Source organism: Haliotis rufescens, unplaced genomic scaffold, assembly GCF_023055435.1.
Source record: "Haliotis rufescens isolate VD_foot unplaced genomic scaffold, xgHalRufe1.0.p SCAF_10, whole genome shotgun sequence".
Lineage (NCBI taxonomy): Eukaryota > Metazoa > Mollusca > Gastropoda > Lepetellida > Haliotidae > Haliotis > Haliotis rufescens.
In genome coordinates this window covers 31,783,898-31,855,986 of record NW_025963780.1, presented here as the reverse complement: position 1 = coordinate 31,855,986, position 72,089 = coordinate 31,783,898, and the positions used below count along the sequence as shown (strand labels likewise).

At 41.7% G+C, this 72,089-nt stretch overlaps 3 protein-coding genes across 3 annotated transcripts; all 3 read left to right on the top strand.

The window, feature by feature from the left end:
* The first annotated feature begins 2,611 nt into the window (after positions 1 to 2,611).
* On the top strand, positions 2,612 to 23,184 carry LOC124115899 (prostatic acid phosphatase-like). The gene is made up of 11 exons (XM_046477060.2): positions 2,612 to 2,809; positions 4,469 to 4,564; positions 5,229 to 5,321; positions 5,737 to 5,889; positions 8,151 to 8,240; positions 10,579 to 10,665; positions 15,454 to 15,580; positions 15,856 to 15,941; positions 17,658 to 17,832; positions 19,469 to 19,600; positions 22,445 to 23,184. The coding sequence occupies exons 1-11, from the start codon at positions 2,729 to 2,731 to the stop codon at positions 22,501 to 22,503; spliced, it is 1,179 nt and encodes a 392-aa protein (XP_046333016.2). The 5' UTR covers positions 2,612 to 2,728; the 3' UTR covers positions 22,504 to 23,184.
* Positions 23,185 to 31,352: 8,168 nt separating this feature from the next.
* LOC124115880 (prostatic acid phosphatase-like) lies at positions 31,353 to 54,831 on the top strand. Its single transcript, XM_046477040.2, has 11 exons — positions 31,353 to 31,561; positions 33,093 to 33,188; positions 33,982 to 34,074; positions 34,486 to 34,638; positions 47,188 to 47,277; positions 48,117 to 48,203; positions 49,105 to 49,231; positions 49,533 to 49,618; positions 50,218 to 50,392; positions 50,686 to 50,817; positions 54,397 to 54,831. Exons 1-11 carry the CDS (start codon positions 31,376 to 31,378, stop codon positions 54,453 to 54,455), a joined length of 1,284 nt encoding a protein of 427 aa, XP_046332996.2. The 5' UTR covers positions 31,353 to 31,375; the 3' UTR covers positions 54,456 to 54,831.
* A 3,576-nt stretch (positions 54,832 to 58,407) lies between these two features.
* LOC124115898 (phospholipase B1, membrane-associated-like) lies at positions 58,408 to 71,097 on the top strand. The gene is made up of 13 exons (XM_048391829.1): positions 58,408 to 58,531; positions 59,484 to 59,605; positions 60,180 to 60,249; positions 62,970 to 63,028; positions 63,284 to 63,351; positions 63,939 to 63,985; positions 65,179 to 65,287; positions 66,003 to 66,135; positions 66,793 to 66,947; positions 67,679 to 67,850; positions 68,578 to 68,676; positions 70,396 to 70,461; positions 70,992 to 71,097. The coding sequence occupies exons 1-13, from the start codon at positions 58,483 to 58,485 to the stop codon at positions 71,028 to 71,030; spliced, it is 1,188 nt and encodes a 395-aa protein (XP_048247786.1). The 5' UTR covers positions 58,408 to 58,482; the 3' UTR covers positions 71,031 to 71,097.
* Positions 71,098 to 72,089: the final 992 nt, after the last annotated feature.

The following is a 72,089-nucleotide window of genomic DNA, read 5'->3' as shown; positions in this document are numbered from 1 at the left end:
CTGACAAAACTGGAAATACAATCGAGGCGAACCGGGATTCGAACCCACAATACCAGGTTTCTGTCGTGCCCAAGGGACGCAAAGCTCCACAGCGAAACGCAGCGCCTTAGACGACTGGTCCACCCGTGTCCCCTAACTGCTTTTTACATACAGAGAATGTATAATGAGTCTTATATTAGTGTGACATCTTGAATTTCACAACCATTGACATAATTAAGAAAGGGGTTTTTTTTTAAATGGAGTCGAAATTGAGATAATGGTACCAACACATATGACTAAATAATCAAATATAATCACAAATTTCCCATATATAAATACAGAGGTTATATTCACTAGTGGACAGCCTCCGGGGTCTTGTGGTAGAGCGTCCGCCCGGAGAGCGGAAGGTCCGGGGTTCAATCCCCAGCCGCGTCATACCAAAAGACGTTAAAAGATGGTACTTGTTGTTACCCTGTCTGGCGCTCGGCATTAAGGGGCTAAAACAAGGACTGGTCTGCTTGGAGTCAGTATACTGTGTCTGAGTGGGGTATTCATGTTAAACTGCGGCATGGTATCTCAGTGTGCTAGCACTATAAATCGGCATCAGTCCAGACTAGTACAAGCACCCACACAAACACACACACGTACATGCACGTCGCTATATAAGTGCAATAATCTTGGACGCGACGTTAAACCCCATTTCACCTCACCTATATTCACTACGGTGTACAGTGACATATATTTCGTGTGCTCGAATTCCTGATTTTGATCCTTGGTATGTCCGCGCCATGTCCGCTCGTTGGTTTCACGAGAGGGGTAAGACCGGCGTCACTTCAGGATCTCCTCCCACACGCATCGCAAACAGCGCCATATAGCAGAAACACTGTTCAAAGCGGCATAAAACACGATTCACTCAATCCATTTTACTGCCCCCGACAATAGGAACATTTCTTATGCTCTCTACATCCGAGACCGCCTCCGTGGTCCAGTGGATAGAGCCCCTCTCCGGAAGTGGAGGGGTCGGCGGTTTGTCTCCCTCGTAAAGGGGCGGTCGGGTAGCCTAGTGGTTAAGGCGTTCGATCGTCACGCCGAAGACCCGGGTTCGATTCCCGACATGGGTACAATGTGTGAAGCCCATTTCTGGTGTCCCTCGCCGTGATATTGCTGGAATATTGGTAAAAGCGGCGTTAAACCATATTCACTCACTCACTCCCTCCCTCGTAAAATACACATGTGCAGTCGACACATTAATTACAGGCCACCCCGAGTTACCTCCCTTTAAACAGCTGACGTGTCTTCATTGAGATCTATAAACATGCCTGGGCAAAGCGAACAATTCGATAAGTTTAGGAATGCGGGGTATAAGTTTGTCACTCCGTTTCTTCATAGGTCTCCGCAAATCATCCGAGGTTTAAGTACTGTGTGTACTTAGGAATTGGTAACTTATATCATTTGTGATATTCGCCGCTCATTCGCAGAAATATTAAAGATGAAGCGCTAAATACTCACGCACACGAACACCAACACACACTAACATAATCACTAACTCAGTAACACACCGCACAATTACCTAAACACACACACACACACTCACACACTCACACTCACTCACTCAAACACACACACACACACACACACACACACACACACACACACACACACACACACACACACACACTCACACACACACACTCACTCACTCACTCACTCAGCTGAACAGTGGCGACCTATGCCAATCCGGGTTCGATTCCCATATTTATCCCTACCCGACCCCTGGTGTGTCCGCACCTCGCCCCTGCGAGCTGACTTCACAGAAGCAATCCACGCCCACAACTTGCGTCACAATAATCTGCCGAGCTTTCCTACATCTCAAAAAGTGTTCAAACCCATCACTCATCCTCTTGTACAAGGGGCGGTCGGGTAGCCTAGTGGTTAAAGCGTTCGCTCGTCACGCCGAAGACCCAGGTTCGATTCCTGACATAGGTACAATGTGTGAAGCCCATTTCTGGTGTCCCCCGCCGTGATATTGCTGGAATATTGCTAAAAGCGGCGTAAAACCATACTCACTCACTCACTTCTCTTGTACAAAGGACTATTGAGTAATAAAACAGGTAAGAAAAAGAACTATAGTGTCGCGATCTCACACTCACACTTGTTGACTTTGCAATACGTCACTGCCACAGGTTAATTTCCATATCACGTGACCGGACGTTTTTTTCTTGTTTGTAAACAAACGCGCTTATTCTAAAATCAGAACAGACTGGTCTAATGCAAGCCTTCCAGTGTGCTTTACATATTGTTTTGCATTAATATATATAAATATGCTACTTCAACTCCGACAGTGAGGTGCATGACAATATATCTAATCTATACATCAAAGCTACCGTATCGTTAACTCTCAGTTGGGCTTCGATGACAGCACGTGGAGCCGGACAACCAATGTAAACATAGGATAACAACGCAAAAGGAAATAGCTTGTCACGTTTTAGGATATTTTCCCAATGTAACTTAACCATTCTATGACATATATTATCAAAATGTTTAGACTCGTCAAAAATGAAACAGATGAAAAACATAAGCACTATCTTGAATGGAGTGTGAAGATTTCACGAATCGTCACGTGTCGCTGGCCTGTGGAAGAGGTATCGGCTGGCCGCATGGAACTCTGGGTAGGAGCGTGCCGCGATCGCTGTCTCCTTTCCGTCACGGAAATAACCGAGGACAGTGCGAGCTAACACATCGTGTCATCATGGCGCAACGCTGCTTACTTCTGTGCATTCTCATTAACGCTATCTCAGCCTCTGACGGAACCTTAAGATACGTACAAGTGGTGAGTGACAATTTAACATTACATAAATACCTTTTAGCCACATGCAAACTATATATTAATATCCCTCTTGAATTAAATTAAAAAAATAAATGCATTTGTAATTTACAGTTTTTCATCTTTACATTCCTTTTCAATGTGAGTTTTAGTTGAGACACTGGATGTCAAAGTTAAATTCCAATTCAAGTTCTAAATAATCTGTCTATCCTAACAGGGACGGGGTCGCGATGTGCGGTTTAAGGATGATTTGGTATCCCTGTAAGTCTGGTATGGCTCTGCGTTCACTTGTGGCTAAGTCCTTAAACAGATAAGCGGTCACTGAGCACATTTGCCAGGTCGTTCACATCCAGCGTGATCATACCTTTGAATTTTATCTATAGGGCCCCGTATCAGGTGACACGCTCTGAAACCATGAGTTCTACCTCCTTACACTGGAAAGAACACATGTATGTAACGCTTCAAGAACATTTCCACGTGTTCTGACAATATAACACTTTTAGAACCCTTGTTAGGCGTTCTCGGACGATATTCACTAACATCTCAGATAATTGCTTCTAAATTACTGAATTTGCCCGATGTCTTCAAGGAAACATGCATCGTCTTCCAACGAGTAAGAATTCAAACCAAAGCTACTTCAACTGTTTGATTGGCAATCTAGAAGTTGGTGTGTCAATACGAACGCAATGTCATACAACTGTGTAGATAACAACATCCGGTTTGTTGGATATAGCGACGTTTCGATGTAGATTCCTACTCCATTATCAAGCTGGAGTGACTACAGCTAAGTAATGCGAGGTATAACATGTAATGCATGACAACTGGCACACAGATAATTAGATGAAGCCAGTTCTGCCCAAAGCATGCCACACAAATTAATGTTAATCGGCTGCTTATTACAACGTAAAGTGCGGCCGAAAGAAACTTTACCCTAATTTTAAATCACTCTGGTTTTAAAACCACAAACGATAGATCATGCATGAAGTAAAATTATTGCATGGTGAGGTGAAATTGGGTTTAACGTTTTGAAAAGATCAAAATACCCCCAAAACATTTAAATATGACAGTCATACAGCATCCAATATTGGCATGACAGTTGCCCGAATTGAGGTGGGGTAGCAAAAACAGGCTTTCATCGTAATGGACAGAAGGGCACATGATCAGTTCTTGGTGGTTGGTTGGAGGATGCGGTCGCTGTCGCACACGACGATCCATGACATCCAAGAGGTGTTCTATGGGGTTTGTTTGTTTGTTTGTTTGCTGTTTAACGACGCACTCATAATCGGGTCCGGGCCAGACAATCCAGTGATTGACATCATGAGCATCAGTCTACGCAATTGGGATACGATGACATGCATCAACCGAGTCAGCGAGCCTGACCACCCGATCCCGTTAGTCGCCTCCTAGGACAAGCATAATCGCCTTTTACGGCAAGCATGGGTTGCTGTAAGAGCTACTCTACCCCGGATCTTCACGATTCTCAATAAAGTTTGTTTGTTTGTTTAATGCTGTGCACATACAAGTTGTCTTTAAAAAAATCGGGGATATTGTATTTTGTTTTACTTTAACGGAGCCACTTTAAAATACTTAACCTTTGAAAAGGGCTCCCTCCCTTTCATCGTTCACGATTTTGATTTCACTATGCCCTATCCCTTTATGTTGCAGCTGTTTCGTCATGGAGATCGGGCACCTAAACACACTTATGCTTCTGACCCCCATCAAGAAGACGCGTGGCCCCAGGGATGGGGACAACTCACACAGGTAGGGGAGGGGGAGGGGATGGAGCATGTACTTCAACCAAAGGGGTTCATAGCTGGCCAGTTTAGGCTCGTACGTGGTAAATAATAGGTAAAACCATGATGCACGAAAAAGTTGCCGAGCAAGGAAGCTATACATCCATGTTTGATGGTGGTTAAAAATGAAACAACCAAGAAATGGTAATTAGATGGCGACTTATTTTATACGACTATTGAAGTTGTGTTTTGGGCCTGAAGATTGCAGTGTTTTTGGTGACTGTTTTCTAGTAATGTTTTGATAACTTTTCTTGTTTGTTTGGTTAAATCCAATTTTCAAGTATATGCTTTCTTTTGCCCGGCAGTTAAGAAGAACATCGGAACCTTCCATCAGCTCTTACACTTGATACTATTTTCTTATTATTTGATACTTTAATCAATGATTACCGTCGATCGCCTATTCCAAACTCTGCTTATCCCACAATGGGACTTATCGTTATATTTATTTGCATCACGTATTTCTTTCTGAACATAACTTCTAACAGCTAATTAGAACACTGGTGGCTTATGCAGAAAGGAATTCCAATGTGACGTATTATGTCACGTGTTACGTTAAGTCTGCCAGCCTTTTTATATCGTTCGATGGCTTCCTTTAAGTATTTTTGTGAATTCAAACGCCCTGATTCTCCCAGGAAGGCATGAGACAGGAGTATGAACTCGGCCAGTACTTACGAAAACGCTACGTCGGCAGCGGATATATACACGGGAACTACACAGCAGATGAGGTGAGGTTTGAGCAAGACAAATCAAATGAGTTTTAATGACATCATTTGCTATATTAACTTAAACGCACCATTAAACAATCCTAGTTATAAACGCTTTTAAGAGGTGTTTTAGTGTTTCATATGGTAGTCATTGGCATTTATTTTAGTCTATTTATGTTTCATAATTATCTGTTGTCGGTTTTGATTTATTTAATTGGTGTAGCCTAATGGTTAATGTGTTTGCTCGTCACGCCTAAGGCGCGGGTTCGATTCCCCACATGGGTACATGTGTGACGCCTATTTCCGTCCCCTGTCACGATATTGCTGACATAATGTTAAAAGCGGCGTAAAACCGCATTCACTCACATGCTTCATTTGACTAATCCGTTCTTCATTTTATAATAATAAGCTTTTTTTCTCTTTGTTTTCATGATAGATCCACGTTCTGTCCACTTATCAAGACCGCGCTATAATGAGCGCGAGCTGCATGCTGGCTGGCCTGTTTCCTCCGACAGGATATCAGATTTGGAACCCCGCTATACCGTGGCAACCCATCCCTATTCACACACTGCCCAAAGAAGATGATTTTGTAAGATTGTTTGTATATTTTTGGTTATGTTCATTTTCTTTTAGCCTAGTGGTTAAAGTGTTCGCTCGGCCAGCAGAAGGCCTAAGATCGAGTCCCCACAAGCAGTACAATGTGTGAAGCCCATTTCTGGCGTCCCCCACCGTGATATTGCTGTAATATTGCTAAAAAAAACACACACTCTCTTCTATCCATCACTTCTAACGGTATTGATCGTTGACCGCTGCTCAAACCTGGTTTGCACTGCCTGTTGGACGTAGAAGCCATGGCACTCAGAAACGAAAGAGTGTATTAAATATCGATAACAATATAATATCTTCGGTCCATATTATTTACATTCGGAACTGGTCATTTTAGTTCGGTTTCGAGAGACAGAAATCAGAAAAGCTAGTCAGAATGTCTCGGTTTGCGATGTTCTCGCTGATTGGCTGATTAGAAAGGCATCTGGCACGATCTCATATGGAAGGGTCGCCACATCTTTGGGCACAGAGGTATCGAGACTGAATAAAAGATTTGATTTTAATTAGATTTGAGGATGCCAACCTCAGTGAGCTTAGTCATGATTTTGGCTGAGATTTGAAGAGCTGGAAGAACTACCTCCATGTCCTTCAGTTGGACACAATGACAGCTGTAAGCGACAGATGCGGTAACCTTGGTGCGCACGTGAGACTATACGCTGGTGCGATCAGACCGAACTCCATCCTTATGGACGATAACGCACGACATCATCGTGCCAGGGTCGTTTGTCACTACTCAGAACAGCAGACCACTGTCCGCATGGAGTGGCCAGACCGGTTACCAGACCTCCTCTCTGTCAATCAATCAATCAATCAATCTTTATTCATGGTACTTATGAGGCCAAAGGCCTATAGTACAATGTGTGGGGCGTGTTACAAATTCATACATTTTCTTAGTTTCATGGCATGATAAATGAACATTGATAGATTTCTAATAGTTTCTGTACAATCACAAGTCATTAATTTACAAAATTTGTTACCGTTTGGGTTGCGGTAGAAATAGTTATTTAGATATTTTGCTCTTAAATCTTCATACACTGGACATACACATAAAAAGTGATATTCATCTTCAGTACAATCATTTTACAAATCCTACAAAGTCTGTGTTCTCTTGCAATACCTTCATATCTGCCTGTTTCAATAAATAGATCATGTGAGCCACAACGGAATCGAGAAAGAGCTGTTCTAAACTTATGTAAATTTACACTTAATAGATAAGGTTCTAATATAATAGTAGTCTTAAATGTAGTGTAATAGTTTGCTTTTCTAGAACTAAACAAAGAACAATGCCATTTTTGAATGTACATATCTTTTAAAGTCTGTGTCAAACGGGAGAAGAAATGTTACCGGTTACCAGACCTCCTCTCTGTCCAACACATTTGGAACGAGCTGCAGATCGCCCTCTCACGACGCCCTGTCCTTCCGGCACTCCGGGAACTCCGCAATGCTCTAACTGAAGCGCGGGACAATCCTCCCTCGGCAACCATCCAGATACTTATCGGGAGCATGAGACCACGGTGCTCAGCTGTGATCGCATTCCGTGGATCAAATACATGCAACTGAGAGTTTCAGTTTTGGTCAGATACACTGCTTTTGACGGGCGACAGACTTATGTTCATTGAACAAGTACTGTAAACTACGGTTATAACGAACACGCTTATAACGAACTAACGGATATAACGAACTAACATTTTAGTCCCGACTATATGCTGTATATATGCTTATAACGAATTACGGTTATAACGAACTAAAATTAGTAGTCCCTTTGAGTTCGTTATAACCGTAGTTTACTGTATTGCAATTTTGTATTTGGCTTCTACAACAGATGCACACAATTTGACGTACATTGTATTACCTTTTAAAGTTGTGGATTCTTAGTAGATATATTATATATGGGGCTGGAATCTTTCCGACTGTGTCGAAACACGACACACACATGTTGTGTTACATGGAGGATTGTGTCATTACAAAAAAACATGTCAACGAGAAAATGCCAGCTTGCAGTGTCTCACAGTCCCCCGTTCTGATGTTGCTGTGACTCAATCATCTGACGGTCGCTGTGACCAACAACTCAGTGTAATACAATTACATTTACTATCAGTGCTGTGGTACAGTTCCGCTCGCCAATCTAATACACATCTTAGGGGCAGCATTGTGGTTTATATGTTGTCTTCTGTTCGATTCGCTTTAGCTAGATATAACGACATTTTTACTATCAGTTTTTAAACATAAGTATTCTACCTTCAGTTATTTGAAATGGAATGTCCAACATACGATGCCTTGGTCAATCAACTGCCGAAAACGGATTACGGGAAAAAATTGGAGAAAGAAAACCAGGTATGTTTTTCCATCCTTCCAGTGACGATATTGCATATGTGAGGGGGCACGGGGGGCCCAGTCGTCTAAGGCGCCGCGATTCGCTGTGCAGAGTTGCGTCCCTTCGGCACGCCAGAAACCTATGGTTGTGGGTTCGAATCCCGGTTCGCCCCGATTATGTTTCTAGGTTTGTCAGCACCAATACCCGTGCTAGTGGGTTTCACCGAAGTGGTAAACGTCTTAGACCTGCATCACCTCGGGCTTTCCTCCCACATTAAGCTGACGCGCCGTGATATAACTGGAATACTGTTCAAAACGCCGTTACACCCCACTCACTCGAGCTCACGCATATGTGAATGTGGCATGAGAACTGAGCCAAGCGTTCCATCACCACTGTTGTATACTCCCAAGGGAGCTGATAATGAAATTCAATGCTCACTGGAACATAATACAGTAGCTCTGAGAGCATGCATCAGTGGTCGGATTCGCTGCATTACAATTGTGCATTAAATTAGTAGTAGTAGTAGTAGTAGTAGTAGTAGTAGGAGTAGGAGTAGCAGTAGTAATGAAATAATAATAAAAGTAGTAGTAGTAGTAGTAGTAGGAGTAGCAGTAGTAATGAAATAATAATAAAAGTAGTAGTAGTAGTAGTAGTAGTAGTAGTAGTAGTAGTAGTAGTAGTAGTAGTAGTAAACTGACGACCAAACGAAACTTTGCCACTTAAAAATTGAAATTGCAAAACATTCAAAACACATGTTCAAATTAAATCAATGCCAAACGCATCGTCCAAACGTCTAATGCAGAAAGCGATACACATCCGCGGCACGTGTTTTTTGTGTGTTTTTTTATGTTTTGTTTTGTATTCTGATATTCGTATTCGTGCCATATGGTGGAGGGCTTGTTATGGTTTTGTCAGCAATTTGGGGGCAGGGAGGACAACAATGTTCATCTGAACGGAAATTTGATATCTTTTTCTTCGTCCGATTGTCCTACCATTTCTACACAGCTGCCACGTTGTATCCTGTATCAGCATGACACCGAAAGAGGCGATACATACCCGAAACATCCTTGTAGCCAACAACGTCAACGTGTTGCCGTGTCCTGCACGCTTCCCATACATGTCCCCCTACTGAACATCTCTCGCGACTGACTTCATCTTCAGGCGTCATCTGTGCGCCGGAGAGCGTCTTATAGTAGGGGATGGTCATACACGCTATTAATGTGGTGCTAACCCACCTCATTAAGGGTAATTGTCATGCCAATATCGGGTATTGTATGGCTGTCATTTTAGATGTCGATTTCGTTGGGATTATGATCTTTTCAATATTCTTTACTTCGTGCATTTATTTTTGTGGTTTTCAAACTAGAGTGATTTAATATTATGGTTAAATTTCGTTTGGCCGTCAGTTTAGTAGTAGTAGTAGGAGGAGGAGCAGTGGGAGTAGGAGGAGGAATAGTAGTAGTAGTCGTCGTAGTAACAGTAAGAATTGTAGTAGCGGTAGTAGTAGTAGTAATAGTAGTAACGACAGCAGTAGCAGCAATAGTAGTAGTAGGAGGAGGAGGAATAGTAGTAGTAGTGGTAGTGTTCGTAATAGTAGTAACAGTAAGAATTGTATTCGCGGTAGTATACTAGTAACGGCAGTAGTAGTAGTAGTAGTAGTAGTAGTAGTAGTAACGGCAGTAGTAGTAGTAGTAGTAGTAGTAGTAGTAGTAGTAGTAGGAGGAGGAGGAGGAGTAGGTTGCACAACGATGGCTGCAATAGTGTTATCAAATTTAAAAATGGGTATTAAAGTGGGCACGAGTGCAGACAGCCGTCCCTCAAGTGTGTCCAGATCCGTCGATCCAAATTTACCTGGAATATGATCCTGGTTTGTCAGCACCAAGACGTCCTCGTGGGTTTCACCAAAGTGGTAAGAGTGTAAGACCGCATCCACACATATCCCACATCTAGTGGACACGCCTGATAGGACTGACATACTGCTTCAGCGTTAAACCAGTCTTACTCACGGGGGTACGTGTGGCCCAGTCGTCTAAGGCGCCGCGATTCGCTGTGCAGAGTTGCGTCCCTTCGGCACGCCAGAAACCTATGATTGTGGGTTCAACCCGGTTCGCCCCGATTATGTTTCTAGGTTTGTCAGCACCATACCCATGCTCGTGGGCTTCACCGAAATGGTAAACGTCTGAGACCTGCATCACTTCGGCCTTTTCTCCCACATTAAGCTGACACGCCGTGATATAACTGGAATACTGCTAAAAGCGGCGTTAAACCCAACTAACTCACTCACTCAGTCTTACTCACTCACTCATTTTCACCCATATTACTTTACCTTATGAGTTCTTGACTTCGTTGTTCTATCAGGATCTGTTGGATCTAATCGCCAAACACGCGGGGTATCCGCCAACCTTAAAAAGTTTGATGGACTTCTTTGACACCATATATATAGAGGTGAGTGGAAAGAGAGGTGCAAGGGAGGACGAGAGAGAGAGAGAGAGAGAGAGAGAGAGAGAGAGAGAGAGAGAGAGAGAGAGAGAGAGAGAGAGAGAGAGGCAGACAGACATACAGAGAGAGGCAGAGGGGAGTTGGGGAATGTGAAAGGTGAGAAATGGAGAGGGTGTAACGTGATTTTATGATTTTATGTGTTAATTTCACAGCTTTTAACACGTATAGCAACTTTCAGTTAGTTGCCTGATGCTGCCAGCTAATGATAATATTGTGGAACCAGTTGCAGGCTGGTAGTAGCCACATGCTATTTTTAGCACAGCCAAGGTAGCAGCATCATGGGTCCAGGTCTCAGCACTGGTTGACAGACGTCTCTTATTTCTTGTCATGCACAGCTACATATGAAATGTCATCAATGAACCAAGGTCTATATAAGGTAAGTTACTACTGCTGTCCAATTATCATTTGTTATTTTTTTATATGAATATTGTTACACTGTAAGAGAAGGTCAAGTTTTGCTTGGAAATTAGTCATGTCTAAATATAGACCACTGAACTTTTCTTGTAATCCGCTAAAAAATGAATCAAATGAACCTCAAAGTTGGAAGTTAGCAGTTAAAAAAAACATTTTCTACTTATCCAATGTGCAATGCTTCTTGTTGTTTAAATATATCTATGCAAATATTTGGTAATTAAATCTGCAGTGGAAGCAAACAACAGAAGGTAGAATTTTCCTAAGACTATATTATTATGACAGGAATACTCTGATGAATATTACTGTTTTTAAAACAAACATGTACGTCCACAATCTAATAATAAGTGCTGTTTTGTTAAAAACAATTAGAGAAACATTTATTGCAAGTAAGGTGAGAAACATTTATTGCAAGTAAGATGAGAAACATTTATTCCATGTAAGATGAGAATCATTTATTGCAAGTAAGTTGATATTTGTGATCATATTGTTTGGTGAATGGGGGAGTCATTGCATACATGTGGCAGTTGCCCTTGTGACTCATGGGTTGGGGGGTTGTAGAAATTGAGTGGTTATGCTCCCTCGACCGGGAGGTAGCCCGGCATGCAGAAGCTATGCCCAATTATTTAATTTGCTTTATGACTGTTGGGTTTATTGTGTACAAAATCTCTAAGGAATCTTTGTATTGAAAATGAGACAGTAGTCCTAATGACTCAGAGATTTGCTGGTCAGATAAATTATATATAATATGTAATGGATGATTATTTATTACAATATATGTTTTGATGGGCCAGCATAAAATCATATCTTTCAAATAAATTTACTTTTATGTGAACGGGTTTGCACAGGACAAATAAATATCTTTTGGTTGCAGCACCTATCTGTGAAGACAGTGGACCATGGCATATAGTTCTGATGAAGATGTTTCCATCTTGTCAAAAAAAAGAAGACCTACAAGAAAACCTGCATCATTTGTGATGAGTCTTCATCAAATTTAACATCAATGCTTCTGTTTCTTTATGGAAAACACCATTCAGGGCAGCAAAATTTCGATAACATGTCAATATTTTAAGAATAGCGGAAATAACAGAAGAAGTTAAATTTCCATGACTGCCGTACCACCGAAATTGTCGGAGCAGGTTTACAAATGAAAGAGATCTGAAACACTTCCTGTCACCTGAAACAACAACATTCTCATGAGAGAGAAACTGAACAGGTCAGGCCAATCAACAACTCTTTATGAGGCAAAATGTGTATTTTGCAGCAAGACCAAGTATAAAAAATGAACCCACTCTAGGGAGCAGTTAGAACTGATGAAACTCTAATGAGAATAGGAACACTGAAGTGAGATTCTAAAATCTTTGCAGTTACTAGCAGATATATTGTTGCAGCTGAGGTACACTACCACAGACGTTGCTATAGAGATAACACAAGGGATGAAGAGAGGTATCATCATTCAACTCCTGTAGAGCAAACCGAAGAAGATCAAATTTATGAAAATGCTGTATGGCCTATGAAGAACTTTGTGAGTACACAAGAACCAAAGTATTTTCAAACCCATCTGTGCTGAAAATGACAGACCTTGCTAGTAAGTTGAGAAGTCTGATTGAAAATGCTGGATGCAAGGAAATCTAGGCATCAACAATAAAGCACCTGCATCGTAAACTTAGTTGTGAATTTGGTGACAGCCTTCACATATTTACTGACGACAATGGCAAGCTTCTTCTTTTTCCAAACACCCTTTCTATTGAAACCATTGCCAGAGAAAATCAAAAGATGCAAGAAGAGTTGAAAGTTGGAAAGACAAAGATTGACACAGACAAAATTGTCAAGGAAGCTGCAATTCTACTGCGCAAGTGTATAAAGAATATGAAAGACGAATCAGATTGAAAATCAGCCAAATTTGTTCTTCTTGTCAAAGATGTTTTGGAAATTCTTCTTACTGGAGATGTGAAACCAGAATTCATGTTAGAGAAAACAAAAATACTTTCCGACTGCTTTGGTCAAGACATTGTTTATGCAGTGACTGGAGGTAAAACAATTACACCCAAGCAAATTTTGCTTCTGTTTGCTGTCAAGACTCTCACCGGCAATGTTGAAATTATTCAAATTTTGAACCGTTTTGGTCATGATGTTTCATGCCCAAAATTTGAAGAAATTGAGACTGCAATATGCCTCCAAAAGCTAGCATGGGCTGAAGAAGATTATTTACCGCTACCACAAAACATTCACCCTCATGTTGTTACTACATTTGAATGGGATAACATTGATCGCCTTGCGGAAACTCTTAAAGGAGGAGGCTCTTCACACAGAGTGAATGGTATTAGCAATCCAGCCTTCCATCCATGAGTCCACATGTTAATAAACATCAAGCTCTTGGTCAGATGTCACAGAGAAATTCATGAATACCCGGTGGGTTTTCTCTTCAGATAGTCTGACAATCCTTTTGGAAGAATTTCAGTTGACCAGACAAACAAAGACACACATACTGCAGGAGGAACCAAAGGTTTCAGTCTTAAGGCAGGAACTGTTACAAAATACTATCTGATGGCAGAATACCGCAGCATCTTCCTTGGGCAGATCCGTAATATGATGACGTTGAATAGATCATCATTCAGTCACCCAGATTTGCAACAGACAAGGATTGCAAAAGATGAAACAAATGTTGAGTCAGTATTGGATATGCTAGAGAAAAACTGGATCAATCCTGTCAACAATGCTGAGTTGGCGTCACTATCCCATGAAGATCCGGGGTAGAATAGGTCTTCAGCAACCCATGCGTGCCGATAAAGGTGACTATGCTTGTCGTAAGAGGCGACTAACGGGATCGGGTGGTCAGGCTCGCTGACTTGGTTGATGCATGTCATCGATCCCCATTGCGTAGATCGATGCTCATGTTGTCAATCACTGGATTGTCTTGTCCAGGCTCGATTACTTACAGATTGCCATCATAAAGCTGGAATATTGCTGAGTGCGGCGTTAAACAACAAACCAACCAACCAACCAACAGGAGCGGGATTGTGAGAAGACAATTTCAGCTTGGATTAGTCCACTCAGACGTCACTATCACGGGCTATTTTGACAAGGCGCTTCCCAAACGGAATACATGTGCCATATTGCAAAGTACTGGCCGTTCAGCTATCCCCGAAGACTTGACATCTTCCAAAGCTTGATTGCTTACAAAGAGAAAGGATTTGTAGATGTCAACATTTCCAACGTTACTGCAAGGACAATAGTCATTCAACCCATGCTCTTCTATGTGAGATCCAGCCTGTATTTGTTGAAGAACAGCCTACCTTGGAAGATAGTTCTCAGGACAGCACTTCACTCTTTAACACGATGGACACAGAGTCTTCACGGATCTCAACCACTCAGCATGAAGAGGGGTTTCAGGTTATCTCTGACTATTTTGACATGTTCTCTCATGGTGACTTTGACCATGCACTAACTAGTGCATGTGTGTAATAGGTACCATGAATTCAAGTGTGACTTAGTAGTGTTTCAATCAAAGTGTGGATGGAGAATCAGTAGATAAAACCTTAATGACAATCAAGATTGCAAACAAATTCCAGTTTCGATTATTGGGATTCTGATGCCTTGTGGTGGACAAAATCATGTCCAACTTACAAACAAGGTCTAAAATATTAACACCTTATCATGCCACAACCCAAATGAGCATACATATGGCTATATAATATTCAAGTATCTATGTCATACATATGTATGCTTTATATTGGTAAGAGGGGCGGAAAATATTTCATTTCCAATGTTTAATATTTGTTACTAATTTTAGACACCCTGAATTGTCAAAAGTCATTTCCATAAACAAGCTGTCGTAGAAATCATGCTACCTTATTATAATATGACTAATATATATTAGGCTGTACAAAAATACATGTCCCTTTTGATTTTTTGCTGCTGGTCTGAGAGGGCTGATTTGCTGTGTGTTTTGGCTGTTAAAGTCCCATGTTCTTTGATGCGGGTATTTACCTTTATATCTTGGTTGTTGGTTGGCTTAATAACAGTGTAAGACTCTCCACCGAAACGTCTTTATATGCAATAAACCAGAAGTTGTTATCCATAAAGTTTTCTTAAATGGGGTGCTCTCGCCAAAGGCGGACTTGTTGCGGCCATATGCCGTTTCAGGAGCTTGTGATAGCCCGGATAACGTTTCTACATGTTGGTTTGTCAGTTTGTCAGTTTGTCTGCGGATGGGTTGCTCTATACTTGTGAACATCCAAGACCTGCATAGCTTGGGATGTTCCTCCCACATCAAGCCGACATGTAATATTTCTAAAGTAAAACTAAACTGTACTTCTTCAGAACTACCACAACTTGACGTTTCCTCCGTGGCTCCGACAGAATGACTTGTACAAGAGGTTCGTGGCACTCAAAGACTTGAAGGCGGAAGCCAAGTTTGCTACGAGACCCATGGCCAGGATAATAGGGGGTAGGTTGACTAAAGCAAAGATGTACTGCAAACTTGATGACCAACAGATCTAATACGCAATTCGCTGTGCGGAGTTACTACCTATAATTGTGTCCGGATCCGCTGACAATGGGTATGAATCACGAATTCGACCTGATTATGATCCATGATGTGTCTCGTGGGTTTCAAGACGTTAACATCTGTAACATTTTAGAGTTTCCACTTTCATTGGGTTAGCATGCCGTGACATCACTCACTCACTCACTCACTCACTCACTCACTCACTCATGTTCCAGGCCCCTTCCTGGGAAAGATCATTAAGAACTTTGATGACTTTGTCAACTTTAACAACATCACACGAAAGATTGACTTCTTCTCAGGCGTGAGTATACCAAGTAGACTATTGAGTCATATGACCCTCAGATATGAGGTGTTACTTTTAGCAGATAGTATAGAGTCATCGGAACAAATAACAAAAGTATTAACATTCATTTCATGTTAACATCTGAGCGATGTTCCGATGTCATCAGAAGGAGAATATCCATGTACAGTTAAACCTCAATAATGCAGATCCTGTTAATCTGGAAACCCGGACCACCAAAAGGAAAAGCAATATCTCCCTATACTCATAACTCGATGATCCGCAAAAGGGTTAATCAGGATGATGTCCCTGAACGCCAGCTTCAACTGTTGACCAGCCATTGCATACACTGCCGGGCAAAAGAGAGTAACCTCCTGGGAATTGGATTTGATCAAAAAATGAAAAAACGTTACTAGGCTGTGTTGTGAGACACGCATTGATATGATACATGGAATATCATCTATTATACCCGTATCAAATACATCACCATCGAATACTAGTAACCACTTCAATTTGTTTTATTTTTAGCCACCATCAAACATAGGTGTATACTTTCTTTTGCCTGACATTTAATATTCCAGGGGTCCTGGTATGTTTGTCAGAGGTGGGATATGTTTTCGGTTACTGATTCAAAACACAATTTCTTTCAGTGAAAGTCGGGGGTACAATTCAATTTGATTTTAACATTTTTGCAGGACATCTAGTATGTACATGTCTCGCGAAGTGTTTAATTTGTTTGGTAAACCTGAGAATATTATATTCGATTTAATTCTGGAATAATGTTTTGTTTTATAAAATCCTCATAACCAAATAATACAAACAGACTTTAGCAAGCTATTGAAAAAGGGTTATGACTGACCCAATGCTACCTTTCAACACCATGGATTCATGTGCTTCAATTCGCGAATAATGAAGTCTGATATGACGAAATATCGGTTGTAACTAGCCCGCTTCTCCGTCCAATAATTAATAAATAACGCTTTGCAGTATTATTTGTTTGTGTTCCCAGCCAGTCCTAAATTACCATCCCGGTAAACAATGATCTCTATTTTTATATCCCTCCATTCGTATATATTTTAACCCATCTGAAACGAATTGACCAAATTCCTAGTTTCATGAGAAAAAAAATCACGGTATTTCATAAAAAAATCACTGTATTTTATAGAGAAATATTTGAGTGAAAAACTTCAAGAGAAAATAAAAACATGTTCGCTCAAGCAAGTCCGCCATTCAACATGCTAATTCTTAGAAAATCAGCGTTGGTTTAGATATTAGCAAAGAACCTTCCTGAAAACATCTAAAAGGCGACTATGTTTGTCGTAAGAGACGACTAACGGGATCGAGTGGTCAGGCTCGCTGACTTGGTTGATGCATGTCATCGTATCTTAAATGCGTGGATTGATTATGATGTCAATCACTGGATTGTCTTGTCCGGACTCGATTATTTACAGACTGCCGTCTTATAGCTGGAATATTGCTGAGTGCGGCGTAAAACAACAAATAAACAACACACAGCAGTAATAATCTCAAACACTCACTAGCGGAAATGAACATATCTAAGTCTCATTCCAGTGAACACATCTGATAAGTTTAATGAGTTTTTGAAAATGATTTCCGTATTGCTAAAGTTATGCACATCATATGTGCCACACAGGCCCCATCAAACCCCGTCCTTTGAGAACAGCTAATACTTATGTACCTTTCCTTATCACTATGGCAACACGTTCTTTATGCCAGCACCAAACGAACGTCAACGCTCTGTTGTCGGTGATGGGAATGTTCAACCAACTCTACATCTCGTACGCTGGGGCAGTGCTTATGGAGCTTCATCACAATGAGACTGAGGGATACACTGTCGAGTTCTACTTCAGAAATGACACCAACGTAGAGCCATACTTACTGACAGTGCCGGGTATGTACACTGTCATTATATGGGTGGGTCGGTCAAGGCACCGTAATTCACAGTGCAGAGGCACGCCAGGAACGTTTGATCGCGGCGTCGAATCCCGGTTCGCCCCGATTTTGTTTCTATGTTTGTCAGCAGTTTACCAGTGCTCGTGGGGACACCCCGAGATATAACTTCTATTTAAAGCGGCCTTAAACCCAAATCACTCACTCACTCACAAGGGGAGATATAGGAATGGGTGCCGTCCGTCCTTCCTTCCGTCCGTCGTCCGCCCGTCACGTTTCGTTTCCGGAGCAGAACTAAAAAACCAGTGCTATTTGATACTTTGGGATTTAAAAAAAATAGTTTTCGAGTTTCTCTGGCAACGACTTTGACTTAGACGGTGGTAGACCTCTTGAAAACAGTACAATATTTCTTCACAAAACTTGGCACTTAAGTAGGTCTAGTGGTAAGCTGGTGCCTTTTGATAGTTTGGGAGTTTTTACGAATGTTTCCTTAGAAAGAGCATAAGTCGGAAACCGTTTACACATTCTACAAAAACATCTAAGCAGGATTGTCCGAGAACCGTTACCATAATTACCTAATTGAGATGTGTACAACTTGACAAAAGAACTTGGACAAGGTATATGGTGAATTATTGTGAAAACACAATTTACACAGTGGAACCCGAACCAGCCAACTTCATCACTGTCTTGGAGGTACACTTGACTTGTTGTTTACTGATCATACCAGTGCTGTAGTATTTGATGCATACCATTTGTGTGGATCGATGCTCATGTTATTAATCACTGGATTGTCTGGTTCAGACGATCATTTACAGACCGCCGTCATATAGCTGGAATATTGCTGAGTGCGGCGTTAAACAACAAACCAACCAACCATTCCAGACTCCAGTCTACTACTCAGGTCATCAGGTGATTGGTGCTGTACTTCTCAATACACCTCGTGGTGACCCCTGCTCTCAATAATCTCTAAGTAAAGTAAGAACTCCCTTACTTCTCTGATTATTGTTTAAGTAATTTATATCATTACACATACAGTTATGTATTCTAATGCATTGCACACAACCGGACATGTTATATTGGCGGGGGATATGAGTATTTCATGCTTGTTATATATGTTTCTAGGTTCGTCTGCACCACCCGTGCTAATGGATTACACCAAAGTGTCCTTTTTTCTGTCATTTTTTTTATTGTTGTTTAATGCCGCACTCAGCAATATTCCAGCTATATGACGGCGGTCTTTAAAGTCGTGCACAGAGCACTTATGCACAGTGAATGCTGCGCTATACAAATGCATAAATTAGTATTATCATTATTTAAGTAATCGAGTCTGGACCAGAAAATCAAATGATTGATATGAGCATGGATCCGAGCAATTGGGATACGATGACATCTATCAATCAAGTCAGCGAACCTGACCACCCGATCCCGTTAGTCGTCTCTTACGACAAGCATAATCGCATCTTATGACAAGCATGAGTTGCTGAAGACCTATTCTAACCCGGATGTTCACGGGTCCACCAAAGTGGTAAACATCTAAGACTTGCATTACCTGCTGATACGCTCTGTTAGATTGACATGCTGCTCAAAGAGACGTTAAGCAAACTCACTCACTATTTCCACTCACTCATTCGTTCCAGGATGTGTTCCGTCTTGTCCACTGTCAAGGTTAAAGGTGTTGACACGTGACGACATTCCAGATGACCCCGTGGCTTCGTGCTTTGGTCATCCCTCCACACCCCCGTGCTCGACACAAGGGTCCAGCAGCACATGTAAGTGTTTCTCGATGCTCATATGTCGTCAAGGCCTAGGGTACCTGTACGTGGCATCGACTCTATCTTAAAGCGGCTCGATATATAATATACTCAGCGTCATTATTGAAGGGTCACCTAGATATGTAGGGTGTCAAACATGAACATATGTCAACAAGCGTCAATAGAATGTTTACAATGTGATTTTGTTGTTTATGCCTATGTTACTTTGTGATTGGATGCTGGAAAAAACAAAATTGCAGGATTGAGGCGATGAAAAAAGCTACCCAAAACAGCAGTGCAACCAGTGCCCATGCACGTGCAATACATGACAAGCAACAGTCAATGTATATACAAAAAGGTTCATTCCAGATGCAATTGAACTGTACTCTTAGAAGTTGAATTATACGTTAAACTCCTATTATCTGAGTGACCCTTTATAATGACGCTGAGTATAGATAGAGGACGTATAACAGTACTTTATCAGGATATATATAAAGATTCAGTTACGAGAACAAAGAGCGAGCAAAACCAACGCCGTATAGTTCTCGCATCATTCCTCTCACAAGATCCATGTTCGTGTATATATTGTGAACAGGTCGCTCATATGGCACTTTACACGAACACCAACGGCCGAGGTGTCTTTGTAAAACTTTGAGAACGTCATCGTACTGCATTGTACTGTATTCATTGTACTACATTGCAGTATAGTTGTACTATATGCGTGTACTAACATAAATTGGATCAGAGGCTTATCATTTACTTCTGAGAAAACGGTCAATAGCAAGTTTCGAGAAAACACAGAGATAAAACCATTTGGCCATAAACAATTTCAGATAAACGAGAATCGACAGTAAAATATTTTCTATTTTTCTAATTACATTGGTGACTGAGTGGCCAAGATGATTGATCTCACTGTGTGTCATTGACTGTTGGTCATGCTATAAAAATCTGGTAGATCTGGTCTGGACGCGGTTATAAAAAGATTGCCATGACATGGCTGTAATATGTCGACAAACTGTTGTGAATTACATTGTTTCAGTGACTCTTGTTCTTTTCATTTGAAATGTTTAATCTCAATTTTCAAGTTTCAGCACTTCAAAAATCTTGCTTTCAGAGCAAATATTTTCCCCCTCATATTTGACAATTCATATATCACATCTAATCATATCATTTCATGTACTGATTTTGAAAATATTTACATAATGTAACAATAAATACACATATATATTTAATATAATTTATTTATTCGCTTCACTCAATATTTCCTCATATTTACAGTTAGTACTAATTTGTTGAAATGTGCTGAAGGCTATAAGAAACTTTACCACTTCAAAAATGATTTTTTTTTTATTGCAAAAATGAATAAACACGCGTTCAAACATAACAATGCTCTATACAGAAATTAATACACGTCCACGGCAAGTTTTAATTAAAAACACTTGGCTCTTGGGCAGCCAAAACTGCACGTGCAATAACGGTATGTATATATGATACAGACGGTACTCACACTGATAAAAAACACCACAGAAATGCCACGACTTACACCCGAACAAGGCGAGCGTGCCCTGGTTATAATACACATGGGAGCCATGCACACATTGCTTGAACTTTTGGTTGCTTCCGTATTGTTGTGGCTAACCTGATGTCAGAGGCAGACCGGGCAGACATCAGACAAGCTAAGAACAGGCAGACCCAGGGTAACTACGCCCAATGTAGACCGGTAATTGCGTACTTTGCACCTCTGGAATCGATTCCCAACAGTGACGTCATCAGCGACGAATGTCATAGGGCATATGGTTAGTCAACTATCAGTGACCAGGCAACTCAGGGCTCAAGGAATTAGGGCTTGCAGACCTTACAGAGGGCAGTTATTGACAGTGCAACATCGTCGTCAGAGATTGAGATGGGCCCGGACTGTACGTCCTTCGCAGCGACGTGACTGGCAGAGGGTCGTCTTCACTGTTGAAAGCCGGTTCTGTCTGTGCTGATGGAAGACAGCGTGCTCACCGCCGAAGGGGAGAATGAACGGCGGCATGTTGTGTTCAGGAGGTCATGCCGTATGGTGGGGGGTTGTTATGGTGTTTAGGAGGAATTTTTGGGCAGGAGAGAAGACCCCTGGTCATAGTTAACGGGCATATGATAGCTCAGCATTATGTGGATGACATTCTTCGTCCGATTGTCCTACCATTTCTACAACAGCTGCCACGTGCTGTACTTTATCAACATAACAACGCCAGACCCCATACAACCCCAATTGTACAGAACTTCCTTGCGGCCGACAACGTCAACGCGTTGCCATGGCGTGCACGCTCCCCAGACATGTCCCCCTTAGAACACCTCTAGGATAGCATGGATCGTCGTGTTCGTCAGCGACCACATCCTCCAGCTAACCGACAAGAACTGATCCAGGCTCTCCAAGAAGACGTATCCCTAGTGACGTCATCAGACGACTGACTTTTTCTGTATAAATGTTGATTTCGTTGAGATTTTGATTTTTTTTCACTACATTTTATTTCATATATCTTTTGTGGCTTTTAAACTAGAATTATTTAAAACTGTGGTAAGGTTTCTTTGGGGCGTCAGTTTAGTTTGCATGTTACGATTTTTATTTTGTATGTGAGTCAAGTGAATATCAAGTTCAATAAGCATTACTGAGTGGTGTGAAACTTTGGGGGGGGGGGGGGGGGGGGGGGGATATATCTACTTAGGTGCAACTACACATAATATGAATGCTGAGTTTTTAATTTGAATATCAACTTTCTAGAATCGTTACTTGACAGTGTTGATTTTTACGATATATTCATATAGATCCGATGACATCATTTCCGTGCTGTTAATTTGGTATTCATTTTTCTATTTCAGATATAACACTATCTGTTCTACTTCTCCCATTGGTGATCGCTATCGTCAAAGTGATATAAATTCAAGGTTCCATGTAACTGTGTTTGTTGTTTACCGCCCGCAGCGCTATGTCAATAATCGAGTCTAGACCCGACAGTGATTGACGTCATGAGCATCGATCCACGCAATTGCGATACGATGACATGTCATCAGCCAGGTCTGACCAACCGATCCATTTAGTCCCCTCTTCCGACAAGGATGGGTTGCTGTCAATAATGATGTTGTGTATGCAAAGGATGAAGGAGCTGGAGGCAAGAGTCAATCACCCCGTGAAGATCCGGATTGGAATTGGCCTTCAGCAACCCCTGCTTGGGACTATGCTTGTTATAAGAGGCGACTAACTGGATCGGGGGGTCAGGCTTGCTGACTTGGTTGATGCATGTCATCGTATTCCAATTGCCTTGGTCAATTCTCATGTTGTCAACTGCTGGATTATCTGGTACAATCTCGATAATGTCCAGACCGCCGTTATAACTGGAATATTGCTGTATCACAAGGGATAAATATTTCAGTGTCAGAACAGTTAAGGACTTTTTTAATGATGTCAATTCTCATTTAATATTAAATGTTGACTCTGTGTTCATAAGTCATCCACTGGCTTCCAATTATCTTAATCAGCTCTCTGTGTCCATCAATCAATTTACTGTATAAACTTTAATGTTAATAAGTATATATACCTATGTTGTTTAGCACTATCCATCACTTGCTTGATAAAGGTGTTAGGATCTACACCGAAACGTCGCACTAATTGTAATAAAGAAGTTGTTCATCCATAGAACTCGTCTTACTTCATCACACCAACGTCTAAATGCCACTGAAAGAAGTAATATTAGGCTTTTAAAAAGAAATCGAACTTGCCCATACATTTTGATGTACTGAATGTATTATTGTATAAATTGGTAGTGCAAATTAATAACTTAGATTGTAAGTGGCTGTACCCTCGAGGGGGGTTGAAGTAGCGTAAAATTATTGTCCCCCTAAGAGGGTATGTAAGTCCCAAATCAATAGAAGTATTTTTATGCATACCAGACTTTTAAAACGTAGCATTTTTGTCATTTTAATCTTAGGCTTAACTGGTAAACTATCGCCAGTGACTGATATAAATCCTGCCGGGGTCCATGCAGGAAGCAATGGCAACGAAGTCCCCCTGGTCCCTAGTATGGTGACCTCCCTTTAGTTACTGACGATCCCTAGCCCATTTTTATATTGTGTTGTTCACTGATACTTATGGCTTTTATATATTCACAACTAGTTTTAAATCGAATCTGTGATATTCTAGTTATTGTACTGTCCTTCGTTGACAGCTTTTTATTTAGTCTAAATCTATGTATTATTAATGTACTTCTTGTCACGATGTGGCTGAAATACTGCCGATGTGACGTTAAATCTTAACTAACTCACTCACTAACTGACAACAAACAAACAAACTGACCACCCAATCCATGTAGTCCCCTCTTTCGACAAGCATGGGTTGCTGAAGACCTGTATTCTTACCCGGAATCGTCACGAATTTCCACGTAACTATTTCAAACAGGACACAAGTGTGATAACTATGTGAGTTCAAACCTAGTAGTAATATTTAATGGCAAAGGAAATTATCTGGGGGGTTTTCTGTTATGCACACGTTCTGGTTTTCCTATCACAACATGTGATCAGCATATTATTGTGTGCATTGTTTACGCCACTGTCTTTGTTTTCTGTGTCGATGTGTTTACACAAATAATAATTCACTTGCACTGGTATGTTATTTATTAAACATAAACATACTATGTTTGAAAATATATATCGATTAATCTCGTTTTTCGTGTCTGCCCCAGAAAAAAAATGAGAAGCACGACTATGCAACGCTACCCGTTATCGCGGCCCAATTACTCACAATCAGACTCCGAGTCTGACCACCAATGTATTTACTATGGGGTAAATACGGTAGCGAATGTAATTTGAAAGCGAATGTTGTGCACATGGAAGTGGTGATGTCATGTGATTAAGGTGCAGTGCAGAGGGCGAGGAGTGTGAGGCACAACTCGAAGCCTTCAAGTCACACAGGGGAGCCGTCTTTGTCTCTTTCATTATGGGGGCGGTCAGGTAGCCTAGTGGTTAAAGTGTTCGCTCGTCACGCCGAAGACCCGGGTTCGACTCCCGACATGGACACAATGTGTGAAGCCCATTTGTGGTGTCCCTCGCCTTTGTATTGCTGGAATATTGCTAAAAGCGGCGTAAAACCATACTCACTCACTCACTTTTTCATTATGGAGTTTCACAGCAGGAACATCTTGATTCTATTGAAGAGCTCCACAATCCTAGTTAACGCATTAAGGCTCAGGGTAGTCCTGCACCATGACCGTGGAATATATTTATTTTATGAAAAAATAATAATCTAGAAAAAGCAAAAAGCAACTCTAGCCAGCTCAAGCTAGCTCTATTGCACCATGACCGTGGAATATATTTATATTTATTTTTAGAGTCAAGAAGGATATTGTGTGATATAAGATTTCAGAGACTAAATGTTAGTCTAGGCTCAGGGCTCTGTTGAAGGACAGATCTCCAGTCGGCTGGGCAGTCGTCTCAGAGAGGGTGGGAGATGAACTGGCTTCAAACTCGGATGATGGGCATAGTTTCGAGAGAGCAGAAGCCGCCCGGAGGTAGGGATTCCGCTACCAAATGACACATGAAGGAAGCGATGGCGTATACGTACTTCCGATGGAATATGGTAATGATATTTAACATCAACCCAGACGTTGGCGCACGAGATGGACGTACTGTGTTATTACGCTCGTGCAAACCTCGGACGGAGAGACCACTGACAGGTCTCCTCCCATTAGTAAGACAGCCCAGTTGTGAGACACCTTAAAACAACAATGTCATACCTGGTTGCACATATTAATCAGGTAATTAACCCCTATCATGAAAATGGACTTGTCTTATTATAGACAAAAGAAATGACTCAAGATGCTTGATACCCTCTTTTACTTTATTTCATTCAACATTTTAATTCATCCATCCCTTGAACATCTTCGCCACATAGAGTTCAGTTAAAGTTAATATCACAGTTCACATCACAGTTCACATCGAGGTTGTCACACTGACACAACCTTAATCCATCTTCAGAAGTTTGCCAACAGCATCCAAGAACTGGAGTGGTGTCTTGACACCCTGGGAGTACCTTACGAGAGTAAGTACTTAGATAAACAAAATAAAAACAAAATAGCACCCCAATTATTTAACTACTTACTAAACAAGCCTTGAAAAATACCTCACCTGTTCCACCGCCGGTTTACGCATGCGCTATAACGGGGAGAAATCTTTACATCATTAGAAGTTAATTGTTTGAAGCGCACGTAAACTAGCACGGCTAATTCGACAACCTGTGATATATTAAATATTTAAAGGCGAATGTGGGTGCATCAAGACGCTCACTGTATGTGCTTAAGTAATCAGGATAATATGAAGGGCAAAACAATAAGTGAAAGGTGCATCCTCATATGTATATGAGGATAAACGCACTGCAATCATGTATTATGTTTTCTTTTAACTGAAATATTTCTACAGTAGCCCTCCAAAATATTGAAAGTATACTAAGACGATATGTTGCTTGAAATCGCCTGTATAACCATTATAAAGAACACAAAACCAATAGAAAAGTATACGAATAATGTTAAACTGTGTTATTATCGCTGTGGCCCTATATTTGTTTACCAACTGGCAGTGCCCGGTAGTTGTGATCTGAATAGTGACACAAGGATGTCAAACTAAAATACCACAATCCCTAAAAGTATCTGTCATAGTGAGTGGACCAACCTGTAGTTGAGTGCGGTATCTCCAGGCTAACACATGTTAATGTATAATATATTTCATTTAAAAGCGAGATAATTCCTAATACTGCTAACATTAAAACAAACTGCAAAATAATAAATTAAAGTAATTATTTATTTTTATTGTGTAACAATACTAGATTTGTAAATATTTAAACAAGGTATGTGACAAATACAGTTTCCGAAGTAGACGTTCGAAGTTGAAGGTTGTCCATTCACTCTGGAAACGCCTGAATAATATAGGGAAATGTTTTATTGTATAGAAAAACATTTCCCCATATCAATATTGTTTGACACTCATCGATCGGTCAAGTCACTGGACATCGTGGCCTTTACGAGAGATGTCGAGCTTTTTCACACCTGAACAAACCAAAGGATAGACCAGATTCTGTGTTTGAAACCCTTACAACGTCATGCTATAATGCCATCATCACCACATGTGTACATGTGTGTATGTTTATCTTAATAAGCATGAAAAAACATTACCAGTTCACAAAACACACTATAAATTAGTGTGTGCTTGTGCCTGCGCGTGCGTGTGCGCGTTCGCGTTCGATCCTTGTTACATACCTTCACATTGTTAGAGGAAGTGTTTCTCCACTTTGTATTTATTTAACCTATCACTTCTATGATATATATAGTGAGTGAGTGAGTTGGGTTTAACGCAGCTTTTAACAGCATTCCATTTATATCACGGCGTTCCAAATATTATATTAAAAGTCACTGAATCCCAACCAGAGGTCATGACACCAAACTACTCTCAATTCACCACACAGACTTCAGCATGCAGAGGCCAGCAAGAAGCAGTTATTACACAGGTGAATCAGAACCACGTTTGAGATATATATATATTTGAGTGGTTAACACCTTACTACCTCGATTGAGATGTATTACATATGTTTCGGGGGATCCGACCTCAAGTACAAGTATTCAAAGAAATACTAACGCAGATTTGACACAGGTCTCCAGTGTCAGAACTTCCCAGTAGTAGGCCACAGCTTGATGTATCACCTGCAGACAATGACAAACCTGAAACCAGGGGTATTAGTACTAATTTCGTACCTGTATCTATTTACTGTGACACAACAGACACGACAGCGTGTATGCATCAACTTAAGGATAATCTTAAGAGGCACATCTCATTGAGGAAGGATATGGAGCTCCAGAATTCGCCATCAATCAAGGAGATAGAAAAACCCATACCGCCAGACGTATCACCATTGCTGAACTTGAGGTAGACGTAGGTCTAAGCCATGGATCAACTGAAACTATTATTCATGAACATTTACAGCTATCTGCTCGTTGGATGCCAAAGTGTCTAAACTGACATTGCTAGAGAAAATTTAAAGCTAATTGAGGAGGATTTCGTCAAATTCAAAAAGAGATTTGTAACTGGTGATGTGACATCTACCGCCCTGATTTCGAGTCAAAACGTCGATCCATGGAACGGCATCATTCCACTTCTCCGACACCAAAGAAATTCAACTCTTCAAGATCAGTGAAGAAAGTTATGTCCACGTATTCCGTGATGCAAAGGGTGTGATCCTTGTAGATTACTTAGAAAGTCAATAGACTATTATTGGTGCCTACTATGCTGATTTGTTTCATCGCCTGAAAGATTCTATCAAAGAAAAGCGGCGAAGAATGTTGTCTGTTGGGGTTCTTCTACTTCACGACAACGCTGGACTTGCAAGGGCTGCTGTACGACAATGTGGATTCGAATGGCTTCCTCACCCTCCATACTCGCCAGACCTGGCACCAAGTGATTTCCACCTGTTTCCTAAACTGAAAGAACTCCTTCGTGGAAAGCGTTATGACGACAGCGATGACCTGAAAGCTGCCGGGAATGGTTTTTCAGGACGGCTTCAGACATGTTTTTCCTGATTGGATTTGAAACACTTTACTATTGATATGAGAAGTGTATTGCAAAGCAGGGAGATTATGTTGAAAAATAAAATATAAAACACTTCCACAATTGTTGGTTTTGTTTGTTAGGTTTAGAACCTTCTTTACCAGCCCTGGTACCTACACGCACAGTGAGAATGTATACACCTGCATTTAAAGAGTGAGAATGTATACACCTGCATGTGTTTAGGGAGAATTCGACAGCTGTATGTTTATGAGCGAGACAATGTGTACACCTGCACGTGTTCGATCGAGACAGTGTCTACACTTGCGTGCGTTGACGCCACAATGTCTACACCTGCACGTGTGTGATCGACACAATGCATACACATAGGTATCAGTAGTAGGCCTAAAAGGCATGTCTGTGAGTGAAGCACTGTCGCTTGTGTCTCTCGTGCACACATTTGAATGTGCACAACATATTTTTTTATATACATACACATGGTGAAGAGAATCTACGACCTTGGAACAAGTGAGTCAAGAAACAATCTATTTCAGCCTGAGTGACGCCAAGTAATACTTGGATACAATAGGTAAATAAACTGCTGTAGACAGTTCCCTACTGACTTCGCTGCACAATGGTAGGTACCAAGTCTAGGAGCCTGGGCAGACTTGGTCCTGTCTACTATTAACAACGTGTTGACACTCAGTGGCAAACTTTCTCCAACAGTGAATCCTCCGTTTCATTGGTCCATTGTGTCTCTCGGACATGTTCCGATCATATAAGTTGTATACAGCCATAAAAGTCATGTTTTGCAGTGTCACGTTTTCATAAAAAAAGATGACGTACCTAGAATTTGCAGCTAAACTAGGAACCAAATTATATTAACTAAACAGTTACTGTATAAATAAGAGAGAACGCCCAAAATATACCCCTGATGTCGTCGTTAAAAACATCCGTCGACTCACTACGCCAACAGCATGCATACGTGGCGGTGGTCTTTGCAGTAGCCATATGTTTCAGCGACGGTAAGATTGTCTTGACCACATATAGTTAGTAATATTCAAATATACATGAAGATACCATTCTTACCGAAAAAGCACCATCAAGGTTTTATAGCTATAGTTGGTTACAACTACCCTAGGGGCCAACCATCTGATTTTCTTAGGGAGGGGAAGCCTGGGATTATTTTCAAAAATAATAAATTGTTCCGAAAACTTCTTGAAATATTTTTTATGCTTCAGACTGTTGAAGAAAAAGAAATTGCCTCCCACAAAAAGTACATTGTTGACAGGTGTTTTTCTCTTTTTAAAAATCAGGCTCATAGTTTTAAATACAGAAACAAATCAAATCAAATGGTCGGTCTATTAATACTATTAGCATTATAGCAGCCTCGCACAACATGGCTTTGTATAAGCGGTGTCTTAAAAGAATTAAATCATTTATAATTTAGGGGAAGACAATTGGATGTCCGACTGGCAGTTCTAGCAAATTTGAATAGCGTCGGTAAACTCAGATTTTATTATGTACATGTATACCTATCCAGTAGGTGTTGATTACCATAATGACACATACTTAATCACTCAAGTTGAAACAATTACTTTATTAGACTGGAAATGGGTACCCGACACGGTATAGTCCCTCTCATCTCCCCGAGGCATAAGAGGTCACTAGCCCACATCAAAGCCTAGTTTGAACTAGAGTGCCCACTTGCCTATATCAAAGCCTGGTACCGCGAAACATAAATTGCGTGCTCAAATTCCAGATTCGTCCCGATTTTGATCCTTGGTATATCAACGCTATGTCCGCTCTTGGGTTTCACCCTTTGATTACAGGCCACCCCGAGTTACCTCCCTTTAAACCATGTGTCTGCAGTGAGATTGATATACATGCCTGGGCAAAGCGAACATAACTTTAGGAATGCCGGGTACTAGTGTGTCGCTACGTTTCTACATTGCAAATCATCCGAGGTCAAATACTGTGTGTACTTAGGGATTATTAACTCATATGATTAATAAACTTCATCTGTGATTTTCGCCGCTCATTCGCAGAAATATTAAAGATGAAGCGATAAATACTCACTCTCTCAAACACCAACACACACTTGAATACTCACTAACTCAATCACACACCATACACTAACCTAAACACTCACCCACTCACCAACACACATACAAACTCACCCACTCACACTCACTCAAACACCCACACACCCAAACACCTAGTCTGTGATACAGACCCTTATACAATTATATCCAATACAGCCGATGCAAGTCTATAATGTTTGGCAAGTCTAGATTACTGCAGTATCTGAAAATGAAGACAGTCTCTGGGCTCCTTTTTAGTATATTTTTATGAACATAATTTAACAGCTTTTTTTCTGTAAGATATGTTCATTTTCAGAGACGAGATGTTAGTCTGCCAAAACACCCACTCACTCAATCAGCTGAATAGTGGCGACCCGTGCCAAAATCCTATGGTCGGGGTTCGATTCCCATATCTTGCCCTATCCCGCCCCCTGGTGTGTCCGCACCTCGCCCCTGCGAGTTGACTTCACACAAGTTGGCCACGCCCGCAACTTGCGTCACAATAATCTGCCGCGCTTTCCTAAATTTCAAAATATGTTCAAACCCAACTCACTCCCATCCTTTTACACAAACACTATTATCTCAAGCGGTGATATGTGAGTAAAGTAATAAAATCGGTCAAAAAAGTAATATCAGTGTCGCGATCTCACACTCACACTTTATAGTGATTTTGCATTACGTCACTGCCACAGGTTAATTTACATATTACGTGACCGGACTTCTTTCTTGTTTGTAAACAAACGCGCTTATTCTGAAAGCTTTCCAGTGCGCGTTACATATTGTTTTGCATAATTATATAGATAATTATGCTACTACAACTGCGACGGCGAGGTGCATGACAATATATCTAATCAAATACATCAAAGTGACCGTATCGTTAACTCTCAGTTGGGCTTCGATGACAGCACGTGGAGCCGGACAACCAATGTAAACATAGGATAACAACGCAAAAGGAAATAGCTTGTCACGTTTTAGGATATTTTCTCAATGTAAATTTACCATGCTGTGACATATGTTATCCACTGGTGTAGACTCGTCAAAATTGAAACAGATGAAAAACATAAGCACTATCTTGAATGGACTGTAAAGATTTGACGAATCGTCACGTGTCGCTGCATGGACTGTGGCAGAGATACCGGCTGGCTGCATGGAACTCTGGGTAGGAGTGTGTAGCGATCGCTGTCTCCTTTCCGTCACGGAAATAACCGAGGACAGCCAACCACACGCGATGCGAGCTGCACATCGTGTCATCATGGCGCAACGCTGCTTACTTCTGTGCATTCTCCTTGACGCTATCTCAGCCTCTGACGGAACCTTAAGATACGTACAAGTGGTGAGTGTCAACTTAATATTACAAGAATGCCATTTTGACAAATGCAAAATAAATATTAATATCCCTTTTGAATTAAGTTTAAAAAATAAATTCATTGTAATTTACTGTTTTTCATCTTTATACTTCTCTTCAATATGAGTTTTATTTGAGTCATCAAATGTCAGAGTTTTTAAATTCAAATTCAGGTTCTAAATAATCTCCTTGTCGGACACAGACGGGGCCGCGCTGCGGTTGTGAGGATATATTTGGTATCCCTGCCTGTCAACGGTATGGCCCTGCTTTCACTTGTCCTCAACACTACAAACTGACAGATAAGCTGTCACTGTACGCTCGGCATATCATTCACACATGGCGAGGCCATGTCTTTCACTGATGACTGTGTTTAATCTATAGGACCCCGTATCAAGTGACACGCTCTAAACCAAAGTGTTCTACCTCTGAACACTGGACAAGAACACATGGATGTGACACTTCTAGAACGTGTCCATGTGTTCTGGGGATAATCTGAACACTGATATGTTCTCGATCCAGAACAGTGATGTTCTACAAATATATGAAAACGTTTCACGTGTTCTGACAATATAACACTTTCAGAACACGTGTGATGCCTGTCAAACTATTGTTAGGATTTCTTTGATGATATTCTGATCACTCCTAAAGTACTGAATTTGCCCGATGGTCGGGAAGCCTTGTGGTTAAAGCGTTCGCTCGTCACGCCGAAGTTCCTGCTTCGATTCCCGACATGGGTACAATGTGTGAAGCCCATTTCTGGTGTCCCCCACCGTGATATTGCTGGAATATTGCTAAAAGCGGCGTGAAACCATACTCACTCACTCACTCCAGGGCATGGGTAGCTTTAAATACCAGACAAAACAGAACACCAGTGTTCTACTAATGGACCACATGTTCTCACTATAACATTATTGTGCTTCGTATTATTGTACTTATTATAGGGGGGGACACGGGTGGCCCAGCTGTCTAAGGCGCCGCGATTCGCTGTGCAGAGTTGCGTCCCTTGGGCACGCCAGAAACCTATGATTGAGGGTTCGAATCCCGGTTCGCCCTAATTATGTTTCTAGGTTTGTCGGCACCATACCCGTGCTCGTGGGTTTCACCGAAGTGGTAAACGTCTTAGACCTGCATCACTTCGGGCTTTCCTCCTTCATTAAGCTGACACGCCGTGATATAACTGGAATGATGTTAAAAGCGGCGTTAAACCCAACTCACTCACTCACTCACTTATTATAGAACATACTAGAACACATACGTTCTGCGAGAGAACGCATATGTTATATAAAAAGCAATTAGAATTCATACTGTTTTAAGGCACACATAAAGGTTCCAGGTAAACTTAGCTAACAGAACACCTGTGTTCGGATACATGGATGATATCACGCGAGGGTATATTGAATGGTATATATCCTATATTAGGGATAAACATTGTATTAAGCGAGCCTTAGGAAACTTACCCACGTTGGCTGACTATAGCTAGAAGCGGCGTTAAACTATACTCACTCGCTTTATGTTGCAGCTGTTTCGCCATGGAGATCGGACACCCACACACGCCTACCCTACTGACCCCCATCAAAAAGACACGTGGCACCAGGGCTGGGGAAAACTCACACAGGTAGGCGAGGGGGAGGGGGAGGGGGAGGGGGAGGGGATAGAGCATGTACTTCAACCAAAGGGATTCATATCTGGCCAGTATAGGTACATGGTAAATGTTAGGTACATTGTGCGTTTAAACGAGCATGCGTATACAGTATACAAGTGGCTTAACATGAAACAAACAAGAAATGGTTATTTGATGGATGGTGATGTATTTGATATGGGTATCACAGTTGACGACTGTTTTCAGTCTAGTAACGTTCTGTAAAATCTGGTTAAATCCAATTTCCAAGAGTATTCTTTCTTTTGCCCGGCATTTGAGATGAACATCAAAAACTTTCATCCGTTTTTACACTTGAAACTATTTTCTTTTTAATTGATCCTTTGATTAAAGGTTATCAACGATCGTCCATTCCAAACGTTGCTTGGGCGGTGGGGTAGCACAGTGGTTAAAGCGTTCGCTCGTTACGCCGAAGATCCGGGTTCGATTCCAGACATGGGTACAATGTGTAGCCCATTTCTGGTGTCCCCGCCGTGATATTGCTGGAATATTGCTAAAAGCGGCGTAAAACCATACTCACTCACTCACTCATTCAAACCGTTGCATCTCCAACAAGAGTAGGAGTGATAATCACGTGGTTTCTTCTGCACAGGAGTTCAAATTATAACACTGATGACGGTACAATAAGGAATTCTATTGTGACGAATTACATGTATGTCACGTGTTACGTTAAGTCTGCCAGCCTTTTCATACCGTTCGATGGCTTCCTTTAAGTAATTATAAGTGAATTCCAACGCCCTGATTCTCCCAGGAAGGCATGAGACAGGAGTATGAACTCGGCCAGTACTTACGACAACGCTACGTCGGCAGCGGCTTCATTCACGGAAACTACACAGCAGATGAGGTGAGGTTTGAGGAAGACAAATCAAATGAGTTTAATGACATCATTTATTATATTTACTTAATCGCATCATAAAAACAACCCTTGTTATAAAGACTATCGAATGCTGTTTCAGTATTTTATATGGTAGTCATATCTTATTTGAGTATATTAATTTTATATTTCATAACTAGCTGTTATCGGTTAATGGTTAATGCGTTTGCTCGTCACGCCTAAGGCGCGGGTTCGATTCCCCACATGGGTACAGGTGTGACTCCTATTTCCGTCCCCTGTCGCGATATTGCTGACATAATGTTAAAAGCGGCGTAAAACCGCATCCGCTCACACACATATTTCATTTAACTATCCCGTCCTTCATATGTTTTACATTTTTAGAAACCTTTTCTCTCTATGTTTATTTATGTTTTATTATAGATTCACGTTCTTGCCACGTATAAAGACCGCGCTATAATGAGCGCCAACTGCATGCTGGCTGGCCTGTTTCCTCCGACAGGATATCAGATTTGGAACCCCGCTATACCGTGGCAACCCATCCCTATTCACACACTGCCCAAAGAAGATGACTTTGTAAGATTGTTTGTATATCTTTTGTTATGTTCATGTTCTATCCATCGGGGAGGTGGGGTAGCCTAGTGCTCGCTCGTCACCCCCAAGGCCTAGGTTTGAGTCCCCACAAGGGTACAATGTGTGAAGCCCATTTCTGGTGTCCCAGCCCGTGATATTGCTGAAATATTGCTAAAAGCGGCATAAAACTATATTCTAACTCTCCTACCCATCACTTAAAAAGGTATTGATCGTTGATCTTTGCCCAAACACTGGTTTGTCTGGTCCAACTGGCATGAATTTAAGCCATACGTATATAATCCGTGGTAGCATAAGTCCCCGGTATCACTGCAAACACGAAAACGTCGGTTTTTTCCGTATATGGTCATTGGACGGAAAAACGATGTTATTTGGACGCTTTCAAACCATCGTTTTTTCCGTCCAAATAACGTCGTTATTTGACATCGGAATTTACTGGGAGAGAACGATATCATCAAGCTCCTCCCTTTCTTGATTGGCATTGTCAATCAAGCAACAGCGTCCACCGGTATTCCTACTTCTCAGATTTCATTGGTCAGTTCTCGCGTGTTAGATTACAGGCCCGAGTTTGACGCTGTACTCGAAGCGCTTAGCGGAAGTACTGAAATCAATCGTTCTGCGCATGCGGATTGCTTAATGCCTTGTCCAAATTTTCCGTTCTGTGCATGCGCGATTTCGCGTATTGTTTCCACTATATGTCACCACTATTTGACAGTGATTCATAAACACAGTCTCGTGATGAGTTCGGAATCGTACAATGTCGCTTTAATTTATGGCACGTACTTGATCGGCGCGTATTTCCCATTAACAAATACAACGATAACGGTAATAATTTTAGTCAAAATAATTAGGAAAGCGCAAGGCTCAGGAACGTCTGAGTATATAAGAAAAGGATTTGTACTTTCGAAAGTTATAAAATCGTCAAATACGCAAAAGAATATCAACCGGCTTTTAAAACTTATTTTTGTAGAAGGGGTTCTTGGTGTTTATTGCCAGATAGTATATGCATATACATTTTCCCGATATTGCTTATTTTAATGTTTATTAATAGTTTTAAGGTTCGTCCGCCTAATTGACGGGATTCCACTTTCTCATTTGTACACGACACTTAAACAGTGTTCTGTTACTGTAAACAGATTAGTTTCAAATTCCAAACTGGTGATATCTATTCAGACTAATGCTTAGTCTCTAAAACTGTATAGTTTTGAAAGAAACAAGTAACTCCATTTAATTGAAGAGGAGCCCCAGTTATATGGGAGATTCCGAGATGAACCTACTCTATGGATATCTAAGCTGCCACCCAAACCGACCCAAACGGGACCCGAAAGCTTATTGTATGCTATATAGTCCCATGGAAGTGCACTAGAATTATACATTGTATTCCGGACGATTGTGTTCTTTCATCTACTTTTAAATGTTGCCTATACACTAATCTGGACGTACTACTCATTGTTCTATTTATGTCATCCTATTGTATATATATATTTATATCAGATATACATTAACGCATGTTACCATTCTAAAGTCATTCTCTCATATAACCTTATATTGTTCATAGTATCAAAGTTTATTCAACAACATCAAGAACAGCAATTTAAACTACTGAAACACCCAAACACAAAGCTGTTATCAAGCGCTGGTGCAGACGTGATGCATCGTAAAAAACTGTATCGTGATGTCATCAGAAATACAATTTCTTGCAACATTTATACCACGAGATAGTAAGGCTAACGTTTACTCTCCGGTGGAACGTAGACAATATCGCTAATACAGATATCACGTATTTGAATGTTAATACTAAAGACAACACTCATTATTTTTGCAGTGACGATATAACACTTATACACGTTTATTGGTGACTTTCATCAGTTTTGCTATTAATTTTAATAACTTTGTTTTCCCATATACAAGTAACAATACCCGACTAGCCTGTCATATATACTTATGGGGCAGTTTTCAATCTTGTACTTACTTACTCTGGTGTTCCTGAGGGGAGGTTATTGGCTTGGGTGTTATACCCCGTTTTTCTGGTAATCCTATTATTACTTCATTTTTATCTAATGACACCCTGTTCTCTGGATCACGGCTCCGTGACTATCCATAACAATTAAGATGAACATTCAGATCAAGTACATGAATGAGTTTGTTTTGTCGCCACAGTCAATCAAAGACCAATGCTGTGCGGTTTGATTACACACTTCTACCAGGTCGAACATCGTGGATCTTTTTCTACCTAAAGAGAATCATAGTTCATATGCTAATCCATCTATTGCCTACGAAAACCGTCCCGTTCAAGATGACCTTACTTGTTGTTAAATCCATCATCTATCCCCCCGTTCTCACACCCCCATGCCCCCCCCCCCCCCCCCCCCCCCACACACACACACACACACGCACGCACGCACGTACGCACGCACGCACACACACACAACGGACCTAAATAACCTGGACAGGAAATACTGCTGATAGCCTCTGGTCAACACCGCCGCGAGCGCTACCACAGAATGAATGTCTGAATGAATGGCGTGACAACATTCAAGAAGTACGTTAACGGTTATGTGAAATATTAGAATGATTCCACCACAGAAGCCAAATCTTAAAGTTGTTTGATTCTTCGGTAGCATTTTCAATAAATGTTGTTCACGAAAGGTTCCTGAATACATTAATCGAGATTACGCTATCCGCATGGATGACCTATTCCTTCATAAATATATCTAGATCGGTGACGCTAAGCCGGTGACCCGTACCCAGATCCGGACATACCAGTGAAACAGGCACTCACTCACTCACTCACTCACTCATTCACTCACTCAATCACTCACTCACTCACTCACTCACTCACTCACAATGTATCAATCTATCAATCAAACAATCAATCAAAATGGAAATCGAGATACGGATGCTTGACTCATTGTAAGTCTTTGTACGCCATTGTATCGTTGCTAGTGGTACCAGTTACCGGTTTGGGCTAGACGAAGCATTGACGAAGCAAAGAGTTTAATCAGACGTCTCCTTGAGGGAGAGTGGTATCACACCTGTGATCCCTGGCGATAAAATGACATTGCGTACCAGGCCAGCAGTTATCAACGTATAATCGTAAATTCTTCTCGGCGTAATATATATCTTGCACGTGTACGTAAACAGGATGTGTTTGGTAACTTGAGCAGGAAGCACAAGTGCACGAAGGGATGGCATTTCAGATGACAAATGAAAGAAGACAGAAAGATTGCGACCCAAATTTAGTGACTGGTGGCCGTGTCGCACACACGAATTTTTATTAAATGTATCCTCGAGAGTCAGTAAGAAACTAGAAATAGCTGCCTTTGTTCTGTAAATCTCACCAAGTTTCAGCTTTCGCCTCTTCCTTTGTGGAATGAGGTTTCACATTTGTAAAATGATCTCTGTTATCTGTCTGTACCATCAACGTAACTGCCCTCACCCTCTGCAGTTTTCCCGTCCCATATTGCCAAGCAGGTGACCCACAAGGAGGAATACGGCCCTCCCTCAGTCCAGACTCATGAGTTATACTGTGCCTACCACAATATGTTGTGAATACGTAGCCTTGCTGTGGCCAAACATTTTGTAACAATTTGGCAAACTTTGATATGTAAACAGCACATATAATTCAGTTTTATTTCATCTTAACATATCAGTTGAATCCCACTTGACCTTTGAAGATCCGGTTAAGAATAGATTTACAGCAACCCATGCTTGCCGTTAAAGGCGACTATGCTTGTCGTAAGAGGCGACTAAAGGGATCGGGTGGTCAGGCTCGCTGACTTGGTTCATGCATGTCATTGTATCTCAATTGCGTAGATCGGTGGTCGTGATATCAATCACTGGATTGTCTGGTCCAGACTCGATTATTTACAGACAACCGTCATATAACTGGAATATTTCTACGTGCGGCGTTACACAAAGAACAACAAAAACGGAAAAAAACGGATCCTACTTATTTTGTGGATACCATAACAATAAATCAAACCAATAGATCGTTTGAGCCAGCTAAATATAAAAAAATAGTCGATAGTCATATTTACCTCTGTTGGTCCCACGTGAAATGTTCTTCATGAATACTTTAAATCATGACATTAACGCAATAATAAGTCAGCACATTAATGCGAGTATAGAAGAACCCTGGCCTCAAATGCGTCATGACATTTATGAGAGTAGCCTTGCAAAAATCACTGTAGTCTCACAATTTAATAATGTAGTATTGGCTGATAGATGTTCGACCGAATAATATCATTTGTTCAATCAACTGTTCATCTAATTTCCATTAATGTATGTTACATTGATAATATGTTCATGGGTTTCTTCTCTGAACGTATAGTGTTGAGGACTACTTCAGTTGAGGATAAGTAACATAAATAATGATGATATTATTTTGATATTATTGTCATTATTATTCCTTCAGATCATTAAAAAGAGTCATTATGTTTCACATTAAACATAGAGAAAGAGGTATGGATATTGTGGAGATTATTTTTTAGCATCGACATTATTAACATAATTCTTAAAGATATTATGTTTTGTTTATGGTCTAATGCCGCACTCAGCAACTTAAGGATATTACAACATACATTTAGGTTCAGTTGTATTATTAAATTTGTTTTATTTTACAGAGACCTTATAAAATAATATAAAAATGTATAGTCGCTATTCTTAAAAGTAAGCATATGTTAGATTTATCAACCGGAAATATTGCACACCAAAGGATAATTATATATCATGACACTATTCTATGTCGAAGTCAACTATATTTGTGTTTCCTATCGCTACATGATTGGTTATGACACGGATACGTCATGATAAAGCAATGAGAAATTGACATTTGATGATATAAGACAGCTTCGCGATAAATCGCAAAGAACAAAGAAGAAGGAAGCGATATTTATTTCACGATAAAACCTTGTTCTATCATTTATGGAGATTCGAACATGCACTCGCAACTTGAGGACGTCGTAACTTTGATGTTATTTGTGAGAGGGAAGTGTCCAGTGAGTTGTTCCTTATAGATGTAGCAGGAGAAGGTAGATAAATGCAATGCCCGAACAATCGCATCAGAAAGTGAGAGTGAAATGTTAATCGGTATTGGGAGAAAAGGTACAGACGAGAAAATTGTGAGAATATGCGGGAAAGACCAAATTCAAACCCTCCTGTTCATAAAATGGATTTATGTGGCATTGCCGCGGTCGTACGTAATGTTGATATCTCATATAAGAAATAAACGAGTCGTGGTCGTTGTTTATCGTACAATAAATAACTCCCACTCGCGTTTGTTTCTTAATTACATGACCATATACCCTGACATTATATCACAGTTGATTATATCAGTTGACAAAAACGACATAAGCCGTTCCGTCATTACAAGAAACCCTTGCCAAAAGTAGCGCCAACTGCACGATTCCGACAACACCAGGAGCATGCATGTTTCATTATTCACCTTATAAAATGATGACACTGGGTGATCGCAAAAAGGCGAGCTCATCCCGATCCACTAGTGGCACCCGCTACAAACACATGTAAAGGCAAGCCAATTGTTCACCCGAAAAGGCACGGAAACACACGGTACAACTCAAAATAGAGAATTGCATCAGACATCATTTTGGTCATTGATACGTCAAACCTGTATTTGCCAGCTACACGTCCTACAGTGTATACAAAGACCAAGCCAGGACCCGAATCCTTTAAACCCGCCCAAACAACCCCCTTCGCACGAAGCTTGCTTACATTTTCTCCTAACCTAAAGTAATCTATACTAGTTCTGAAGTAAATCGTATTTACCCGCATGAATCGCCTTATGTCATTTATTCCCGATAAACAGAGCATGACAGTAATGTGGGGTAAGTCACGCACCAAACCTATACTGCTCTTACTTAAAACACTATTGGGCTAACAAGATACGTATATTAAAGTGCCATGCTTTTCTGATGTGCTATCATTCTAATTCGAAATAATGACATAAATAGTTACCACTCACCCTTCAATATTTTTCAAGGTCGGGTTAATCACAAACATATTTGAATATATACCACATCTATACTTACATGTACTTATCTTTATACTTTAAAGAATAAGTGTGTCTGTCATACAGACCCCGAAACAAATATGTCCAATACAGCCCAAAATTTGGCAAAATGAAGAAAGTCTCTTGGCTCCTTTTTGTTATATTTTATAACTATTGTTTAACAACTGGGTTTTTTCTGTAAAATATGTTCATTTCAGAGATTAGATGTTATTCTAGCATCAGGTCTGTGGTACGTTCACTGCATCAGCGTTGACATAAAAACGATTTTTACATATATAAATACATACAGAGGAAATGCTTGGCATTTATCTTTTAAGGAAGAATGTGGGACTTGCTTAATACATATGTATGTGGACATACATGTATATGTATGTACATTTGGATGAATATAGATATACCTCCTTATAGATAGTGATCGTAGATGATTGTAGAACGTGCACGAAGAAAATGGAATAATTATGTGAGTAATCGGGTAAATACCATGTTTAGCAATATTCAGCCATTATGCGATATTGGTTTCCAACATTCAAGACGGACCATGAAATTATGACTTGAATTTGGACCTGGCTTTCTGGTGTGATGTAACACCCCATAATATAATGTAGAAAAAGAGCTAAAAGCACGAATAAAGATCACGAGATGAAACTTATGTATACATCTGGGCATATATTTGCGTAGTATTACTACGTTAATTCATCAGTATATATGTATTTTGCGCAAAGGATATTGTAGATCGACGCTTACATGCGTATATAAACTATTCACCAGTGCTGTAATATTTAATTCATTTGTCTTTTGATACATATAGATATGAACATGGAGAGTCTGTCTGAAGAAATATAGACATGCAAGGGATCTTTTGGATAGTTGTACTTCACGGTTAGACAAACGCTTAGTCTCTGAAAATACATTATTTTGGTTAAAACGAGAAACTATATTTAAATTAAAAAGGAGCCTAAGTGAGATGGAAATTTCAGCCTGAACCCGTTGAACATTTAGGCTTGTTTCATTTGGGGCTATACCATTGCAGTAAGGCCTTGGCGGAAGGGAAAATAATATGGTTCAGGGACTGTGAGACAAACTACATCACGGTCTGTATCGCCGTCGTGATCTTTAGAGCTACGATATTAGGGCCATCTGAGACTCGACACCTGTTTGCACCCATCACATACCAGTCACTACTGTCACTACTCCTCTCTCCAAACGAAAAAAAACCCGAAAAATGTCGGAAGTGTATATTTTTAATCCTTCTAATTTACTATTTAGATACATGATTTAACTTAAAAGTAATTATATAGATTTCAGCCATTTAATTGGCGTGTATGGATATATTATCCATTTACTTATACACACTTATTATGGACATATACAGAATTTCATTGTACCTCATTATTGAAAAAATACCCGTGAAGATCCGGGTTAGAATAGGCCTTCAACAACCCATGCTTGTACTAAGGCGACTAACGTAATCGGGTGATCAGGCTCGCTGACTTGGTTGATGCATGTCATCGTATCCCAATTGCGTAGATCGGTGCTCTTGATGTCAATAGCTGGATTCTCTGGTCCAGACTGGATTTTTTACGAACCACCGTCATATAGCTGGTATATTGCTGAGTGCGGCGTTAAACAACAAACAAACAAAATCTATTATTAAACACCTTCCAACAATGATAAATTAAACTTATATTTCTATATTTTTTGTTATATTTATAACATTATTGGATTCATAATTTAATTATTGCGTTGCTTTCTTCCCTGTCATTCAATGTACATGTACATGTTCAACCCTCTAAACTTTTAATATTTCATTTTTCACAAATGGCTACGTTAGTGAGTTGCCTAGATCTCTCGTTACCTACTCACACGAACAGATTAAAATAATTTGTTTTACTATCATATTTCTGTTTATCTAATTCATAATACGAAATTGATAATTCATTTATCACAGTATAGATCATATTCGTTTATATCACTATCTGATGCTAAGGTTTTATTGCAGAAATTATAATTAATTCAAAATGTAGAAAGATACACAATTTGCCATTATTTGACTTTTAAACTGTACAAAGTATAATATAATGATCAGAATGCCTGTAACGGGTAGTATTTAGGAAAGAAATAATTGTCGATAAGTCCCATTTTTCAGATATGCCCTTCAGTAGTATTATTGTATATCTCCAAAGAGAGGTTTACATTGTAGTTATCATTATTTGTGGATAATTCAAAAAGCAACATAGAAAATATATATGCTACCATGACGAAAGAATACAGAGTATACATAACTCGCAATTCTCTAAAAGAGATTTCAAATCACAATAACATATCTGATATAAAGAGAGGTGGTAATGATTTAATCTCTACATTGTGCCCTTGTTCGTGAGCCCTTGTTCTATTCATCAAACAGCCCAAAACCGAAACTCCACAACATATCCGATTACACTGATTCAGGCTGTCCCAGTTCTCCATGCGATACTGACGCCCGTTCGTCTCCCAGACCATAGAGAATAAATTTAAAAGGAATCCAGCTCAAGTCTAGAACGATTTGGCAAGCCTAGATTGCCTCAATTCTATCCATGAAAGTAAGCATTAATAAAAAAATATTGTTCTTGTCTGCTTCAGATTATATTTTGTAGAGACATATTTTTAACTAGGAAAATTGTACTGACACCGGCGCTGTCCCTATTGAAGCTATTTATAAGAATTTCGAATTGTCGTCCATTGTTCGATGTCAATACATCGATGACAAGTGAGGATATCATAAAGTAATCGTTGATGCCGCGCTACACTATAATAAAAATTATAATCAAGTTGACTGGTGTGTACATTACTACAGTGAACATGTAAATGATCATGCCCTAATAATCAAATGCCGTAATGTCAAATACTAACATATTATTGTGTGATGAATTTAACTGGATCAGTGGTAACATGTGATATTAATATTCCATCAATTTCTCTCCTGGTTGGTCCATGTCTACAAAATCAACATAATACAATTAAAATGGAGCCTAGAACAATTCTTAATTTCAGGCTAGGGCTGTGGAAATCTAGACTTTCCCAATCATTATAGACTTGAGTTGGTCTAATTTTTTACATTATTCTCTTGGGTCAACGCCACAGCTCATACCATACACTAACAAGACCAGATTGCCCCCGCCGGAGCTCCTGGATTTTGGTTATATCATCTAACATGGCCAACTCTGCTCTTAAGTAAACAAGAACCCAATCAGCGAGGGCTCCTTTATCATCCCTGTGACTGCTTATAAAAATCTGATATCTCTTCCCAAAGACCTGGTTAATAATATATTTTCGGCTGAATATTCGAAACAGAGTGAGTGAGTTGGTACTACATATGTTTACGGTTCTATTTTAAATGACTGCAGCGCTCCATTATGAAAACAAATTGTTTTAACGCACTGAGCAGTATTCCAGTGATATATGACGGCGGTCTGTTGTATATGAAATAAATGCAAATTGAATCTTGAATCTTGAAAGTTGTAACATTTCCGCTAATAAGTATCACATGCAGTATACTGTATATCAACTGCAATATACTGTATACACCATTCAGTATACAGTGTGTCGCGAGCTCTGCGCTGGGCTGGAGCACACATTTCCTACCCCTCTCCCTTCGGCAAACACCTCATGAGGGTTGCAACGAGGTCACAGGTCAGGCGTGCACTCGTCAGTTGCCTAATGCGGTCAAGACTTAGATCTTCCGGAAGACCACTGCACTAGAGGTATGTGGATTGTTGATGAGGTACTACGTGTTTTGAACTGGGAGTCGAACACTAAGCACTTTTAGAGAAGAGCTCACAATAAAACGTTATGGACTCGCGGACGGACTTTTTTTCATTTCAAGACTTCCATGTATCAGGTTGAACTTCTACGACAGATGTAACTTGGTTACCGCTTCCTAACTGTAACATTAACTAAACTTTACGCCTTTTATACACATTTGTGATGGGTCGACAATGCGACAACGAGACATATTTTGACCTTGAAAATGTCGCGTTACGGCATCGTCGCCCTTTTGTAAAATAAAGAAAAGGATTATTCAAAGAGCGACAATGCAAACACGCGACAATGCGACAAATGGCCAATTGTCGCGCTTTTGTTAATTTTGACACGTTTTGCTTGTTTTTGTAAGGGCGTCAATGCGACAATGCGACAACGCGACAATGTCCCTTCCATAGTGATCCGTGCAAATAAAACTGAGTTATGAAATAGAAGTCTGACATGCCAATTAAAAGATAAAGTGTTGCAGCTTCTGATTTCATAGATCTTCAAGAAGGATTATCAATAATGGGATGGGTGATGAGTTCAACTGCATGCCGAGTCTATACGTTGTGATAAACAATAATGCTCCGAGTCAATACATTTTGTCAAAATGTATGACATGTATTACGTGAATGAACATATTTTTTATACTCGTCCATGTTTTTGACGGACAATATAATTTACATGCTCGGTAAAAGTGAGGACGGGCATCATTGTGTGTTTCCGTGCTTTGTTCAGGTGTCCTTGCATGTGTTTGTGCCGGGTGCCACTTGTGTGGCAGGATACGCTCACCTTTTCCCGAACACCCGTTGGATGGCCTGAACCAATTCGGATTTTAATCCCACATCAGTCTGTACACCGTGATATAACTGAAATACTGAAATACTGTAGAGTTGAAAATGGTGTTTAATGTGATTACCGTAGTGTTACTGCAACTGTTCAAATGTTGTGCAGTGCTGTTATGTAATATGTAAAAGAAAGCATATTCAATTATCCAATTGATTTGAATAGAAGATACTTGCGTCAGTGTATTTTATTAACGCCCCAAACCGTAATTTAAACACATATAATAACAGATCATATACACGCATGGTGCCTTGACTTACTGCTAACTTTAATAGGCCATCCCGGAATAAAATAGTCCCCCCCCCCCCCCCCCCTCCCCCTCATGTTTTAGTATGTTTACAAGGAATATATTCCAAATAATATCCTCATTAGATGAGAAGATCTTTTTTCAGAATTACCTCAGTAAGTCAATTACAATGACAGAGCGTCGTAATACATTTACATCAAGTAAAATACGTCAAAATGGCCGACACGATAAACGTGACGGGAGATATTTCCGAAGTTGTTAATTAACCTGATCAATTGGCCGATCGTTGAAAGGTGATTGTAAAGATGTGTCAAATAGATACTAAGGTAAATTCATAGATTGCTGTAGATTGTCACTACGAGAGAGCCATTTCAAGAATACAGTCACGTGAAGAACGTCATGTGACCGACCTCTCGTCCTAGCCGTATATCTTGTAAACTTCACATTACAAAATTAGTTATTATTATAACCAAATAAAACACAACCCATTATCCGATAGGGGTAACTGTTCATAGCCGTGGGATATGTTACCACAATAAACTTGGTAACATTGTTTGGTTTGACTTCTTGGCGCGTGCCTGAATTCCATTAACATGTTACATATCCTAAAACTGGCTTATCAGCAAATCTCGCTGCACTGCGCGCGACAGATACTAAATACTAGAGCAAGGCATGCCAGAAATACGAAACCTAAAGCTTTCGAAATGAAGCCTTAGGAATCACGTGCGTCGGGGGACCAGCGCCATCTGATTGGCCGTTAACAGTTGTACAAGGCGGAGCAAAAAGCATCGTTTTTCCGTCCATTTTACGCTTGAAAAACTCGACCCTTTTCTGCACACTTTCTAGACGCTCACCAATTAATCAATTTTAATGAATTTTTAGTCGTTTTTCCGTCCAATGACCATATACGGAAAAAACCCGACGTTTTCGTGTTTGCAGTGTATGGATTGTACAGTCTATGTGACGCCTGTGTCATCGTACAATGATGGCGGGACCTTCTGTTGACAACCAAGTTGGCCTCAATCTCATTAACTCAAATATTTCACTCCGATGTCATACCATTCAGACGGTGTCAGTCGTGTCACTCGGTAACCTAGTGATGAAGGTGTTTGCTCATCACTACTAGACCCGTGTTCTAATCCCCGGTACATTCCACAGTCTCCCCTCATCATATCACACTGTGCAGAATACGAACCCCACTTGGCTGTCCCAAGTAATATATTGCGTTTTCGAAAACGTACACATTTCTTTTTGCGAACGTGATTAATGTGATGTCAACGGGATAATGCCAGCCTGCAGTATCGCAGAGTTCTCCATAGCGATATTACTAACATATTGCTACACGACCATTTAAACCGCACTCACTTATCTTACGGTCGGTGGGCCAATAACGCAATAGAATAATTCGAATACTTTTTTGCACTATGGTACATATTCGCTCGCCCATCTTAAACATCTCCTTTAAAAAAATACATTGTAACTTGAATGGTGCGGGTGGGGTAGTCTTGTGGTTCACGTGTTGGTTACTCAAGCCGAAGAGATCTGTTCGAGTCCCTACATGGTACAATGCCCGCACTAAAGTATCAGCGGCAGTTTTAATTTTATTTTTCAATTTTTTATTTTTCTTCAGATATTGGAAATGAAGTGCCCCACGTACGATGCCCTGGCATACAAACTGTCGAAAACGGGCTATATTAAACAGTTTGTGACACAGAATCAGGTACTATTTCCACCCTTCTATTGACGATGTTGCAGATGTGAATGTGACACGATTACTCAGCACAGCGTTCCATTACCGCTGTCGTATACTCCCGAGGGAGCTGAGAATGAAGTTCGCGTGCTCACTGGAACATAATACAGTAGCTCTGAGAGCATGCATCAGTGGTCGGATTCGGTGCATTACAATTTTTCATTAAATTTTTAGTAGTAGTAGTAGTAGTAGTAGTAGTAGTAGTAGTAGTAGTAGCAGGAGTACATGTAGTAGTAGTAGTAGTAGTAGCAGCAGTAGTAGCAGGAGTACATGTAGTAACAGCAGCATCACTAGTATCAGTAGCAGTAGCAGTTGCATCAGTAGTAGTAATAGTAGCAGCAGTATCAGAAGGAATAGTAGTTGTAGTAGTAGTAATAGTATAAAGAATACTTCTTCTAGTAGTAGTAGTAGTAGTAGTAGTAGTAGTAGTAGTAGTAGTAGTAGCAGTAGTAGTAGTAGTAGCAGCAGCAGTAGCATTTGTAGTTGTGGACTAAGCTGATCAGCCTGATTAATCTAGGACGATGGTTGTATTGGTGTTATCCAATATAAAAGGGGGCATTACGGGGGCACGAGTGCAGGTTGTCGTCCCTCAGGAGTGTGTGGATCGGATTATCCGAGGTTTGCTATGAATATGATCCTGCTTTGTCAGAACCAACCCTTGGGTTTCACCGAAATGGTAAAAGCCTAAGACATGCATCACTTTCCTCCTACATAAAGTTGAGGCGCGGTGATATGACTGAAATACAGTTTCCCCGTAAACCAACCCCACTCACTCACTCATGTACTTCATGACTTCATTGTTCTTTCAGGATCTGATCGATCTACTTGGACAACACTCGGGGTATCCGCCCAACTTTGAAAGTCTGTTGGACATGATTGACCCCATATATGTAGAGGTGAGTGGGACGAGGGGGCCTCCGGGCATACAGAGGGCTGCGAAAAGCTGATATACACTCAGTATGGATATCTGGTGTTTACGTGAGGGGGCGTGAGAGAGAGAGAGAGAGTACAAGAGAGAGTAAGAGAGTACACAAGAGAGAGAGTCAGAGTACAGTGTAGTACAAGAGAGAGAGTCAGAGTACAGTGTAGTACAAGAGTGAGAGAGAGTACAAGAGTGAGAGTACAATGTAGTACAAGAGAGAGTACAATAGAGAGTGAGAGAGAGTACAAGAGTGAGAGTTCAATGTAGTACAAGAGAGAGTACAAATGAGAGTGGGAGAGTACAAGAGAGAGTCAGAGTACAATATAGTATAAGAGAGAGAGTACAAGAGAGAGTACAAATGAGAGTGTGAGAGTGCAAGAGTGAGAGTACAATGTAGTACAAGAGATAGTACAAGAGAGAGTCAGAGAGTACAAGAGAGAGTCAGAGTACAATATAGTACAAGAGAGAGAGTACAAGAGAGAGTACAAATGAGAGTGTGAGAGTGCAAGAGAGAGTACAATGTAGTACAAGAGAGAGTACAAGAGAGAGTGAGAGAGTACAAGAGAGATTGAGAGATTTAGAATGTGAAAGAGGGTGGTAGATGGAGTGAGTTTACAGAATAAGTAACTGGGATAGAAATTGGGTGCTATCGCCGAAGGCGGAATTCGCTCCGCAGAGTTGCCTCATTTGGGCGTGCCAGAAACCTATGATCGCTCTGATTATGTGTCTGGGTTTGTCAATACAAAAGCCTGCTGGTGAGTTTCACAAAGTGGTAAATATCGAATATCTGCTTAAGTTTGGTCTATCATCCCACATCAAGCTCACAGGCGGTGATATAACTGAACTATAACTATAACTAAGTTATTCTGTTTCAGAATGCCCACAACCTGACGTTTCCTCCGTGGCTCCAACAGAATGACGTGTACAAGAGGTTCCTGGCACTCAAAGACATGAAGGCTCAGATAAAGTTCCACACGAAACCCATGGCCAGGATACGAGGGGGTGGGTAGACTCAAGCAAAGATGTTGTACAAACTGGAAGACCCACAGATCGACTGCGCAATTCGCTGTGCAGAGTTACGTTTTTTAACTGCGCCAGGATCCGCTGATCATGGGTTCGAAACACGAATTCGATCTGATTACGATCCATGATGGGACTCATGATGTTGACGTCTATATCTGCTTCCTTTCTCTCACTCACTCACTCACTCACTCACTCACTCACCCACCCACCCACCCACCCACTCACTCACTCACTCACTCACTCACTCACTCACTCACTCACTCACTCACTCATGTTCCAGGCCCCTTGCTAGGGAAGTTCATTAAGAACATGGATGACGTTGTCAACTTTAACAACGTCACACAAAAGATTGACTTCTTCTCAGGCGTGAGTATACTAAGTAGACCATTGAGTCATGTGACCCTCAGATATGAGGTGTTACTTTAACCGGATAGTTGTGAGTCAGCGGAACAGATAACGAAAGTATTAACATTTCTATCTTGTTAACATCTGAGCAAATTTTCCTATCAACCCGTGAAGATCCGGGGTTGAATAGGTCTTCAGCAACCCATGCTTGCCGTAAAAGGTGACTAACGGGATCGGGTGGTCAGGCTCGCTGACTTGGTTGATGCATGTCATCGTATCCCAATTGCGTGGATCGATGCTCATGATGCCAATCACTGGATTGTCTGGTCCAGACTCGATTATTTACAGACCGCCGTCATATAGCTGGAATATTGCTGAATGCAGCGTTAAACAACAAACAAACAAACACCACGATAAATCATGCAATAGCTGAAATGAAGTCAAATTCTTATTTCTATAAACACATCTTTCATGATTTTTTGTAAAACGATTTCCTTATGTATTAAGTTAATATGCACATCCCGTAGGCCAAACAGCCCCAATCAAACCCCGTCCTCTGAGATAAGCTAATAATTTTTGTACATTTTCTTATCACCATGGCAACACGTTCTGTATGGCAGCACGACACGAACATCAACGCTCTGTTGTCCGTGATGGGAATGTTCAACCAACTCCACATCATGTACGCTGGGGCAGTGCTTGTGGAGCTCCACCACTATGCGACTGTGGGATACACTGTGGAGTTCTACTACAGAAATGACACCAACGTGCAACCATACTTACTGACAGTACCGGGTATGTACACTGTCATAACATATATGGGTCGGCAAAGGCGCCATATTTTGCTGTGCAGAGTTGCGTCCCTTGGGCGCGCCAGAAACCAGTGATAGTGGGTTCGAATCCCGGTTCACCACGATTATGTTTTAGGTTCGTCAGCAGCTCACCCCTGCTCGTGGATTTCACCAAAGTGGTAAACATCTAAGACTTGCATTACTTGCTGATACGCTCTGATATACATTTAATTGACATGCTGCTCAAAGAGACGTTAAAGCACTCACTCACTATTTCCACTCACTCATTCGTTCCAGGATGTGGTTCGTCGTGTCCACTGTCAACGTTAAAGGTGTTGACACGTGACGTCATTCCAGATGACCCCGTAGCCTCGTGCTTGGGTCATCCCTCCACACCCCCGTGCTCGACACAAGGGTCCAGCAGCACATGTAAGTGTCTCTCGATGTTCTGTGATGGTCATGTGTCGTCAAGGATACCTGTACGTGGCATCAACTCTATCTTAAAGCGGCTCAATATATAATATACTCAGCGTCATTATTGAAGGGTCACCTAGATATGTAGGGTGTCAAACATGAACATATTTGAGAACTGACTTTCACTTTGTGTGAGTTGGCAAGCTCCGACGTTCATACTGTTTGGCCCTCACTGTGTAAGTTCATATTCCAATAGGGGGCACGGGTGGCCCAGTCGTCTAAGGCACAACAATTTGCTGTGCAGAGTACCTTGGGCACGCCAGAAACCTATGATTGTGGGTTCGAATACCGGTTCGCCCCGATTCTGTTTCTAGGTTTGTCAGCACATACCCGTGCTCGTGGATTTCACCGAAGTGGTAAACGTCTGAGACCTGCATTACTTCGAACTTTCCTCCCACATTAAGCTGACACGCCACGATATAACTGGAATACTGTTAAAAGCGGCGTTAAACCAAACTCACTCATTCATACTCCAATTAAATCTCGCATAGCGGAAGTCAATTTTTTTATTACTCTAGGAATGTAACGCTAGATCTATACGTGTGACTTCATGTTTACATTGACAGCCATACAACAACCAGCTTTATCGCAGAACAAAATAGTTCCCCAAAACATGAGGTGACATGAGCGTATGTATGCTCAACTTGCTTTACATGAATATCTGTTGTAGTGTGTTTACAGGAATGTATTCAAAAAATATCCTCATTGGGTGAGAAAGGTCTGTTATGAACTACTTCAGTAAGTCTGTCACAATGACAGCGCGTCGTAACACATTTACATCAAGTACAAGACGTCAAAATGGCCGACACGATACACGTGACGGGAGAGATTTCCGAAGTTTTAATGAACCTGTGGCGGTTACATGTGTTAGTCATGATTAGAGCAGAGAAAGGTGATTATAAAGATGTGTCAAATAGATAGTAAGGTATATTCATAGATTGCTGTAACTGTCAATTTAGACACGGATCGAGTCGATACGATAGTAGATGTGCATGTTTACGTTTTATTCGCTCGGATGGGTCGTAGCGAGGATATTCGTGAACGATCGTGCATATAAACTCTCTGACCTTTCTCAATGTATGCTAAAATGCTGAGTTGCAGATTAAGGGTCTAAATGATCAGAAACAAAACTTCTGTATGTATTCGTGCTTTGGAATTCCCAGGGGTTCCCCCGGGAATGAGTAAGTAGCTATATATAGTCCGTCAGTGTTTACGTCATTTCAAGAACACGGTCGAGTGGAAAATGTATGAACGTCCAATTGTGTCGTTTATACGCTTATGTATGTCAGTCGCAAGGTCATATGCCCGACCTCTCTTCTGATAGAAAAGCCGTATATCGTGTAAACTTCACATTAAAAAGACCGCCTCCGTGGTCTTGTGGTAGAGCGTCCGCCCGGAGAGCGGAAGGTCCAGGGTTCGATCCCGGGCCGCGTCATACAAAACGACGTTAAAAGATTGTACTTGTTGTTACCCTGTCTGGCGCTCAGCATTAAGGGGCTAAAACAAGGACTGGTCGGCTCGAAGTCAGTATACTGTGTCTGAGTGGGGTATTCATGTTAAACTGCGGCATGGTATCTCAGTGAGCTAGCACTATAAATCGGCATCAGTCCGGACTATTACAAGCAGCCACACACACAAACACACACACGTGCATGCACGTCGCTATATAAGTGCAATAATCTTGGCCGCGTTGTTAAACCCAATTTCACCTCACCTCACTTCACATTAAAGAGTCACCCAGATATGAAGGGTGCCAAGAAGCGCCAATAGGTCTGAGTATGCTGACAATGTGATTATGTTGTTTATGCCTATGTCACACTGATTGGCTGTTGGAAACTGGAAATATGGACAACGGCTGTAACAAAAATGAAAAGTGACAGATTGAAGAAGGCCAAAAAAGCTACCCAAAACAGCACTGCAACCAGGTTTAGCCCATGCACATGCAACCCATGACAAGTAGCAGTCAACGTGGGTATAAAATGGTTCATTCCAGATACGACCCGTGAAGATTCCGGGGTAGAAAAGGTCTTCAGCAACCCATGCTTGTCGTAAAAGGTGACTATGCTTGTCGTAAAAGGCGACTAACGGGATTGGGTGGTCAGGCTCGCTGACTTGGTTGATGCATGTCATCGATCCCAATTGCGTGGATCGATGCTCATGACATTAATCACTGGATTGTCTGGTCCGATTATTTACAGACCGCCGTCATATAGCTGTAATATTGCTGAGTGCGGCGTTAAACAACAAACCAACTAACCAAATCATTCCAGATACAACCGAAATGTACTCTTGAAGTTGAAAATGTGAAGTTTTTTTATACCTTTATCTGTTATTATCTGCGTGATCCCTTAAAAATAACGCTGAGTATGGACAGAGGACGTATAACAGTACTTTCTCGGGATATAAAGATTCAGTTGCGAGAACAAAGAGCGAGCAAAACCAAAGCCGTATAGTTCTCGCATCTGTTCCTCTCCCAAAATCCATGTCCGTGTATATATTGTGAACAGGTCGCGCAAACGGCACTTTACACGAACACCAACGGCCGGGGTGTCTTTGTAAAACTTGGGCGGTCGAGTAGCCTTGTGGTTAAAGCGTTAGCTCGTCACGCCGAAGACCCGAGCTCGATTCTTGATATGGGTACGATGTGTGAAGCCCATTTCTTGTGTCCCCCGCCGTGATACTGCTGGAATATTGCTAAAAGCGGCGTAAAACCATACTCACTCACTCACTCTGTAAAACTCGAGCTACTCGCCCTCGAGCAATACTGTTGAATAAAGTGTATTCATTTTCCTACATTGGAATATAATTATACTATATACACATGTACTGTCTTTCAGTGACTTTCATTTTCATTTGACATGTGTACACTGTATTTTCAGATTCCAGCACTACAAAACTTATCTTGCTGTCATAACAACAAACGTTTTTTTCCTGACATGTGACATTTCATACCATCGCCTCATATCATTTCATATCATATCCTCATTTGGATAACACAAACATCATGTATATTATACATATTTGAATAATTTATACGCTTGAATCAATATTTCCTCATTTTTACAATAAGTAATAACTTGTTAAAAAAAACTGCATGTAGTTATGAATATGTATTTGTATGTGCGTCACTACATGAATATCAACTTTATAACCGTTACTAAATTGTAGGGGGCGGTCGGGTAGCATAGTGGTTAAAGCGTTCGCTTGTGACGCCGAAGACCCGGGTTCGATTCCCGACGTGGGTACATTGTGTGAAGCCCATTTCTGGTGTCCCCCGCCGTGATATTGCTGGAATATTGCTAAAAGCGGCGTAAAACCATACTCACTCACTCACTACTAAATTGTAGGAAACTGTTTTACGATAAATCCGTGTCGGTCCAATAAACTGCATGTTATATGAATGCTAAATATCAATATGTGTTATTTTTATTTTGAATAAGAACTTTGTAAAGGCGTTACTTAATGTTGTTGTTTTTCACGATGTATCAATATCGATCCCGTGCTGTTAATATTCTATTCCTTTTTCGTTTGCAGATGGAGCACAGTCTGTTCTACTCCTCGCGTTGGTGATCACAGGGGTTTTCCTGGTTTAATATCATGGTTCGACGTAACTTTGTTGGTTACAAACCGAAGCGGTCTGTAAATAATCGAGTCTTGATCAGACAATCCAGTGATTGACATGAGCATTTATCCACGCAACTGGGATACGATGACATGTAACCAGCCAAGCTACCGAGCCTGACCCCCAATTTATTTAAGTCCTCTCTTACGACAAGGACGGGCTGCTGTAAATGCATGTGTATGTGTGCAAAGGATGAAGGTGCTGAAGACAAGCGTCAACCACCCCGTGAAGATCCGGGTCAGAATAGGTCTTCAGCAACCAATGCTTGCCGTAAGAGGCGACTAACGGGATCGAGTGGTCAAACTCGCTGACTTCGTAAATGCATGTTACCGTATCCCAATTGCAGATCAATAGACGGATTGTCTGGTCCAGACTCGATTATTGACAGACCGCCGTCATATATCTGGTATATTGCTTAGTGCGGGGATAAACAACAAACAAACAAACACACTGACCGCCAGTCCAGGTAGTCCCCTCTTACGACCAGCATGGGTTGCTGACCATAGGGACCTGTATTCTTACGCGGAATACTAACTATGTCAACTATCAGACCTTTAAGCTAGTACACCGCCTCCGTGGTCTCGTGGTAGAGCGTCCGCTCGGAGAGCGGAAGGTCCGGTGTTAGATCCCCGGGCGCGTCATACCAAAAGACGTTAAAATATGGTACTTTTACCATGTCTGGCGCTCGGCATTAAAGGGCTAAAAACAGGGACTGGTCGGCTCGGAGTCAGTATACTGTGTCTGAGTGGGGTATTCATGTTAAACTGCGGCATGGTATCTCAGTGAGCTAGCACTATAAATCGGCATCAGTCCGGACTAGTACAAGCACATGCACGTCGCGGTATAAGTGCAATAATCTTGGACGCGACGTTAAACCCAATTTCACCTCACCTCTAAGCTAGTAACGTATTAATTTGAAACACCATTGTTTTACGGGGCTTATTGGCTTATTCCTGTACTGTACATGTTTCTGGTTTCTACACGTTTTCCTATCACAACATGTGATCAGCATATTATTGTGTGCCTTGTTTACGTCATTGTCTTTGTTTTCTGCATCGATGTGTTTACACAATTTATACTTCAATTGCACTGTTATGTTATTTAGTAAACATATATGTGTAATATTATGTTTGTAAATAAATATTAATGAATCTCGTGTGTCGTGTTTGGACCAGACAAACCAGTGACTAAGAAGCACGACCATGCAACGATCACCCTATCGCGGCACAATTATTCACCATCAGTCTCCGAGCCTGACCATCAGATTCAATTTTGACGCATCTTACGACAGGTATAGGTTACTGGGGCTTTTTCCACCCCGCATTCCCCATGAGATTGTAGTAAATGATCTCTTTAAGTTAACATTGAGATTATACGTTACAGCACTAGAGTGTAAGTGAGTGAGTTAGTTAAGATTTACAGTCACATCGGCAATATTTCAGCCATATCTTGACTAAAACAAGTTATACTTTAATAACACATAAATATAGATTATAAAACCCAAAGGATAGTAAAAGAACTAGGCTATCACAAATATAGATTTAAGACTACCGTGTAGCCATAACATTATGACTTTTCACAACAAAGCATTATGAAAATGGGCTATAGATCACCAGCAACAAAAGTCAGATCACCATACTAGGGACCATGGGGACTTACAGTACTTCTGCTTCCTGCATGGTACCATCCCTCTGGCTACTGGCGATTGTTAGTAATTTAAGCCAAACAGTTAATTAAATAAAAGCGACGAACCCTTTCCATATTCATAATAAATCTGCCCAAATCGGAGTCGATTTACGATTCCGACTATACCATGAGCATGTGTTTATGAATCACTATCAAATAGTGATGATACCAGGTGTTCGCGAAAAGGTAAGCGTATCCTGCCCCATTGTTGGCACCCGTCACAAACACATGCAAAGGCAAGTCATGTGTTCACCTGAAGAAACACGGGAACAAATGGTACAAGTCAAATAGGGAATTGTATCGGACATAATTTTTGTCACTGATGCGTTAAATTTGGAAATGTCCTACACATGTCTACCATAATATTTTTTGAAAGCTTTACTGAAGCCTTGAATGTTGTTTCCTTGATCAAACAACTTCTTCGCAAGAGTTGTATGTCTTGGTACAATGAGCATGTACGATTGTACCTAAAATGTTGCGAAATGTAAATACCAAAAGCCGGTACTTCTGAAATATTGCTCGACAAAAATGGAAAGTTGACAACTGGGAAGTTCAAGTCATTTAAAAAAGGTATTCTCCGATTAAAACCATGGAAAGATGAAACATAATTCAAATAAAATGGGACTTACGTATCCTCTCAGGGGAACAATATATATTATTGACAATGTGCGTTACTTCAACCCCCTTTGATGGTACAGCTACTAACAATCTCAGTTATTCATTCATTATTTATAATTATAATGACTTTTTTTACAGTGCACATAATTATCAAAATTTACATTTAACTCAATGTGTTGGCAAAAAACAAGAATTAAATGAGATCTTACATGAAAAAGATCCTTTATGGATGAAACCTGGTCACTTGTGATGAAAATATCAGCGCAGTCAAGCAATCAAAAGGGACACAGAATTGGGGTCCTCACCTTTCAATAAATATTCCTGTGTATAGCGAGAATAGGACAATACGACATCACCCTATAATGACCTTCAAATCTGGACTTGCAACAAGTAGGTGAAACCGATAGTTGGTTTTATTGCATGTAAATTATTTATACCTACTTGGGTGTCCCACTTCTTTTGCATTGATCTCTGATGTAACATCCAATAACTGGCTTATAAGCGCTGTATGGGAGTATAAGTAGTGTCGCAGATTTATTGAGTACTAAACAAAGAAAGACATTTGACTTACTTTGAGCACAATACAAATTAAGCTTAAAAAGTAAAGGTTACTTCGTCAAATGAAAATCAAATAATAATCAACGCATTGCATCGTGTCTTTGCCCCAAGCCATGATCTAGGCGCTACACCATTATTGCACTAGCCAGTGGCTCTGTGCCCAGTCATTTGACATTCATAGCTCCCCGGGGTGTATACAAAAGTGGTGATAATAATAATAAGAAGAAGAATTCCACTCATTCTACTCACAGTGAATGCTACATTGTTACTAACCCAGTCAATGTATCAGTTCGGTGGGGCGTATACAAAAGTAGTGATAACAATAATAATGATAATAATAATAAGAAGAAGAAGAAGTCTATTCATAATGCGCCAATTCCACGCATAGTAAATGCTCATGAAGCTACATTATTATTACCCCAGTCAATGTATCAGCTCCATGGGGAGTATGCAACACAAGCTGCGGGTGAGGAGTTAGATGCAAACAGTGAAATTACCATCACATCCTACCGGGTACCCACTGACTGCTCGGTGGAGGTCAGTACTCGTGCCATTCAGATCTGCCACGTGCGATTAGTTACCTCTCGTGCATCAGTTGTTACAGGGTGAGATCGACGCAAACCTTCTCAATTAGGAAAGGATTTTGGGAAGAGAATCCACGACCTTGGAACAAGTGAGTCAAGATACAATCTATTTCAGCGTGAGTGACGTCAGGTAATACCAGGATACAATAGGTAAATAAATTCTTGTGGACAGATTGCCGTTGACTGAGCTGCACAATGGTAGGTACCAAGTCTAGGTGCCTGGGCAGACTGGGTCCTGTCTACTATTAACAACGTGTAGAGACTCAGTGGCAAACTTTCTCCAACAGTGATTGGTGGACATGACCTTTAATCCTCCGTTTCATTGGTCCATTGTGTCTCTCGGACATGTTCCGATCATATAAGTTGTACACAGCCATAAAAGTCATGTTTTGCAGTGTCACGTTTTTATAAAATAAAGAAGCGTCTTAGAGACCTCGCACCTCAACGAGGAACCCAGTTACATATACCCGTCTGTATAAATACGACGAGAAAACGCCCAACCCCATATCCCTGATATCGTCCGTACATCCGTCGACTCGCTCCGCCAACAGCATGAAGTGCGTTGCAGTCGTCCTTGCCGTCGCCGTTTGTTTCAGTGATGGTAAGATGGTCTTGATCACACAAGTTTGTAATTGTCAAATATGTAGATACTGGTTGTTACATAAAAGGCAATATCAAGGTTTTATGGCTGTAGTTATTCCAAAAGCTAAGCTTAATAGCATTTTATTAGCCTCGCACGACATGGCTTTGTATGAACTGTGTCTGAACTGAACTGTGAACAGAAATATTTAAAGTGAGGTGAGGTGAAATTGGGCGTCCAAGATTATTGCACTTATATAGCGACGTGCATGCACGTGTGTGTGTGTGTGTGTGTGTGTGTGCATGTGCGCGTGCGTGCGTGCGTTCGTGTGTGTGTGTGTGTGTGGCTGCATGTACTAGTCCTGACTGATGCCGATTTATAGTACTATCCCACTGAGATACCATGCCGCAGTTTAACATGAATACCCCACTCAGACACAGCATACTGACTCCGAGCCGACCAGTCCTTGTTTTAGCCCCTTAATGCCGAGAGCCAGACAGGGTAACAACAAGTACCATCTGTTAACGTCTTTTGGTATGACGCGGACGGTGATCTAACCCCGGACCTTCCCCTTTGCGGGCGGACGCTCCACCACTAGACCACAAAGGCGGTCCTAAAATATTTAAACTATAAAAGTAAGACGAGGCGCTAAATATGCTGGTTTATCGAGGATGCTCGTACATCAGATTAGTTACATGTGTGACCGCCTCCGTGGTCCAGCGGATAGAGCGTTTGCCCTGGGAGCGGAAGGTCGGTCGTTCGATCCCCTTAAAAGATGGTCCTTGTTGTTACTCTGCCTGACGTTCTATGTCGTATCTATGTTAAACTTGTGGCGTGGTATCTCAGTGGGATACATACATAGATACCAACACGTAATGTAAGTGCAATAATCTTCAACGCGACGTTAAAACCATTTGACCCCACCTCGTCATATATATCCGTGTGTTGTCTATTTTACCGTTATACCCTTCAGCCACGTCGAACACCTTGGGCAGGTATGAGGCAGCCATACGTCTTCTGGCTAACGACACGTTGTTCCGGCCGCTGGTGGAGTCGCACATGAAGACGTACAGGGAGGCACAGCGGACAAGTCCGGTGAGTGTCGTGGGTGAGTGAGGCATACGTGGGTTTTGAATGAGTGACTGATTGTTGGTTTTTGGTGAGTGAAGCATTGAGACTGAGTGAGTGATACCGAGACTGCAATGACAAGAGTACAGAACGACCTTCTGAAGGCAGTTGACTCATGGAGCAGCTATCCTTGTCCTCTTAGACCTCTCTTCCGCGTTGGACACCAAAGAGATCATGGTGTCCTCTTAAACACCCTTAGGACAGGATTGGCATTACAGACGCCGCATTGGGTTGAGCTGAGAGGCTGGTTTCCACGCGATAGGGTGAGTGGTGTAGAGTTGAGGGGGTCGATCTTCATGCGATAGGGTGAGTGGTGTAGAGTTGAGGGGGTTGATCTCCATGCGATAGGGAGAGTGGTGTAATGTTGAGGGGGTCGATCTTCATGCGATAGGGCGAGTGGTGTAGAGTTGAGGGGGTTGATCTTCATGCGATAAGTAGAGTGGTGTAGAGTTGAGGCTGTCGATCTTGATGCGATAGGTCCCTAAAGCACCCCACTCGAATATCAAATGGGCGGCCCCTAAGGACCTCCTCTGTGTTGCAGCTCCGCACGGATCAAGCAGGGAGGAACTTTGCATGCACTGGCGGAACATCTCCAGGTGTACCCACATCAGGTACAGTAGACGGGGTATTATGGGGTGAAGATGTCGGTGGTTGAAGGAGTGTGTGGGATAGTGTGTGTGTGTGTGTGGGGGTGGGGGTGGGGTGGTATGTGGGTGGGTGTGTTTGTGTGCGTGCGCGTGTGTGTGTGTATGTATGTATGTGCGTGTGTGTATGTATGCGCGTGTGTGTGTGTATGTATGTGCGTGTGTTGTATGTATGTGCGTGTGTGTATGTATGTATATATGTGCGTGCGTGTGTGTGCGTGCGTGCGTGCATTTGCGTATGTGTGCATGCGTGTGCGTGTGTCTGTATGTGTGTGCGTGCGTGTGTATGTGTGTATGTATGTGTGTGTGCGTGCGTGTGTGTGTCTGTATGTGTGTGCGTGTGTGTGTGTGTGTGTCTGTGTCTGTATGTGTGCCTGCATGTGTATTTGCCAGCGTGCGTGTGTGTGTGTCTGTCTGTGTGTGTATATGAGTGTGCGTGCGTGTGTATGTGTGTGTCTGTATATCTGTGTGTGTGTCTGCATGTGTGCATGCGTGTGTATGTATGTGTGTGTGCGTGTGTGTGTTTATGTGTGTGTGTCTGTGTGTGTGTCTGTATGTGTGTATGTGTGTGTGTGTCTGTATGTTTGTGTGCGTGTGTGTGTATGTATGTGCGTGTGTGTGTATGCGTGCGTGCGTGCATGTGCTTATGTGTGCGTGCGTGTGCGTGTGTCTGTATGTGTGTGCGTGTGTATGTGTGTATGTATGTGTGTGTGTTGGCGTGCGTGCGTGTGTGTGTGTCTGTATGTGTGTGCGTGTGTATGTGTGTGTGTCTGTGTGTGTCTGTATGTGTGCGTGCGTGCGTGTGTGTGTCTGTATGTGTGTGCGTGCGTGTGTATGTGTGTGTGTTTATGTGTATGCGTGCGTGTGTATCTGTATATCTGTGTGTGTCTGTATGTGTGCGTGCGTATGTGTGCATGTATGTGTGTGTGTGCGTGCGTGTGGGTGTCTGTGTGTGTGTGTGTGTGTGTGTGTGTGTGTGTGTGTGTGTGTGTGTGTGTGTGTGTGTGTGTGTGTGTGTGTGTGTGTGTGTGTGTGTGTGTGTGTGTGTGTGTGTGTGTGTGTGTGTGTGTGACGAGAGTGGTGATAGTCACTGTGGGTGGATGACGAGGGTGGTGATTTGCCAGCGTGCGTGTGTGTGTGTCTGTATGTTAGTGCGTGCGTGTGTATGTGTGTGTCTGTCTGTGTGTGTGTATATGTGTGTGCGTGCGTGTGTATGTGTGTGTCTGTATATCTGTGTGTGTGTCTGCATGTGTGCATGCGTGTGTATGTATGTGTGTGTGCGTGCGTGTGTGTGTTTATGTGTGTGTATCTGTGTGTGTGTCTGTATGTGTGTATGTGTGTGTGTGTCTGTATGTTTGTGTGCGTGTGTGTGTATGTATGTGCGTGTGTGTGTATGCGTGCGTGCGTGCATGTGCTTATGTGTGCGTGCGTGTGCGTGTGTCTGTATGTGTGTGCGTGTGTATGTGTGTATGTATGTGTGTGTGTTGGCGTGCGTGCGTGTGTGTGTGTCTGTATGTGTGTGCGTGTGTATGTGTGTGTGTCTGTGTGTGTCTGTATGTGTGCGTGCGTGCGTGTGTGTGTCTGTATGTGTGTGCGTGCGTGTGTATGTGTGTGTGTTTATGTGTATGCGTGCGTGTGTATCTGTATATCTGTGTGTGTCTGTATGTGTGCGTGCGTATGTGTGCATGTATGTGTGTGTGTGCATGTGTGTGTGTGTGTGTGTGTGTGTGTGTGTGTGTGTGTGTGTGTGTGTGTGTGTGTGTGTGTGTGTGTGTGTGTGTGTGTGTGTGTGTGTGTGTGTGTGTGACGAGAGTGGTGATAGTCACTGTGGGTGGATGACGAGGGTGGTGATTGTCACTGTGGGTGGATGACAAGGGTGGTGATAGTCACTGTGGGTGGATGACGAGGGTGGTGATAGTCACTGTGGGTTGATGACGAGGTTTGTGATTGTCACTGTGGGTGGATGACGAGGGTGGTGATTGTCACTGTGGGTGGATGACGAGGATGGTGATAGTCACTGTGGGTGGATGACGAGGTTGGTGATTGTCACTGTGGGTTGATGACGAGGATGGTGATAGTCACTGTGGGCGGATGACGAGGGCTTTTGGGGGGTCACAGTGTTTTGGTGGTTGATTAGCACCTCGAAATCTCGGAACGGTGAGAGGTATGAATATTAGAATGGAGGACAAGGAGACAGGGGAGTAAGGACAGACACAGAGGTGGTTGGTTGGTTTGTTGTTTTACGCCGCACTCAGCAATATTCAAGCTATATGGCGGCGGTCTGTAAATAATCAAGTCTGGACCAGACAATCCAGTGATTGATATCATGAGCATCGATCTACGCAATTGGGATCGATGACATGCATCAACCAAGTCATCGAGCCTGACCACCCGATCCCGTTAGTCGCCTCTTACGGCAAGCATAGTCGCCTTTTACGACAAGCATGGGTTGCTAAGACCTATTCTACCCTGGATCTTCACGGGTCCTCAGAGGTGGGGATAGGTGGAGTATGGGGAAAGATGTAACAGCATGGCGAGGTATACTGTGCAGTGTATAGTTTAGTCATCAATAGTTGTAGTGAATACACACACATAACGTTTCATTTTTTGGGAATCTGATAAAGTAAACCTTGCTGGCCTTCTAATGTGATGGAAAAAAAAGTTGTTGGGTTTTTTTTTTACATCAGTGCACGCGCTAAGAGCTGGGGACATCAAGGTCGTCGCCGCTTTGGGGGATTCTCTAACAGTAAGTACCCTTAAGTGGACAGTTGGCCGGAAGTAGTTGAAGAGTTACATCCCTTGCCTGACTAAAAGGAGCCTCGTTCCTGCGAATAACATATGCCTTTCTAGGTATGATACCCATCTGGAAAACAATCAAATTATCAAAATTAATCTTACCTGTGCATAAACCTGACAGGTGTCGTAGCAAACATGATGTAACAGCTTATGTGGAGAGGACGTTGACGATGTCCCTGATCACATGACTGATCACGTGTTCTAGGCAGCCACTTGCGCGGACGCCAAGACCATTCTGGGATGTCGCACACAATACAGAGGCACGTCCTGGAGGTATGGATGACAATGATGGTTGGTTGGTTTGTCGTTTAACGCCGCACTCAGCAATATTACAGCTATATGACGGCGGTCTGTAAATAATCGAGTCTGGACCAGACAATCCAGTGATTAATATCATGAGCATCGATCCACGCAATTGGGATCGATGACATGAATCAACCAAGTCAGCGAGTCTGACCACCCGATCCCGTTAGTCGCCTTTTACGACAAGCATAGTCACCTTTTACGGCTCGCATGGGTTGCTGAATACCTATTCTTTCCCGGAATCTTCACGTGTTGGATGATAATGATAAAAACGACAATAGTAATGGCGATATTGATAAAGATGATCTTGACGTGATGATTATAATGAATTTAATTAAGATAATGTTGGATAAAATACATCAATTTGACATCCGGTTTTACGCAACAATAAAATGTTTACTGAATGCTCCGTTAATGTGTACTGTTGTCAAAACAAATTGTTCTGCTCCTCTTCAGAAATTGTCTTTTCGCATTGACAAAATATATCTCTTACACAAGTACCCGGCCTGTTTCACAAGGACATACATACATAAAAACACCTTCTCTTTCATGTTCAGTATCGGTGGAGACCGGACTATTTCAACTGATGGGATAACTCTTGCAAGTAAGTTCCACCTCTTGTGGGGGGGGGGGGGGGGGGGGGGGGGGGCACGGGTGGCCCAGTCGTCTAAGGCACCGCGATTCCCTGTGCAGCGATGCGTCCCTTTGACACGCCAGAAACCTATGATTGTGGGTTCGAATCCCGGTTCGTCCCGATTATGTTTCGAGGTTTGTCAGCACCATACCAGTGCTCGTGGGTTTCACCGAAGTGGTAAACGTCTGAGACCTGCATCACTTCGCGCTTTCCTCCCACATTAAGCTGACACGCCGTGATATAACTGGAATACTGCTAAAAGCGGCGTTAAACCAACAATCACTCACTCACTCCACCTCTATGAACATGCACAACAGACATGTCAGTTATATATTATAAGAAGATGGTCCAGTTCTTTAAAGTCTCCACAACCATGGGTGTGGTTCTAAAGGACCACCAAAACGACTAAGGGGAACAACTTCTCGGGGTGAGTGACTGTACTCTTCTTGAACGAGTGAATATTCCACCATAGATCGGTACTTTACCCTTTGGAGTTTGTGTGAGTGAGTGTTATTTTTTTAAATCCTTGCAATATGGCATGAACATCCAGCTGGGTTCTCAGAAATTAGCTCCGCACATTGAACCCATGTGGAGAATAAACCCCGGACCTTCGGTGTGGCAACAGACGCTTTACCCACTCGGCTACCCATGGATCGGCTGATGGCCGTCGACAAATGAAGTGTCGTGAGCAGCCGCATAACTTTGGCCTGTGAAAGGTCAAATCTAGAGCAGGCACACCACGGAGCTATACTGGCCACGTGTTGATATATGGAGAGGTTAGGGGAAATATATGAAATATACTGCCAAACAAAAGAAAGTATACACTTAAAACTTAGTTTTCACTTAACACTTACAAACGTTATTAAAATGGTACTAGGCTGAAAACAGTTGCCTGAAATCCTAAGGTCAGAAACACATCCCCATGATGCCCGTATCAAATGCATCACCATCAAACACGGGTGTGTGACTTTCTTTTGACCGGCAGTGTACATGAAATGTCACAATGAACATGCAGAAAAACAGTCGACGCCATACATCCGTACCGACATATGAAATTACCAGTTTGAATAAAATACATTATTTTATGTCTCACTGACATGTGTACTTGTCAAACACATATGTTTCAAACCCCAAGCTCATGTCTTCCATATTCATTTCGTCAGATATATTACGTTATTTCAACCCCAACGTGTACGGCTTCTCCGAGGGCAACGGTGACAGAGACTCCGCCAACAAGCGATTCAACGTGGCCAGAGGGGGCGACAAGAGCATGTACGTAGTACCTTTAAAGATAGTCATCGAGCGTTTATTCTAATCGCTGCTTTGTCAAAGAGGGAGGCTTTCGTTATCATTATAATGATAGCGTCACGTTACACACGAGTTGTTACAACACTGCTAGCGTTCGATTTCAAAACACTGGACGACCCTGATTAACCCGCGTTGACGAAGGTTAACTCAAGTTAGCATTGGTTGAGCAATGTTAGCACATGTTAACTGATTTACGTCATACTTCGGTTGACCTAAATTGCCAATACCTACTGAACCCCTGGATGCGATACTCTGGTTAGCAGCAGGTGGTTCATCATCGAGGCTAATTGGTATCATTTTTTAATCATTAATCATGTAGAGTGAATGAGTTGGGTTTAACGCCGCTTTGAACAGTATTCCAGTTATATCACGGCGTGTCAGCTTAATGCCGGGTACTTGTGTAAGAGAGGAGGAAAGCCCGAAGTGATGCAGGTCTCAGACGTTTACCACTTCGGTGAAACCCACGAGCACTGGTATGGTGCTGACAAACCTAGAAACATAATCAGGGCGAACCGGGCTTCGAACCCACAATCATAGGTTTCTGGCGTGTTCAAGTGACGCAACTCTGCACAGCGAATCGCGGCGCCTTAGACGACTGGGCCACCCGTGTCCCCTAATCATGTATTAAACATTTAATGAATATAAGTAACTAAGTATACTGTATAACGTCTCCTCATAGGCACATGCCAGAGCAAGCCCAGCTGTTGGTACAGAGGTTGCAGAACGACCCCAACATCAACTTCCAGAACGACTGGAAACTCATCACCATCTTCATCGGGAGCAACGACCTGTGTCAGTTCTGTTCAGATGAGGTAAGGGGTGGACACAGCGAGTGCTGATCGGCTTACGCGGGAATGGAACAGTGAACGGCTTCTTGGGAGTATCGGGTGGTCTGGCTCGGTGAATTGGCTCACTGTGTTAGAGATACTGCTCATAATATCAGCCACTGGTTTGTTTGGTTCAAACTCAGTTACGCACCCGGAAGTTGATGATTACACACTAAATACACACATACCATGCCTCAGTTTCATGCTTGTTCTTAATTCACCCGTGAAGAATTGGTCTTCATGATCAGCAAACCATGCTTGTTGTAAGAGGCGACTGAAGGGATTTGGTGGTCAGGAGCGCTTACTTGGTTGACTTGGTTGCGTACATACATCCCATGATGTCAGTCACTGGATTGTCTGGTCCAGACTCGATTATTTTCAGACCGCCGTCATATAGATGGAGTATTGATGAATGCAGCACTAAACAAACCAACAAACTTGTTCTTGATTACATCATTTTCACCTTGACCAAATATGGGCATCGGACCGTTGATCATAGTCCAAGAACGATGAAGAGACTGGTACCAGGCAGTATTTGCGCTGGGTTACCTTATGATATGTAGTGACGGATGTGTTAAAAACAGAAGGTATAGATAGTACTACACACACAAGTTTTAGTGAGGTACCATGTGTCTCCCCCAGCCCGACCACACCCCGGAGCTGTACGCCAGCCGTATCGAGCAGGCGCTACAGATCCTGTACGACAACGTGCCCCGCGCCCTCGTGCAGGTCGTCAACATCTTCGACATCGGCCCCCTCACAGAACTGGGTGGCTTCATTTGTTCCACTGTTCACAGGTTAATATCGTTTACCTGATACTCTCTTTCCATGTGCTTGTCGTAAGAGGCTACTAAAAGGCTCGGGTGGTCATGTTTGGTGCTGGCATGTCATCGTACCCAATTGTCTGGTTTGTCTAGTCCAGATTTGATTATTTACAGTCCGCTGTGATGTTGAATGCGGCGTTAAACAACTTTCACTCATTTGCTTAATAGGGGCGGTAGGTTTGACAGCATCGTACCCGTTTCATGAATGAGAGATGGGGAACGTGAAAGAGGGAGAGAGATGGAGAGTTTACGGAACATGAAGTAATTGGAATAGAAATAGGGTGCTGTCGCCTAAGGCGGAATAAGCTGCTCAGAGTTGCGGCCCTTAGTGCTGAGTGAGGCGTTAAACAACAAACAAGCAACCATAAGCCTATTTCTTCTTACATTATTTCTCCTGCATGAGTGAGTAAATGGGTTTAGTTTTAAGCCGATCTGAACAGCATTTTAGTTATATCATTCAAGTATCGAATCGGTGCAAAATACCTCCTTTAAATTAGATATATTGCTTGTCCATCAAACATCAAAAAGTGCAACTTCCTGAATGGGAAAACACCAATAAAGCGGAACCGGATCGAATCCAGGCAAACTAGGAATCCCTTTGGGGTCAGACCGTAGGTTATGGTCGGTCGCGGGCAGGAGCCAGGAATGAATGTGTTTAATGCACGCTTGCTCCAAGCTACACGTACCCAATCCGTCATCATCAGATTCGCCTGCGACTGTCTACGGACCCAGGATGGACGAGACAGGGCGAGTCAATTGACCATTGAGTACCAGCTTGAGACGGAGAGAGTGGTCAGCAGTTCAAAGTTCCACAACCACGAGGACTTCACTGTCGTGCTTCAGCCATTCCTCGAGAACGCCGAACCACCAAGAAAGGTAAGAGCTGTGTAGTGTGTCACGTGATACAATATGGCTGCTACATTAGTTACGTTGATTTAATCTGTTGCCTTCCTTTGAAACTGTATAATTATAAACTAAATACCCCTTGATTGTATATACTTGTATCTTAAGCAAAGTTACATGGACAGGCTTTTTCAAATATTAATCACATCTTTACAACTGTCTAAGTTATAAGAACGTTTGACCATGCAACAGAGGTTGACGATTGTTTATCACATACATTAAGGCTGAGGCTAAAATGACTATTGTAAAGATTTTCGGGAACAAACTATTTATAAAATAAATACTAGCCCCTCCCCAAAGTCTCAACACACTGCTCGCACACAGGGTGTACCATACACCAAGAGGGGCCGGTTCACAATGAACTTATCTCACCGGTATAGGTTTTGTTCGTTTATCTAAATGGTCTTCATCAGTATGGCAAACGAAAGGTTTCCAAGAGTTATCTCCCTTATATTACAATCGGAAATGTTCGGTTAAATTCGCTAAACTGCATTTAATAGGTGTTAGGTTTCGAGATAATTTAAACATATTGTTTCGTATTGGTAATAAGTTCGACATTTCTCAGCGGAATACATGAATTGTGTATCTTATTTGTCGGCGGGCTACATATGGGTAATTGCTAATTCAGCAGCCAATCAGAAACGAGTATATTAATACAAGGTAAGATAATTGTCATCCAACCTCCTCCCCTGATTTGTAGTCTGATGGGAGCCTTGACACCGCATTCTTCGCCCCCGACTGCTTCCACTTCAGCCGTATGGGACACCAGATGGTCGCCAAGAACCTCTGGAACACCATGGTAAGTGTCACGCTCTGTCTCTCGTGACCGGATTATACGTGTGGGCACGGGTGGCCTAGTCGTCTTAGGCGCCGCAAATCGCCCTGCAGAGTTGCGTCCCTTGGGTACGCCAGAAAAATAAGATTATGGGTTCGAATCCCGGTTCGACCCCATTATGTTTCTCGGTTTGTTAGCACCATATACGTTCTCGTGGGTTTCATTAAAGTTGGTTTTATTCTCCCATATTAAGCTGACACGCCGTGATAAAACTAGGATACTGTTAAAGGTGGCGTTGAAATCAACTCACTCACTCTCGTCACCTGAGTTCCTTTGACAAATCTTGTCTGGATATTACTTTAAAACAGAATGAAAGCATAATCACTCACGTCTCGTCTGTATATTTGACTCAGTAGTTGATGTTTATTCATCTCTATTGACAGCTATAATAATCATAATAATCATAATCATAATAATTGTCATCATCGTCATTATCATCATCACCATCATCATCATAATGAGTTTTGGTTTGTCTGTACTAGACCCATGCATTGCAAAACCGAAAAACTGTTCAAAGCGGTGTTAATTTGAACCCTATTTTTCCAAAAGGTATTGAAGCTGCTGTTTTACACGAAAGTGGAAATGTAAAAGACTTCGGGATTTCCTCGCACATCAAGCTGACGCACGTGTTATAATTAGCTGAAATCGGGTGGCGTTCAACCCACTCGCCCTTCAATGATACGACCGGAACTCCAGACATTAGACACAGTGATACAGCTGAAAGTTTTGAGAAAGCGGCAACGCCACCTCAACCCCCCACCCCCACCCCCACCCCCTGCCCAACACCAGCCTCATCATTACTATATTCAGCATCACCATCATCTCTGCTCTTTGTTTTTAAAACTAACACAGCCCCATGCTAGACAACCACCCACGTTGTGGCCCTGTGTAATTCCCCAGCACCCTATGGCTGGTCGACGACTAAAGTTTTGTTTGTTTGTTGTTTAACGCCGCACACAGCGACATGGCGGTCTTTTGATAATCGTCTCTGGACCAGACAACCCAGGGATTGACATCATGAGAAATCGATCTTCGCAATTGGTACACGATGACATGCATCAACCAAGACAGCGAGCCTGACCTACATATCCCGTTAGTCGCCTCTTACTACAAGTCGCCTTTTACGACCAGCATGCCTGTGGTTGCTGAGCACTAAAGTGTATCGGGTGTTCGGGCTATATAAACTGAACAGTTGTGTGACATCGCTCCCCGATAGTGTTGATCGATGCTCATCGTTCGAGTCACTGGTTTGCCTGGTCCAAATGTAATTATTTCGAGACCTCCGCGATGCGGTTGAAATCGTGCTGACTGTAGAGTTATATCCTACTCCCCGCTGGTAATACTGGATAAGTGTTAGTAAAGTATACTATATCACTATAACCATATCACTATAGTTAACCTGTTAAACAATATGGCCATGACAGATTTACTGTAGGCATATGAAAAAATCGGGTATTCTTTAACCTCTTTTGAGTAGTATATATTAATAACTCACAAGTCATTCAGAAATACAAAAACTAAATCAGAGAATTTCGGATGCAGGGATGACAATGGTTACTATAGTAGACAATTGATTCATTAATATTTATTTATAAATATAATCCAGATATAGCTGAAGTGTTGCTGATTGGCATTAAACAACATTCATTCACTCACTCATTTCTTGTCCACAATCTCTTGCAGTTCCAGCCCGAGGGTCTGAAGGATCGAGACTGGGACATGCACGCCCCCATCTACTGCCCTGGCGAGGTGAGAACACACACGCTTACACCTGTATACTGATGGCATGAAATAACGGAACTCATGACAACCTAGCAGATGGCTTACATAAACATGTTAGGAAGAAAAATTAACCTTCATGAAAACATTAATAAATGTAAAATGTAAGTCATTTATGTTATTACAATCTATTATAAAGGTGTACCGCTGACATTAAGACCACAGATCAGGGTCCCATTTCTGTTTTGAGTCTTTGTCGAGCATCTTAGCGCTAGACCTGCATCACTTGGGGCTTTCCTCCCACATTAAGCTGACACGCCGTGATATGACTGGAATACTGTTAAAAGGGCGTTAAACACAACTTACTCACTCACTCTTAGCGCTAAGGTAGATGTAAATCGTCTTGCACTGAAAGCTTAAAATAGATTTACCAAGAGATGGTTTGGAATTTCGTTGGTTCGTATTTTAGGTTAGAGAAGCATATGTGTATATATGTTAAGAGAAGCATATGTGTATATATGTTAAGTAGGTATGTAATGAAGTGCGCATTTGTTTTTCAGAATGAGTTTATAGCCACCCACCAGAACAGTAGACGATAATGGAGAAGCGTGGCTACTGTGTGTCATGTCAGAAATAAATACCCACAATAAATCCGTTTGAACCTTTCTTGTTGTTATTATTCATCGATTTGTTTTTACGGACTGTTAGGTCCACATACGCTCTTCAAATAAAGAAACACACAGGTAGATTTTTAGTAAATTTATTGTACCTAATAAAATCGTTATATTTAATTTAATATCATAAATACAAATATGAAATTTTGGAGCTGGATAGTCACAAGTTGTCATAGTACAAAGGCATCGAAAACATTGTCATGTCACATAAGGCCACTCAGTATCTCGTGTGACAGCCCCGGGCAGCAATCACATCTCTGCATCTCCTCGGCACTGACTGAATAAGTGTACGAATTCTGTCCTGCGGAATTCTGCGCCATTCTGCTTGTAACGCGTTGGCCAGTTGTGGGAGTGCCTGCGGAGATCTCGACGGCCAGGGTAAGGAGTTGATGTTAGCATTATGAAGATAGTCTACCGTGACACGAGCTGTTTGCTGTGGAGCATTGTCCTGTTGAAACAGCTCCCTCTGGCGGTCAATGATTGGAAGAAGGTGAGGTTGAAGAATTTGATTCATGTCTCGATTTGCTGTCAAATTTCCCTGAACCACAACCAAGTCAGATCTCCTGGTGTAGGATATGGCCCCCCAAACCATGACACTACCACCACCGAAATTGTCGAAGTCGGAGCTCGATAGTCACATGCATGTATGTTGTAGTACAAAGGCATCGAAAACTGTTCATTGTCATGTCACATAAGGCCACAAGGTTGCGCTGAAGTCAGTATCTTGTGTGACCATCCTGGACAGCAATCACATTTCTGCATCTCTTGGCACTGACTGGATAAGTGTATGAATTATTTCTTGCGGAATTCTGCACCATTCTGCTTGTAACGCGTTGTTATTATTCATCATATTAATGCTTTGTTCAGAAATTAGGTGAAGTTAAGAAACGCCGGCATCGGAGTTTTGCTGGATGGACTTGGTCCTGCCCCTCACTGAAGCACAGGTTTTTAAACGTGTGTTGTCATCTAAGACACGTGACCTTG

Excerpts from the sequence above, each read along its gene's own strand:
- LOC124115899 (XM_046477060.2), top strand. The coding sequence starts at position 2,729 with ATGGCGCAACGCTGCTTACTTCTGTGCATTCTCATTAACGCTATCTCA. Across the intron at positions 2,810-4,468 it reads CCTTAAGATACGTACAAGTG|CTGTTTCGTCATGGAGATCG; the intron begins GTGAGTGACAAT and ends TTTATGTTGCAG. Across the intron at positions 5,322-5,736 it reads GGAACTACACAGCAGATGAG|ATCCACGTTCTGTCCACTTA; the intron begins GTGAGGTTTGAG and ends TTTTCATGATAG.
- LOC124115880 (XM_046477040.2), top strand. The coding sequence starts at position 31,376 with ATGGAACTCTGGGTAGGAGTGTGTAGCGATCGCTGTCTCCTTTCCGTC. Across the intron at positions 33,189-33,981 it reads GCTGGGGAAAACTCACACAG|GAAGGCATGAGACAGGAGTA; the intron begins GTAGGCGAGGGG and ends TGATTCTCCCAG. Across the intron at positions 49,232-49,532 it reads CATGGCCAGGATACGAGGGG|GCCCCTTGCTAGGGAAGTTC; the intron begins GTGGGTAGACTC and ends CTCATGTTCCAG.
- LOC124115898 (XM_048391829.1), top strand. The coding sequence starts at position 58,483 with ATGAAGTGCGTTGCAGTCGTCCTTGCCGTCGCCGTTTGTTTCAGTGAT. Across the intron at positions 63,986-65,178 it reads TGATGGGATAACTCTTGCAA|ATATATTACGTTATTTCAAC; the intron begins GTAAGTTCCACC and ends TCATTTCGTCAG. Across the intron at positions 70,462-70,991 it reads CCATCTACTGCCCTGGCGAG|AATGAGTTTATAGCCACCCA; the intron begins GTGAGAACACAC and ends TTTGTTTTTCAG.